General features: G+C 34.4%; 6 protein-coding genes and 1 long non-coding RNA gene across 8 annotated transcripts in view; 4 read left to right on the top strand and 3 right to left on the bottom strand.

Moving 5' to 3' along the window:
* LOC105788899 (receptor-like protein kinase HERK 1) overlaps positions 1–2,750 on the top strand; it is a 3,221-nt gene extending 471 nt beyond the window's left edge. The window contains exon 1 of the mRNA XM_012615968.2: positions 1–2,750. This exon is cut by the window's left edge and continues 471 nt beyond it. Within this exon, the coding sequence (XP_012471422.1) occupies positions 1–2,377 (2,377 nt within the window). The 3' untranslated portion in view covers positions 2,378–2,750.
* Positions 2,751–5,206: 2,456 nt separating this feature from the next.
* Positions 5,207–5,638, bottom strand: LOC105789883 (uncharacterized). The gene has a single exon (XM_012617198.2). The coding sequence runs from the start codon at positions 5,636–5,638 to the stop codon at positions 5,207–5,209; it is 432 nt and encodes a 143-aa protein (XP_012472652.1).
* A 17,128-nt stretch (positions 5,639–22,766) lies between these two features.
* Positions 22,767–24,670, bottom strand: LOC105789707 (uncharacterized). The gene is made up of 2 exons (XM_012617071.1): positions 24,592–24,670; positions 22,767–23,227 (listed from the first exon to the last, which is right to left on the bottom strand). The coding sequence occupies exons 1-2, from the start codon at positions 24,668–24,670 to the stop codon at positions 22,767–22,769; spliced, it is 540 nt and encodes a 179-aa protein (XP_012472525.1).
* A 22,902-nt stretch (positions 24,671–47,572) lies between these two features.
* On the top strand, positions 47,573–49,311 carry LOC128034550 (uncharacterized). The gene is made up of 4 exons (XM_052623054.1): positions 47,573–47,804; positions 47,898–48,391; positions 48,734–48,877; positions 49,159–49,311. The coding sequence occupies exons 1-4, from the start codon at positions 47,573–47,575 to the stop codon at positions 49,309–49,311; spliced, it is 1,023 nt and encodes a 340-aa protein (XP_052479014.1).
* A 7,000-nt stretch (positions 49,312–56,311) lies between these two features.
* LOC105788900 (calcium-transporting ATPase 1, endoplasmic reticulum-type) lies at positions 56,312–61,846 on the top strand. Of its 2 annotated transcripts, none has more exons than XM_012615978.2 (9): positions 56,312–56,633; positions 56,836–58,275; positions 58,520–58,586; positions 58,685–58,806; positions 58,956–59,237; positions 59,325–59,702; positions 59,964–60,073; positions 60,334–60,562; positions 60,959–61,846. In XM_012615978.2, exons 2-9 carry the CDS (start codon positions 56,863–56,865, stop codon positions 61,541–61,543), a joined length of 3,186 nt encoding a protein of 1,061 aa, XP_012471432.1. In that variant the 5' UTR covers positions 56,312–56,633; positions 56,836–56,862; the 3' UTR covers positions 61,544–61,846. The 2 variants fall into 2 exon arrangements, with proteins under 2 accessions (XP_012471432.1, XP_052483513.1); XM_052627553.1 differs by having other exon boundaries at positions 56,312–56,621.
* A 374-nt stretch (positions 61,847–62,220) lies between these two features.
* On the bottom strand, positions 62,221–62,790 carry LOC105788902 (histone H4). Its single transcript, XM_012615979.2, has one exon. The coding sequence runs from the start codon at positions 62,721–62,723 to the stop codon at positions 62,412–62,414; it is 312 nt and encodes a 103-aa protein (XP_012471433.1). The 5' UTR covers positions 62,724–62,790; the 3' UTR covers positions 62,221–62,411.
* Positions 62,791–70,197: 7,407 nt separating this feature from the next.
* On the top strand, positions 70,198–71,074 carry LOC105789884 (uncharacterized). The gene is made up of 2 exons (XR_001132360.2): positions 70,198–70,364; positions 70,787–71,074. It is a non-coding gene; the product is annotated as an uncharacterized LOC105789884 (long non-coding RNA).
* The last annotated feature ends 1,015 nt before the right edge of the window (positions 71,075–72,089 follow it).

Raw genomic sequence — 72,089 nt, forward strand, 5'->3', positions numbered from 1 at the left:
TACCACATTGGGTGATCGAGTTTTCATGGCTGATAACTTGGCCTCAAAGCTCCTTTCAGCATCAGGGAATATTGTTGGGAACACTTCTAAAGCTGTCACCTCCTCTGATGATTCTCCACTCTATCAAACGGTAAGGATCTTTACTGGTGTTTCTAAGTACACATTTCCAATTAGTCAACGAGGAAGACACTGGATTCGCCTTTATTTCTATCCATTTGTTCATGCTAGTTATAATATGAGTATGGCAAAATTCGATGTTTCCACTGAAAACCATGTTCTTCTTAGTAGCTTTAGTGTTCAATCTCTTGTTGTCAAAGAATTCTCTGTTAATGTAACCACCAATAGCCTTGCCATCACGTTCAGTCCTTCAGAGAATTCATTTGCTTTTATAAATGCCCTGGAAGTTGTTTCAGTCCCTGATCAGCTCATCCCAGACTCCGCCGGCTTGGTTGAATCTTCGACCGGATTCCAAGGTCTAACGTGGCAGGCACTCGAGACGGTTGCTAGGGTGAATATGGGGGGACCTACCGTCTCCTCCGAGAACGATACTCTTTCGCGAACATGGGTGCCTGATCAGCCTTTTCTTTTAGGAAAAAACCTTGCCACAAGTGTGTCAAAAATTAAAGCTGTCAAGTATGTTGATGGTGGTTCAACCCGAGAGATTGCTCCGAATACCATCTATGGTACCTGCACCAGGATGAACTCCATGAATGATTCCAATAGCAACTTCAATGTGACATGGGAATTCAATGTGGATCCTGGATTTCAGTACCTTGTTCGGTTTCACTTTTGCGATATTGTCAGCGAAGCTCTTAACCTGTTGTATTTCAATGTTTTTATCGACTCCTCAATAATCGAGCGTGATTTTGATCTGAGTACGTACTTGGTTAACGTTTTGGCTGCTGCATACTATAAGGATTATGTCACAGGGCCAGCTACTAGCAATAAGATTCGTGTAAGCATCGGCCCTTCTAATATACATGGCACTTACCCAGATGCCATACTTAATGGGCTGGAAATCATGAAAATGAACAACTCTGATGGCAGCCTTTCTGGCTTGGGAACAGTCAACACTTCTAGTTCGAGTTCAAAGAAGAGAGTCGGTGCTATTGTTGGTGTGACCGCTGGGGTGGCTTGTGGAGTTTTGTTGGCTGGAGTTCTCTTTATGTATTGTAGGAAACAAAGACAATTATCACGTCAGAGGCTATCAAGGACATGGATACCTTTCTCCATTAATGGAGGAACTTCCCACACTATGGGGAGCAAATACTCCAAAGGAACGACTATCAGTCTCATTTCTAATACGAACTATCATGTTCCATTTCTGGCTGTTCAAGAAGCCACTAACAACTTTGATGAAAGTTGGGTTATTGGGATTGGAGGATTCGGTAAGGTGTACAAGGGAGAACTGAATGATGGTACAAAAGTTGCTGTTAAAAGGGGGAATCCACAATCTCAACAAGGACTTGCTGAGTTCCAGACTGAAATCGAGATGCTATCCCAGTTCCGTCACCGACATCTTGTTTCCTTGATAGGTTATTGTGATGAGAAGAACGAGATGATCTTGATTTACGAATATATGGAGAATGGGACGCTCAAGAGTCATCTCTACGGTTCAGGCCATCCAAGTTTAAGTTGGAAACAAAGGCTTGAAATATGCATTGGAGCAGCCAGAGGACTCCATTACCTTCACACGGGCTATGCAAAAGCAGTTATTCATCGTGATGTGAAGTCGGCAAATATCTTACTTGACGAGAATCTCATGGCCAAAGTTGCTGATTTTGGACTGTCAAAGACAGGTCCTGAACTTGATCAGACCCATGTCAGCACGGCAGTTAAAGGAAGTTTTGGGTACCTTGACCCTGAGTATTTCAGAAGACAACAACTGACAGAGAAATCTGATGTGTATTCATTTGGCGTGGTCTTGTTTGAAGTTCTTTGTGCAAGACCAGTGATCGATCCCACTCTTCCAAGGGAAATGGTAAATCTAGCTGAATGGGCAATGAAATGGCAGAAGAAAGGACAGCTGGAGCAAATAATTGATTCTAGTCTCAAAGGAAACATCAGGTCTAATTCTCTAAGGAAGTTTGGAGAAACTGCCGAGAAATGTTTAGCTGATTTTGGTGTTGACAGGCCCTCCATGGGAGATGTTTTATGGAACCTGGAGTATGCTCTTCAACTTCAGGAGGCCGTTGTTCAAGGCGATGCCGAAGAAAACAGTACAAACATGATTGGTGAGCTTTCTCCACAAATCAACAATTTCAGTCAGCTTGATCCCACTGGTTCAGCAAAATTTGAGGTGTCAAGTGTGGATGACCTCTCCGGTGTTTCAATGAGTAAAGTGTTCTCACAGCTGGTGAAGTCTGAAGGAAGGTGATTTCGATGAGGCTGAAAATCCAATGAATTAAGTTTCTCTTTTGACAATGCATACACTGTTTTATCTGATCCATTACAGCTTGCCACATTTGAGTAGATAATGTTTTCTTCTCTTTTCTTTATTTTGGTTAAAAAGGTGGGATTGTTTAAATTCCTTTGGTTTTTTCATTAGTAATGGCAGTATGTCATCTTGTCATCTTATACCATAATGTGATTTGTCTGGTTAGTCATCACTCATCAGACTAACAACTGCTCAAAATCATCTGTGTTCTAAAATGTTGTAAGGTCTTTCATGTACAGCAAGCTTCTGGGGTTCCTACTGAGCTTTAGGGAAGATAAATGTGTGATATTTAATGACTTTTGCATGCAGAAAAGGTTTAACTTTTTCATTTATTAAACATTTTTTTTTGTCTCATTAAAAGGCAATATGGTCCAATCAATTATATTTTTATCATGCATGATTAACAACTAACTAAATTATGACAGAAAAAGGTTTGAATATCAAATATAAGTTTTAGGTAGGATTGAGAAGCAAGCAATGGAAACTTTATTTACATCTTCCATTTTTAGCTTTGTTGACAGTAGTTTCCTGGTTTTGGTACATGGGCAAAGCCAAAAACTAGAGTGTTGTCAAATCATAGCCTTGCTTTTCAAACTTGGTGAAAATTTCATACTTTTGTTGCAAGGAACTCAAGTACTCCGAGACCTACTCATGCAAAGGTGATAAGATTTCTCATATTGAAAGAATGAAAATCATAATCATATAAGAACACATAAGCAACATTGTTAGAACAGATTGCACCAACAGGCACAAATGATGATGGAGCATGAATGCACATGCACCAAATTTGCCACTAAAATTTTCTTGGATCTAGCCCAGCCTTGGAACTGTTGTAGGCTGGAAAGGGGCAAAAGTCATTATGAAAGCCAGCCTGAAACAAGGTTACATGATTCAGCAGGCAGGGTTTCCCTAGTCTCATGTTTATCTTTATTCTCCATTTATATAGAAGACAAAGAAAATACCAGTGTAAGAATCCTTTTCAGTATCTGTCTGATCTGCGATATGTGTTGAACATAGGTGCCTGTACTCGGAAAAAAAAAAAGAGTCGGAGGAACATAGGTTATCTCTACTTTATTTAGAAACATTGACAGATTGTTTATATTTCATTACCTCATATGCCACCTTCTCTGCTGTTTTTTTTTGGTCCCACATCCCCATCAATACTATCCATTCATTATCATTCTTGATTTTAATATATATTAGATATATGCACATGTAGTTTTATTTATGGTGTTTTTCTTATTTTTAAATGCTAAATTGGTCTTGGATAGTTGGATTTGAGAACAAACGTAGCTGTCAGTTCTGTATAACAGCTTTACAATGAAATGGAAGAATGCAACTTAGCCTAGAGCTACATCCGGCAGACATGATTATATGATACGAAAAAGAGAGAAGTAAAACACGATACGAACATGATACAAATATACGAATTTCTAGATTTTTCCAAGCTAACTAAAATCCACCTTTTCTTCCATCCTTGTCTTAGGAAATATTGTACTAATAACAGTTTACCTGCTCTCACATCATCACCATAATAAATTGCAATTATGTCACTGTCATCATGCTACTTGCTATATTTCTTTTGTGTCGCATGTCCCACAATATTGTGGGGGCGAAAAAGAAAAAGTAAAGCCATAGGCAATCCCTGGAGATTTTGTAATAACTAATCTGTTCTTTATGCAAATAATTAGAAATATTATATACTTTAGTTTACCTACTTTAGTCTGCATCTCCTCACGCTAATTTTTAATTTGCATATAACTCAAGCAACTTCATAGGTTAATAAGAAATCCCCCAAAATGGTCAATTAATTATATAATAACAATCCAATGATGTTTTAGCATCATAAATCATTATAGATTAACCCAAGAAAACTTGCTTTGTAAGTACCAATACTCTCTTTTGGTCACTTTTGCACGAAAATTAGCTTTCATGATTGTTTATTTGCATGATTGATCCTCAAACCTCTTTTACTTATTTGTCTTTTGGATTACTTCTTAACTCATAATACTCCCCAACTAGTGGTGTCACCTTTCTTTTCTTCTCACCCCTTTTAGGAGATGAAATAGTAAAGAAACATAGAAAGTTATGAGCTTAAAACTCCATGCCCTACAAGGCTGATATCTACATATATGCTAATCCACATTCTTTAGTTATGAATTTAAAATCATATACACGGTAAGCGAATGAGGTTTTGGCTTAATGGTAAGTTCAAGTTCTAAGAATTTTGAGATCCGCCTGTGTAAATCATGTGTAGATAAGTTAGTTTGAGTTGAGTTACAAAACTCTATGCCCTATAAGCCAATGAAATCTTGGCTCAATGGTAACGTTGAAACTCTGAGAACTTTGAGATCTCAAATTTGAGTCCCACTGATATAAATCATGTGTAAATAAGTTAATTTGAGTTGAGTTAATTATTCAATTCGATACTTGTGATGGATTTTCTTAGTAATTGTTTATATAGTTGTAAATTGTAACTTTAATATATCATATCATAGTCCAACAGATGTGATGAAAGCTTATCTAGAATGGGAGAACCAAGGTATAGAGAGTATCATTTTTGTTTTTGTTTTCTGGCTTAGTGAAACTCATTACATAACTAAAAAATTGGGGGGGGGGGGGATAACAGAAAGTGCCGAGACAAACAAGAAATTGAACTTGCTGTTGTAGCCTTAAGTCATTAACAAGGAAAAATATCATAAATTGAGGGGGAAAAAGAGGGTGTGGGAGGAGCCTTGGGGGCTGAAACTGATAATAATAAAAAGTTGATCAACCTCCATGATCAGCCACATCAACCTTGGTGGTACAGAACAAAAGCCGGCGAAACAGAGCCAACAAGGCAGCACAAGAGACCACTTTGGCCCTCTTGAGTGCCACACACTTCTTCTTGGCAACATTTTGGGGTTTCTTTTGGCTACTAGGACTCTTCACTTTTTCCATCTTAACCATGCCAAAACATTTTATTTGTTCAGGCTCAGTTTGATGATCATCACTCCTATGAAACTTGTAGCTCCTGAGGTACATTTGCCTGCATGAAATGCTATCAACGACCGTAGGATGTGCATGGCCGCCACGGCTGCCACCGTTAGAGCTCAGTGACCTTACAAACTCAGCATCTGATTCCGGCCACTTGTAGGCATTGGTTGGCCTGATTGGGACCTTAATATCATCTATGCAGGTTGAAATACAGGTTGAGGCCATTGAGTGTAGGATTCAAGGGTTTCAACTTTCAAGTGATAAATATGTATAAACTTTATAGAAAGGCTTTAAGACTGGTTCAAATGGAAGATAACGAAGAGAGATACAAGGGAGAAGCTTTCGTATAGGGGAGTTATAAATTGATTTTTTTTCTTTCTTTAATGTGAAAAATGTAATGATTTGGCATTATGTGGTGAGTGGATGCATGGAAGAAAACGATTTGTCATTTTTGGGTCCTTCTATTGATTAATGTTTCTGAATATATTCAACCAAGGACTATGCTGATAAACAAAGTAATTTTGTTATAGTACTAACTGTGAATGACCTGGTGTCATTTAATTGTTCTATGTTCCAACATTGTAGTTTTTTGTACGGATAAAGACTTCAAAATTTCATAAACTCTATTTCTTATTTACTAAAAAAATCTTATTAGATAATTACGCTTGAAATTCAATTGAATATATTCATCAAATTTTTGCTCAATACATGTAATAAATACTTACAATCTTCCACATTTGATGTTTGTTATCTGGATTTTTTTTGGTAGTTTATATTGTGTTTGTTTTTATTTTGTTCACTCTTTTTTTATTTGATCATTTAATTTTTAAATACATCAACTGATTGAGTTTTAATTCGATTGGCATGAGCATTGTTGTCAATGCAGAAATATGTGAGAGTTTGAGGGTGCTAAAGCATGTTATCCTCCTATTTATGAGTTGGAGAAGGGTTATGGGTAGTTTTAGTTCTTATCTTAAAAAAAATAGTTATGATCAAAACCTACAACGAAAATATTTAAAAAAAAAAATTTAACCCATCTTTTCCACAATTGAATTTTTTTCCTTAATTTTTTCTTTCTTTTTCCCTTAATTTTTTTTTATTTCCTATCATTTTCTTCATTTTCTCTCTTACAACCTAGAAATCTTAGCCACCGTCTTCCTTAAAAATGTTGTTGTTACTTCCATTGAACCTTTGTCGGTGAGCTCAAAAGTAAAAAGATATCCCACAATCAGGCCATATTAATAGCGGGATTAAGAGATCAGAGCACGAAAACTCGAAAGTTTTGGAAGTGACCTCACAATTTTTTAGGTTATTTTTTGAAAAATCTAATCCTTTAGATAAGAAGAGGAGATTTTGACTTCACTTGGATAGTTTTGGATTGACAATCTGACAACAAAAAAGATGTTGGATGATCACAGCAGCACTAGTGAAAAGGACAATTGTGGGTAAGGAGAAGGAAAACAAGGAAAATAGGGAGAAAGAAGAAGTGTCTCTCGCCCTCGTTCATTGACAATAGTTTAATAAAGAAATCAGCAATTAAGATTTCAAAGTTAGAAGGGAGAAGATGAAAAAAGAAATAAAGAAAACATAAATTTAAAAAAGAATAATATCCCGTTAAATTGATTAATTTTTTAACTGTGATAATTAAATTAACATTTTTTATGGCCAAAATAAAAATTTTGAAATGATTAACATGACATTTTTTTTTTCAAATTTGATGAGATGGAAGGCATATTAAATGAGAATGTAGGAGACATTCTCATATGAGATTTGCGTTTTTATTGAGTAATTATAAAAGGCAAATAATAGTGACCGTTAAGGCTTGAAACAAGAACAGTATCCAGTGGAACTTTGGGCCTAAAGAACCTTAGGAATCAATTAATATAGTGCAAAGGAATTTGAGTTTGATATTTTTAAGATTTATATGAAAAATAGGTGTTTAAATTATTTAACTTTTTTTAGGTATTTAAAGTTATAAATACTTGAAGGTAATAATATTAATATTTTAATATTTAATTTAGATTTTAAGATTAGTAGGATGAAAATCTATGTTTAACTAATAATATTAGTTATTAAATTTCAATAAAACAACTTTTAACCCCTAAAATATAGTTATAAGAATGTATTTAACAATTTAAACACAAAACAAACAAATTCACAATTAATATTAGATTTAATCTATTAACAAAATCATGGAAATTCAAATTTAATACTATTAGTAACTAATTTTTTCAAATCAACCTCAAAACTCAATTAAACACTAAAAAATTAACAATGTTACCTATGGGCACAGAAAAATATAACTTTTATCTTTTATAAGTATCACATGGGACCAAGAAAAGACAAAAGTATCGCACTAGAATAAAATGTCAAATTAAGGTACCAAATGATGTATTAAGCAAAAAAAAAAAAAAATCAACTTGGATGCCCAATGCAAGATTGTGGGAATCGAATCAATTGATTGGAATGGTTGGACTGGGAATTAGCCGATACATTGGTTTAGTGAAAGAGATTTAACTGGTTGATTCACAAACCAGTTGAATTGATAGGTGAATTGAGTTTTTCTATTTTTTTTATTTTTTAATAACCTATTTAATCAAATTGGACCAACTAATCAAATTAAAAACTAATGACTTGATTGATTTAACTACTAGAAACTAGTCCGGTTATAAAAATATTGGGTCAACAAAGCATTGATTGTGTTAACCAAGTTTGTGGATGAGTCTCATCTTGTTAATTTGAATTGAGTTAGTGTAGTATTTTTAATGTTTGATTTTGGCTATATAATTATTATTTTAAATTAAAATAATTATTGAATCTTGGAGAATTAATTGGTTTGAGTTATTTTAATTGCTTTTTAGGAGAAAATTTAGACACTTTAAAATGTTGAAATTTAGCCTTATTTACTCTATTTTAGAACTAAAATAAATCTAAATCTAGTTGTTAAATTTAAATATTAAAGTGAGAAAAAATAGATAAATACCAAAATAAACATTTAATGACTACAAAGTATATTAACTGACATAAAAGATTTATTCAAACCTTGCGGGACTCGCCTCTTTTTCAAATTTATAATGAATAAAAAATGCTAATCCTTAATGTTGTAAACGGATTGAATTTGAATGAACCAACATACGTCTATATTCAAGTGTTTATTTTAAATGTTCGTGTTCATTAATTTTAAATTTATGCTCGTGTTCATTTATTTAAAATTATATATTTTGTGTTTGTTTGTTTTTAAGCTAAACGAGCATGTTTGTGAATATTAAGCAAGCATATTTACTGAATAATGTTCATGAATAGTAAATATATTATATATATAAAATAATCAAATATAAACATTAATAATTACATTATAAATAAATAAAATAAACACACAACAATAATAATTTTGGGGCGGGATCCACTTACACAAGTGCAAAACTAAAGAAGTTTTAACCATTTCATATCAATTTGTACTATTAATATTTTAATGATCCAACTATCATCTTTCATATTCTATTCATATAAATTATGGATGTCAAATTTAATGTAAATTAAAATTTCTAACTATTTGTTTTAGACTTAGTATCTTGGCAATGTATTTTTTTATTCCACAAGCAACTTTAAAACTTGCCATGTTTCTCTTTTTTTTAATATTTATTTTAAATATTCTATCATATCTATATAGGACACTTGTCAACCTCTTAACCCTACTTATGGAATCTAAAAATTTCACTAGCGATTGTACCAAATATTTTCTCTTTGTTTTATGTAAAATAATTTCAATTGTTCAATAAATATTAATATATATATAATTTTAAATAAAAAGATAGAGATATCATATTTATTTGAAAAGTTACATGCACGACAAGTACTATTATATTAATAAATTTAATGATTGGATCGTTAAAATATTAATCCTACAAAAAGATACGAAAGGGTATAGCGGTATAAGTGGATCCTTCCTATAATTTTCTATTACAATAATCGAGTTTTAAGCGAACGTAAACAAATTTATTTATGAAAATTAATAAATTGAACAAATTTTGTTCTAGTTCATCTCATTTAATAAACAAATCTTTTAGCTTTGTTCATATTCATTTATTTAACTTGAACAAAAATTAAATTATTTATGAAATGTTGTTTCAACGAGTTACTCATTTATAACCCTATTAACTCTATCTAAAAGTTAGTTGCAATTTTTTCTTTTACATATTACAAACGGATTACAATCACAAAATTTAAATCCTAATTGTTAAGATCTCAATAAGGGGCTTAATTTTACCATGAACGGATCAGTCTACAATGTATGTTGACAAGTTTTCCTGAAGTCAAACACCATTAAAATTTTTGTTATAATAAATATCGATAGCTGCGGTAGAATGATCGCAAATCAATAATAATAAAAAAAGAACACAAATTTTATGTAAAAATCTTTTTGGGAAAAAACCACGAGTAAAGAAGAAGAAATTCACTAATGTTGAAAAACCAACGATACAAGAGAAGTTTTGACTACATCTATTTAAAGGTTGAAAAGTCCTATTCTAATCAAAATCAAATAGTAAAAGTATGGATCTATACGGACTTAACTTGTGCGATATGGTCACATAATCTCTAATAATTTCCAACTCATTTAATAACCTTTTCAAATTGGTCCCATATTTCCCCTCCACATCTCATTCATACAAATTTTCTTTTCCATGTCAACTAAGGAAATCAATCACTTTCTTAAATTTCCTGGCCACTAAGTTGGAATTCTTGATGTCTTGACGAGAAACAGGTTACGCAGCTACTCTTTTTCCAGGCAAGTTCCTAGCTTCAAATGTTAATTTGGACTGGAATATAGTTATTCAATCCAATCCATTTAAATTTATATATAATTTTATTAAATTTAATCATAATAAATTAATAATTTCAACTCATCAATCTAAATCTATTTTAACCTAAATTTAAATTAATTTATTTTGAATTGATCAAAACTTAAAATAATTAAAACTCTGAAAAGTCTAAATCTCAAATCTAAAAGACTTAAACTCAAAATGACTTATCTAAATTTGATGTTTACTTAATTGACTAAAATTAACCCCAATCAAAATGAATAGGAGTTTCTCAATTAATGGCTACGAAATCGAAATGCCAATCTTGGATTATAGGGCTGTCCCATCTTTGCTTTTGTTTTAATGTATATCCCTAAAGAAATGATAAAGGAATGGACTTTTCTCTTCCCCGGTTCCATCACAACTTAGTCAACAATCACGTGGAAGAAGATTACAAATGTGTGCCACTAGAGGATGCACATAATTATAACGGTTAAATTGCACTTAATGTCATTAAATTATTAGTGAATCTATATTTTGATTACTTAATTTAAAAAAGTTATAAAGTAGTTATTGAACTATTTGGAAGTTTTCATTCAAGTTACTGGACTGTTAAAATTGTCGTTATATGGTCTTCTCTATTTGCACCGCTTGCATCAATCGAAAGCTTCCATTCCCCTTCTTTTCTACAGTTATTTTTTTTATGAAACAATTTTAGACATCATGAATCTGTAAACCAAAATCAAAACAAATTTTTCATCTGATCTTCGACATTGACAGTCAGATCGACTTAGATCTCAAGTATATCCTTTTTTTAGAAACACTTAACAACCTATTGACTTAAATAAAAACTTTTGAATAGTTTAGTGACTTATATAAAAAATTTTCCAATAGTCCAATGACCATTTTGTAACTTTTTGAAATTAAGTGACCAAAATATAAACTTACTAATAGTTTAGTTTACTCATTTAGGCCAAATTCAAAAAAATTATGTCTAAGGAATGGAGATGAAATTATAAATTTCAAAAGCTAAGATGTTACCGGGTAAAAGAAGCCTAATTTTTGTCACTAATTTTAATACTTTTTAACATGATTATTACTAATCTTAAAAGGGTTAGCATTTAATATATTAGTAGTGTATTTTTTTATCCCACAAGCAACCTTAAAAAATAGTTATGTATCTCTTTTTTTTAAAAATATTTTATTATATCCCTCAGTTTTTTACTCTACTTGGAAAGTCAACAAATCTCATTGAGTGTCAAATATTTTCCATTGGAAATATTGAACACAAGTTGGGTGGCATACAGGAAGAAGTTTGGACGAGGCTTTTTGGATAAAGTTTACTACCATAAAATTTGCAACTACATTTCGTATTAGGGTTTTTCCTCAGAGGATGTTTTATTATATTACTTGAATTAATTAATTTAGGGTTAGTATTATTATCTTTATTTTAATTTAGGATTTTTATCATTTTAATCGCTATATTGGCATTACCACTATAGAGTGGAAGTTAGAATACAACTCCTTTCCTATAAGAGGTAACTTTCGGCAACAGTTAGATAGACAAAATATGAATTATTTTAGTTAAATTTTGCTATTCATTTTATATGGATTTAATTTTTTACTTTAATTTAATTATTTTTATGTTTTTATTTTTTACTTTTAAAATTTCAGTCCTTACTAAACGATAATTATTAAATTCATCAAGTTATGTTATTTCCAACGTCGATGCGACAAACATATTATCATATGTGTAACGCAGTGTCACTTGTTATTTTCACATATTATTCATTAAAAATCCAATTAATTGATTAATCACGCTATTTGCATCAAAATTGAAATTTCAAAATTCAAAAGTATAAGGACTTAGAATGATCCAATTACGAATATAGACTAAATCTACAATCGTATGCATAGGACTAGTAACTGAATTTAACTGCTGCTATTTGGGTTAAGATTAAAATTTCAAAATTTGAAAATATAGAGACTAAAATTGATTAAATTAAAATATAAGAATTAAATCCATAATTTTGCAAAGTACAGGGACTAATAAAAGATTTAACCAATTATTTTTTTTCCTTTGTTTAATATAATTTTCGGCATTCTCTTAATTATGAGCAACTAATTTTACTTTTCAACCGATGGTCAGTTTTATTGGAATTGTAAGATTCAAAGTGTTCCTCATTTTTGGGTATTCATTGATATTTTGCTTATTCTCCGTTTCATGACTTTTATTACTGTTCCACATTGAGAGCCTTGTTTGGTATTTGGGATAATAAATAGTTAGAGTAATTAAATTTGCAGTTGTATTTTATTCTAATAATTAGAGCATGTTAGTAAAATTTGATTGAAAAATAATTTAATTTAAATGAATTGTTGAATTGAGTTTATTAATTAGAATTGGGTCATTCTAATTTGTAAGGTCATTGGTGAATTAAATCTTAAGAGCATCCCTTATTGAATTATTCTTGCAATTAATTTATAAACTAAGGAAATTTTGGTGGTTTGAAGTTATTCTTTGATTATTTTAATCCGTGATCAATTCGACATCAAAGTTAATATTAATAATATTTTTAAATATTGTTATTTACATTATGTTCTCTCTTTATTTATCTTTATTTTATTATTTTGCAATATTTCATCCCATTTTGTTTTTTCTTAAATTTGCCTAAGTCATCGCTAGCTCTTACCTAATCTTTAGGAATTTGAATTTACTTCTCTATCTACAAATTTATTTTATTTGTACATATAAAATTATAAAATTGGTGGATTTAATATCCATCGTAAAGCTATAAATTTTGTGTAGGAAGACCTAAACTGAATTATTGATTTTTGAGGCTAAAATTCAATTTCAGCATGTGGACCAAGAAAAACAATTAATTAATCATTTGATATTTATGTGATAATTATGAAAAAAAAACAATTTACTTACCTTGAGATTGTTCTAAAATGAGTGGTGGATCCTGAATATATATATATATATATAAACAATTAAAGAAAAACTAAATTGAAATAAGCATGGACGAAGAAATTATACCTAATATATTTTAAAAAATCCTACGAGAAAATAATAAACTTTATTAGAATAATTTAAATATAATCATCTTGAAATTGTTTGAATTATTGGCATGTATGATTAAAAGTCTTGCCTTTATCGTGCTTTGTGAGTGCAACGTTTTTATGTCGTAGTGCAGTGATGCGTCTTGTTCTATAAAGCTTTGTCGATTTGTTTTAGCCTTGTAGTTGGAAATGGAAATGAAAATGAAAATGAAAATAAAAATGGAAATGGAAACTTGCAATCCTATATAATGTTACTTAAAAAATGATAGAAGAATGAGTTTACGTTTTTGGACTGTTTTGAAGCCCGAAAATGAAAATAAATCATTCAGTCATAGTGAACATGTTGAGTTGTGACATATTAAATAAAATTTCTCGAAAATTTACTAGGGGTAAAATCGTCAAAATTTTATCATGAGTAAAATCGTTAAAATTTTACTAGAGTAAAATTGGGATGATAAAATTATTTAATGTAAATATTAAAGTTTATTTTGGAAAATAGAAAAACTAAATTGAGTTGGATCACATTATAGAGTATTGGGTCAAAAAGGCCCAAGAAGTACTCATAATTGGACCCGATATGAGAGAGGCCCAAAACCCCTCATATAACATGAAAAGGGTAGCAACCCTAATAGAAATACAAGGGTGAATCATTCACACCTCTCCTACTCTATGTAGGATGTTGTTCTTCTATTTAAATTAAATCTCTACAACTCTACAAGGGTTCTACCTTCTCTTCCTATAAATAGATAGAACCGGTAGAGCTGTTAACATAACCTTTGAAAGATTGCTATTCTACCGAAAATAGAGAGAATTCATTCTCAACTATTACATATACTTTTCGAAATAACAATTGTATCGGTTTCTATTAAGAAGAGAGAATTTTCATTTTCATCCAAAATGAGAGAAAACTTTTTCTATTTTTGTGTTTCGATTCAATTGGTTCGAGCTCACACTCGAAGCAATTCATGGTACGAGAATAGCGGAGAAGATCATTTGGTTGAAAGCCAAAAACACAGGTACGTATTTGGTTAAGGTTTATTGCTATAAATATCACAAATCGGGTTAGTTTTCAATATTTTAATTTTCCGCTGTACAAGAAAATCGTTTTCAAACTGGGTTTTCCTTCAACAGGGACAACTCTAAGACTCCACTCAACTAAACCATTCATTATCAAACATACCATAATATTCATACCTAAAATTCAATCATATAATATTCTCAATATGCCACAATTGGCACCACAATATAACAATTCTCAATCAAACCATTCATTATCAAACATACCATAATATTCATACCTAAACTTCCATCACATAATCATCACATCTAAATGTCAAAACTCATCAAGCAAGTTATACCATACTAACCAAAGCATATATGCAACTCATGATACAAACCAACTAAAACATCATTACCTTGATACATTTCACTTATATTCACATCTAATTGAACCAAAGCAAGAGTTTCAATCTCATTCACTTACATATATACATAACCATTAACACCTATAAGCATGCGACTTATAATCGGGCCAAAATGTTCAAAAGTCTACTGAAGAGATTTATGGATAGTGTGAGCTCTGAAAATGACCCAATCGATAGAACAATTTCCAACAATCTACAAGGAAGAAAAACGAAACAAAGGTAAGCTTACTCAAAGTTTAGTAAGTCCATATGAAAATAAACACGACATATCTTGTAACACCACGAATTTTAGGGTTAGAAGTTTTAAGCTCTGGGGTTAAGGTCAGTGAGTAGGTTGTGCTATTGTGTTTAGTTGCGCGTTTAGGTGACAGAATGGGCCTGCTGATCTGGTGGTTGGTAGTGTGTTAGTGTGCCTTTGGGTTCTGGGTTCGAGTCCTCAAGAGTGTTTTGAAGGACCATTTTTGTTTTGTTTTAAAGGTTTAGATAAGTATTTCCTTTATTTAGTGTTATTTTATTATTTATTTTTCTTAATGTTTATTTATTTTATTTATTTTTATTTTTTATTTTTATTTTGGTTTTTATTTTTTCTTTTTACACGTTCTGTATCGTTTTTTTTCTTTTTTTTTTCTTCTTTGTTTCTATCTTTTTCCTTTTGGCTTTCTTGCATCTTTTGAAAAGAAAGAGAAGAAAACAGTTTTGTTTTTGGTTTTGAAAAGCTTTAAGTTCGTATCGAGGTTATCAATGTCTGTCGATTGGTTTCTAGCGTCTTGATTGCGAATCAGGTGTGGGTTCGAAAACATTTCCTTTTTGTTATTGACGAAATTCTGATTTGGTTCTGTGAATTTCGACATGGTTTGTGAGTTTTTGTAATTTATCAACTGAAGTGTCGTTGCGGAATCGTTTGAAATTTTGTGTGTTTTTGACTTATTCTTAAGTTAACAAGGGTTGGGGATTGTTTCGACATCAAAGGCACGTTTTGCAGCCTATTTCGGTGTGGTTTCGTGACCGCACGGGTGGCCACACAGGCGTGTGCCCCACATGGGTGGCTCACACGGCTATGTGAAATTGGAAATTAGGGTTTTTTGGTGAATTTTGGTGCCACACGGGCATGTGTCCCCACACAGGTGTGTGAGCTCTCCACACAACCGTGTCTCATTTGCTATTTATTTTTAGCACTTTTGGACAGTGAGTTACACAGGCAACTCACACGGGCGTGTGTCCCCTCCACACGGGCGTGTGTGGCCTCCACATAGGCGTGTAGACCCCCACACGACCTGGCTAGGTTTTGTACTGTGTTGATTTATGACCTATTTGTGGTTCTTTGTGTTTCGACCATTGGCTAGGTTTTATGCAATCGTTGCATTAGTTAAGTGACTCGTTAATGTGATATTGCCTAATATTTGAGTATTGTGATGTATGATCCTGGATTTGGTCGATTGAACATGCGTACTATTGATTTTGTTTAACTGGTGTGTGACTGTCTGGAAACTATGTACATCGATTCTGTAATTGATTGATTGATTACGAGCTTCTGTGTCTGTGTGATTGACAGTGTTTGGTGTGTATTTTTGCATATTGCATTATGATTTTGGGTCTAGGATATGAAGAGAAGGAAGTCTGATTTGATTTGGCAGTTTCAACTGCAATACGTTTGTATAGTGGTTTACCGCACAGTATGATACTTCTAGCAGCTCTGCTGCACACTGCTATTTACGTGGCTTTATTCCACATGCGTGGTGTGTATGGTTGGATGGGCCTTTCGAGGTCCTATGTGGTGTGCAGGGCTGGTTGAGCTTCTTATAGCTCATTTGTGGTGTGAATGGGGAACGAAGAGATGTTTGGCTGGATGGGTGGGTTTCATGTTGATGCATTTGTTTCGCATTTAGTCTGTCTGGTTGCAAGATTAACGATATACATATCGATGTATTCAGTACTGATGTGTCTGTTTTGGTTGTGATGATTATTTGGATATCGGATTGCCATTGTAATTTTTTTTTATTATGGTACTTAATTTTCAATTTTTTCTGTCGTTTCGATCTCACACTAAGCTCGTGTAGCTCACCCCCTCAGTTTCTCTTTTTCAGGTATTTTCGTATGTTGTTGCTGGACTAGGCACGTCGGAGGTCTCAGACAGCCATGTTTAGAATCAAATTTAAAAGTATTTTAATAAATTTCGCATTTATAAATAAACAGTTTGAATTGTAAGTTTGATTTTGAATATTGTGGTATGAATTTTGAGTTTTACGCACGTAAGCGTCATTTAGACTAAAATTTTTGTAATATCGGGATTTTACAATGGAGAGTTTTACGTAACTTAAATACCGTATGTTTTCTAGTTGGTTAAACTCAAATTTTACCTACGATCACTTCAGTGATCAATGTAACCTTCGAGATTCGGTCTAAGCTCCTAAGCCAGGTTGTGGGGTGTTACATACCTGACATTTTATATCTTAGCAATTGAAAATAGCATATAAACATAATATTCCTTGCCACCTTACACAATTCATGCCATAACCAACTTGGTAAGTACATTATCACATAATGATCATCACATACTTATAAAGTAACATAGTAGCCAAAATAGCCATATTCAATTCATAATAAACATCTTAAACACTCTTTCATCTCAACTCGATTTCGTATCTTAGTTTTGCCCGGAGAACTATAGTAAATTAACCTCGGATACTCAAGATAGTTTTGCTCATACGAGCTATAAATAGGGACATTAACCTTTATTCGATACTACTCACATGAGCTGTGGATTCTACACAATAAATGATGGATCTGAGCCATCGGTAAGGTATCCAAGACCGATACATAATACCTGATAAGGTATAAACACTGACACATAATGCCTGATACAAAATAAACACTAGTACAAAGTACCTGATAATATAGTAACCGGTACATAACACCTTATATAATATAATCATTGGTACATAGTATCTGATACTTTAAACCCTAATGACATGTCATTTTTATCCTAGTCATTCACTAAGTTCACACGGGCCTTTAATCAATTCTCATATACTTTCCATCAATATAACGTTCCACATCATCTATCTATTATTCCAAGACACATATAATGTACTTTGCAACTCAATCCTTTCAATGTCAAACTTCATAATTCATAACACTCAACCACCAGTAATATATATATATAATACAACACAAACTATTTTAATCAAAATGAATATTATACGAACTTACCTAACCAGAATAGCAACGAATACGACACCACTGACTATTCAACAATTTTTCATTTTTCACGTTTATCGACTGGTTGATCCTTGATCTATATAATAATTTAACTCAATTAACAACTCAAAATACCATATAATGTCTAAATTTATGCATATGAACATTTAGTATCATTTTACAATATTTCCCTAAACCTTTACCTTTTATTCAAATAATTAGTCCCTAAAACCGAAACTTACATATCTTTTATTTTTAAGCTTTGTTTTCATTCCATTTTCAATATCATCCTTCAATAACTCTCTTCAATAAAAAAATTACAAAATTTCTATGCTAAATTCAGCATCATTACATTTTAGTCCCTAAACTTAAAAATATTAGAAACCACATTACAAATTAGTCCTATATCATAATAAAGCTTCAAACTTTATCATTTAACATCCAAAAAGCTTAAAGAACAACAATGACATCTTTTAAAATCTTTAACAATTTTGCAATTTAGTACTTGGTAAGCTAGATTAAGCTACAACAATCTCAAAAATATAAAATTTACGAAAATCGCACTTAAAATCAACTTACATGCAAGGGTTGAATGGTTTGAGCATTCAACAATGGTGGTTTGGATATTTTGCCTTTGAATTTTCGGTGGAAGAGAAATCAAAAGAAGATGATGACTAATTCATGCTTATTTTAATGTTTTATTATTTTTACTTTAATAAAATAACTTAATTCATTAAAATCTATTACTAATCGTCCACCAACATGGAAAAATATTTATTTGCCACTCCAACATTTAAAAAATTACTAATTAAGTCTTTTAATTAATAAAAATAAATAGTGATTGATTTTTACAATTTTTATGATTTAGTCCATGTGTTCTAATTAATCATTTAATCACCAAAATTATTAAACCAAAATTATCAGACCAAAATCTAATATACTATCATAATAGATTATTAAATATTAATAAATAATATTTACCGACTCGATCATCGAAATATAGGATTCTAAAACCACCATTTTTGGTACCATTGAAAACGGGTTGTTATAGTCCAAGTGTCTCGCATTTATTCTTTGCATATGACAGTTTTCTTTTTTTTTCGTACGCAGGAATGAAAAGCTTCAGTGACGAGAATTGTTTTATCTGAGTATGAGGCTACATCGAGGCAAGCTATAAATTACCAAAAATCAGGTATCATGTTCAGCGCTAACACTAAACTGGAAGATAAGCATGCAGTGTACTCAATTCTTAGGGTACATTCTAATTTGACTCTTAGAAGATATCTTGGAGTGTCGCCTTTGGTAGGACGGAACAAGAAGCAAATTTTTTATTTTGTTCAGGAAAAGCTAGGTAAGTGCTTGTTTAGTTGGAAGAATAAAATATTTTCTAAACCAAGTAAGGAAGTGGTATTGAGAATGATTGTGCAAACCATTCTTATCTATTGCATAAGTGTTTTTGCTTCCTTTCGATACTTGTGAGGCGGCATAAGCAGAGAAAATAATAAAATAAATCCATTTAATGGAAAAATGGTAAATAAAGTGAAATTAAAATTACAAATTGAAATTCTAAAAGTTTCTAGAAAATTTCTTTTCCAAATTTCAGCCAAACCAGTCATAGGTGAGCTCCTTAAGCTGGTTTTACCTATTTTTGCTTCATATCAAGATCCTGTAGATACTCGTGAAAAAGGAAAAATAACAGAATATTCCCTGGACTTCTGTAATTACTACAATTCAATCCAGGTAAATTCGTACGATTAAAATTAATATTTGTATTAGTTTGATGAATGATATTATGCAGTTATTTTATTGTTGAAAATGAATTATTGTTGGAATTATAATACTGAATTGAATATTCGGGTTGAATGGAACACGGGATTTGAGTAAATTTATTATTTGGCGTGTGATGCTATTGAAGGAAGATGTTGGCAAATTACCCAAGTAAATCGGGTGTAACACCCCTAACCCTTATTCGTCGCCAAAATAGGGTTACGGAGCATTACTGGACTTTTTAGATCAAATATGAACATTTCATATCATTTAACATACATATCAAAAACTAATTATAAATCACTCATATTGTCCCTTGTATGAGTCTTCAAGGCCCAAAATACACGTTAGAAATGAATAGGGACTAAACCGGAAATTTAGATAATTTTTGCAAAATTTCAAATTTTTCTTAAGTGGAGGGGACATAAGCCGTGTGGCTAGGCCGTGTGGCTCACACGGCCAATAGACACACCTGTGTCTTAGGCCGTGTGGGCATTTGAAGTGGGGCACATGGCCGTGTCCCAGCCCGTGTCCAATTTAGGGTGCTTACTGACTTGGGTCACACGGACAAGCCACACGCCCGTGTGCTTGGCCGTGTGAGCATACTAACTTGTAAAATTAAAGTGCAGGGGTCACACAGCCAAGCCACACAAGGTCGTGTGAAAATACCTAGGCATTTTGTTTCTCAATTTTACACACGCCCTTGTCTCTGCCCGTGTGGACGAAAATAGGTCATATTTCTCACCCATATTTGATTTCAACCTAGACACTTCAAATTGCACTTTCATAGGCCATAACAAAGCCTTCAATACAACAAACCCTAGTGCTAAACATGTCATATAATCACATATATCCTAACATTCTATTTACCACATTAATCAATTCACATATTTGATTACTTATATCAAAAATACTATACCAAATCATTCACCAACATGCCTACAATTATCTACCAATTAACCACACCCAAACATACATCAAGCATGATAAGACTACACATACATATATAAGTTGATTGGAAATATAAACAAAATAAAATTCATAATATTTACACAAACTAACTTTATTCAAAACCATTCCAACACTATACATGCCATATAAACTATAGTGTACGTTTCAAAAACTACCGGGATGAGTTAGATAGTGTGGCTTGATGTGCAGATCTGATTTCCCGACCTCACGATAATCAACAAGGACATTAAACAACACAAGTAAGCTTAATGAAGCTTAGTAAGTTCAATGGGTTAAAAATAAATCTTACCGAACGTACTACAACAAATCAATTAAGTAAATCATTCAATGTAAACTTCCTACAAATCACAACTTCAATTGATGAATACACTTCTTCCAGATCAATACCAACAGTAAATAACAATCTTCCAATTTCAATTATATAAGTCACTTATCAAATTTTACCAAATCGGAGAACGACTTACGGATAAGAGTACATCATTTTTAGAAGCCCAAAGGCTTAATAGAAGCTCATGAGAGCTAAAAAGAAACCCATAAGGGCTGAACAAAAGCTCGTAAGAGCTGAACGACAACACATAAGGGTTAAACAGAAGTTCAAAAAAGCTGAACATAAACTCATATAAGTTGAACAGAAGCTCATGAGAGCTAAACGGAAAGTAAATATGAAAGTTCGCAACAAATGTTGAACCTCGGTTTACTTGGGTAATTTGCCACATTTTTCCTTCATTTTCATCAATTTTTAGAATACTGAATGTACTCAAATCTCGCGTTTCATTCATTTCGAACATTCAATTTAAATTCACAATTTTAACAATATTTCACTTTCAACAATAAATTTGAATAAATACATAATACCATTTATCAATTCAATATATTTAGATATATGTGTGTGTGCATATATATTAAATTTTAACCGTATGAACTTACCTGAGTTAAATTGTAAGATTTGTAGAAGTTCGAGGACCTGCTTACGCTAATTTTTCTTTTTCACTAGTATCTACGGGATCTTGATCTAGAATATAAAACTATCCATTCATTAGCATATATTTCAATTCCAATTCACTTCATAATTAATACCCTTACTTTTCAAAATTACACAATTACCTAACATTTCAATTTTGCAATTTAATCCCTTAAATTAATTAGTCCATTAAATGAACTAATTTTTGTCAATTGATAATTTATCTAAATATTCTAGGCTATCATACAGCCCTTGATAAATATAAATTTAATACCAAACCATAATTATTAACCTTTTCACAATTTGGTCCTAAAATCAATATATAATAAAATCATTTATAAAATCATCATACAACAAAATTAAAGCTCTAAATCATGTTATTTCATCATAAACATCTATTATTCATCAATGGTAGTTTTAAAATTTCCAATAAAATCAAAAACTAAAGAAATAGTTAGTTGGACCTAATTGTAAAAGTCTTAAAAACACAAAAATTACAAGAAAAAGGCAAGAATTAAACTCACATGAAGCTAAAATATGAAAGCCAGCTTTAAGAGCTCTTCAATAGTGTTTTTGGGCAAAACAATTGGAGAATAAATGGTCTAGAAACTATTAAAATCTCATTTTGGCTATTTAATTTTATTTTATTTCCAATTTTACCCTTAAATCACATGATTTTGTTTTCTTTTCTGCTTATGCCGCCTCATGTCCTTATTTTGGGCTTGTTTTCTTCTTAAGTCCTCAATTATTTATTTATCAAGCTATTTAATCACTTATTTCCTATAATTCAAATGTTTTGCACCTTTTCAATTTAGTCCTTTTAATTAATTAACTATCAAAACGTTAAAATTTTCTAACAAAACTTTAATACTACCTTAATGACACTCCGTAAATATTTATAAAAATATTTATAGATTGGTTTATAAAAACAAGGTCACGATACCTCATTTTTTAAAACAACTTAACCTAAGTTTTTACCAGTCAAACCTAATAGTTTATTATAAAACATAAATTACTGATTCAAAAATCTTTCTAAAATCACAGTTGACTCGTAAATATTAAATAATAAAATTTACGAGCTTATTTGTCAATTTGGTGGTCTCAAATCATTGTTTCCGACACCACTGAAAATTGGGCTGCTACAACTCTCCCCTTTTTAGTAAATTTCGTCCTCAAAATTTGTTATCTGAGAATAGATTCGGATATTGCACTTTCATTGATTCTACAGTTTCCCATGTAGCTTCTTCAGAACCATGTCGGTGCCACAAGACTTTTACTAACGGTACTCGTTTATTTCGCAATTCTTTAACCTCTCGAGTTAAAATTCTCACCGGTTCTTCCGAATACATCATATTTGGTTGTAGCTTAATTTGACTATGAGGAATCACATGTGCAGGATCAGATCTGTACCGTCTCAGCATCAATACGTGGAACACATTATGAATTTTCTCAAGTTTAGGAGGAAAAGCTAATCGATAAGCTACAAGGTCAATTCTTTCAACAATTTCATACGATCCGATAAATCTCGGACTCAGCTTCCCTTTCCTATCGAACCGTAACACCTTCTTCCACTGAAAGACTTTTAAGAATACCCGATCACCAACAGTAAATTCTATATCTCTTCTTTTCAAACCTGCATACGATTTTTTATGATCAGAAGCAGCTTTCAAACTTTCTCGGATAATTCGAACTTTATCTTCAGTCTCTCAGATCAAGTCCACTCCTACTAGTTTAGATTCACTAAATTCAGACCAATACAATGGTGTCTTACATTTCCTTCCATAAAGAGCTTCAAATAATGTCATTTTTATATTGGATTGATAATTGTTATTATATGCAAATTCAGCCAACGGTAAATACCTTTCCTAGCTACCTCCAAACTCGAGTATACAACATCTCAACATATCTTCCAGAATTCGAATCACTCGTTCTGATTGTCCGTCAATCTAAGGATGAAATTCTGTGCTAAAATTCATTTTTGTACCCAAAGCCTCTTGCAGTTTACTCCAAAATCTCGATGTAAATCTTGGATCTCGATCTAAAATAATGGAGGTCGGAACCCCGTGTAACTTCACAATTTCAGATATATATAATTCCGCTAATTTCTCAAGTGAAAAGTTTGTTCTGACTGTAATAAAATGTGTTGATTTAGTCAATTTGTCAACAATAACCCAGATCGAATCTTTCTTTCTCAGAGTTACAGGTAAACTGGATACAAAATCCATCGTGACATGCTCACACTTCCATTCAGGAATCATGACAGGTTGTAATAAACTCGTTGGTACCTGATGTTCTGCTTTCACTTGCTGACAAATCAAACACTTAGCTACAAATTCACAAATTTCCCGTTTCGTACCCGGCCACCAATACATCCTTTTCAAATCCCAATATATGAATTATTTGGAACATGCTACTATGAGCTTCAAAAAGAATGTCATTTTTCAAATCTGAATTATTTGGAACACAAATTCTATTATGATAACGTAACATATCATTGTCATCAATGTTATACTCTGAACTCAAATTGTTTTGAACTATTTTTCGTTTCAACACCAATTTTGAATCATCATCTTGCAATTCTTGAATTCGTTGAAGAAACAGAGGTTCGTTCTCAACTCTGCTAATATAGAACCATCTTCTTTAAAAGTTAAATGAGCATTCAACGCTCGAAGTACAAACAATCACGATTTTTGACTAAGTGTATTCGCAACTACATTAGCCTTTCCCAGGTGGTAATCAATAACTAGATCATAATCTTTCAGTAATTCTAGCCACTGTCTCTGTCTCAAATTCAGCTCGTCATCAAATATTTTAAACTTTTGTGATCTGTAAACATGTAACATTTCTCGTTGTATAAATAATGTCTCCAAATCTTCAAAGCTAATACAATTACGACCAACTTAAGATCATGTGTAGGGTAATTCTTCTCATGCAGCTTTAATTGCCGAGAAGCATAAGCTACCACATTTCCTAACTGCATCAACACACAACACAAACCATTTAGAGATGCATCATTGTAAATAACATACGGCACACTAGATTCTGGCTGAGTCAAGACTGGATCTTCCGTCACCATCTTCTTCAGCTGATCAAAACTCTACTGACACTCCTCGGACCAAAAAAATTTAATATTTTTCTATAGTAATCGGGTCAACAGTAAAGCAATAATCGAAGAATTCTTGACAAATCATCGGTAGTAACCTGCTAGACCCATAAAACTTTGCACTTCTGAAACATTTTTCGAGTTTTCCAATTTACCACAACAGATACTTTATTCGGATCAACTCAAATCCCATCAGTTGATACTATACGACCCAAATTTGCTAAACTTTGCGTACAACTACTTTTCTCTCAAAGTCTGTAGCACAATCTTCAAATGTTGTGCATGCTCGAATTCTGGGTTGGAATAGATTAGTATATCATTAATAAACACAACCACAAATCTATCCAAATAAGGTTGAAAAATCCGATTCATTAAATCCATCAAAGTAGCAGGAGCATTCGTCAAGCCAATTGGCATTACCAAAAACTCATAATGACCATATTGAGTTCTGAAAGCAGTCTTTGGCACATCACACTCTTTAACTTTCAACCGATAATACTCGGATCTAATATCTATCTTCAAAAACACTGCGGCACCTTTCAGTTGATCAAACATATCGTCAATACGTGGCAAATGGTATTTATTTTTAATTGTGACCTTGTTCAATTGTCTGTAGTCTATGCACAGTATCAAAGAACCATATTTCTTTTTCATAAATAAAATAGGTACACCCCAGGGAGACATACTCGGCCTGATAAACCCTCGGTCTAATAAGTGTTGCAACTGCACCTTTAATTCTTTTAGTTCAGCTGGTTTCATACGGTATGGTGTTACTGATATCGGTTCCAGGAATCACATCAATTACAAACTCAACTTCACGATCTAGTGGTAAACCCGAGAATTTTTTCAGGAAAAATATCAGCAAACTCACTAACAACCGGTAACTGATCTAGCTTCAATTCTGAATCCTGAGTATTAAGAATGTAAGCTAGAAATGCCTCATTACCTTTTCGCATCAATCTCTGAGTGGAAAAAGCTGAAATGATTCTAACAATATCTTTCGGGGTCTCAGACTCAACTGAAATCATCTCTCTTGTCTGACATTTCAAATCAATCCATTTCTTTTTGCAATTTACCACAGCATCATGCAAAGATAACCAATCCATTCCCAGAATAACATTAAATTCCTGAAAGGGTAGCAATATCAAATCAATAGGGAATTCACGACCTTTCACTTTCAGTGGACAATTACGACACACTAAATTAACTATTACACTTTGACCTAATGGATTAGTAACTTGAATATCATAATCAGTAGATTCATCAGGTAACTTCTTTTCCGCTACTAATGCAATACAAATGTAAGAATAAGTGGACCCAGGATCAATCAATACATACACAATAACATCAAAGAGATAGAATGTACCAGCAATCACATCTGGAGCCGTAGCTTCCTCCTTTGCTCAAATGGCATAGATATGTGCAGATACTTTAGCCTTTGACCGAGTAGTAGTATCTTTCATTCCTAAACAAGCAGTTCTAGTGGCAGTATTTTGATCCAAACGCCTACTTCTCTTAGAAGTAGCCAATTGCTTTTCTTTCTACTCTTCATCCTCTTTTTGTAATTGAGGACAATTTCAAATAAAATGATCAGTTGCTCCACATTTACAACAAGCCCCCACTTTACTTCAACACTCGCCAGGATGATATTTCCCACAATATCTACATTTAGGCTTAAGAGCATTCTATACACTACCCACATTAACAGGAGGTCTAGTAGATACCCCAAAATCTTATAGAATCGTCTTATTTTTATTTGAACGTTCAGGCATCGAGGTGGCTCGACTGAAATCATCTTTAGACTTTTTCACCGGTAATGTTGAAAATGATTTAGAAGAACCTCTTGTATAAGATTCTCGATTCCATCTATCTCATTGCATTTTTCTATTGTACACTTCTTCTATCTTCTATACACAATCTGATAAAACAACAAATTCTCATATTTCAGTGCCTCCAATCATCATTCGGATTTCATCATTCAACCCTTTTTCAAACCGGATGCACATCTCTTCTTCGGTTGGTACAATTTTTTGAGTATATTTACTGAGGTATACAAATTCTCTCTCATACTCAGCTACTAATCTGTTTCCTTGACGCAACTCAAGGAAGTCCTTCTTTTTCTTGTCTAGATACCTTTTGTCGACATATTTCTTCCTAAATTCTATCTGGAAAAATTTCTAAGAAATTTTTTATTTTGGTACCATAGCTATTATTGTTGACCACCAGTTATATGCTTCCTTTTTCAGTAATGAAAAAACACATCTCAGATAATCATCAGGAGAGGAAGCCATTTCTTCAAAAACTCTTATTGTGTTCTGAAACCAATACTCAAGCTTAACTAGATCATCCTCTGACCTACCCCGAAATTCTTCAGCCCCACACTTTTTGAGTTTCTCAACCGGACTACGCTTACTAGATTCAGTCACTAGAAGAGGTGGAGGTGCAACTAGAGGCACTACAGGTGGTACAGTAGGGGGTAGAGGCTGCTGAGCTAGATTTCTTTCCTGCATGACCTCACTAAACCACTAGTTCATATATCCAAATATCATGTTTTTAAGTTCTTGTTCTTGAGCCTGAGGAATCGGGACATTACTACTCGTCCCTTGTTTAGAAGTATGTGCTCTCCTACTAACTTCATCATTGACAGCACGTTCAAATCCGTCTAACATCTTTACAATCTATAAGAAAACAAAGGTTAAATCGGATCATACACATCTCACTATTACAGATTTATATGGCATATATTTCTAGACATTTCACATGTTACGTTCAGTCAGAGAATCGGCTAAATCGTAGCTCTGATACCACCAAATAAAACACTCCTAACTCTTATTTGTCATCAGAATAGGGTTACGGAGCATTTCTGGGCTTTTCAGATCAAATACGAATATTTCATATCATTTAACATACATATAAGAAACTAATCATAAATCACTCATATTGTCCCTTGTATGAGCCTTTGAGGTCCAAAATACACGTTAGAAATGAATCAGGACTAAACCGAAAACTCGAAGAATTTTTTGCAAAATTTCAAAATTTTTCTTAGTTACAGGGGACACACGCCCATGCCTTATGCCGTGTGGGCATTTGAAGTGAGGCACATGGCCCTGTCCCAGCCCGTATCCAATTTAGGGTGCTTACTGACTTGGGTCACACAGCCAAGCCACACGCCAGCGTGAAAATACTTGGGCATTCTGTTTCTCAATTTTAAGGGTGCAGGGGACACACGGCCAGACCACACGCCCATGTGAAAATAGGTCATTTTAAGGCAACATTTCTAACTCATATTTGATTTCAACCTAGACACTTTAAATTGTACTCTTATAGGCCATAACAAAGCCTTCAATACAACAAACCCTAGTGATAAACATGTCATATAATCATAAATATCCTAACATTTTATTTACCACATTAATCAATTCACATATTTGATTACTTATATTAAACATACTATACCAACTCATTCACCAACATGCTTACAAATTATCTATCAATTAACCACACCCAAACATACATCAAGCATGATAAGACTACACTACATATATAAGTTGATTGGAAATGTAAACAAAATATAATTTATAATATTTACACAAACTAACTTTATTCAAAACCATTCCAACATTATACATGCCATATAAACCATAGTGTACGTTTCAAATACTACCGAGATGAGCTGGATAGTGTGACTTGATGTGCTGATCCGATCTCCCAACCTCACGATAATCTATAAGGACATTGAACAACACAAGTAAGCTTAATGAAGCTTAGTAGGTTCGATGGGTTAAACATAAATCTTACCGAACCTATTATAACAAATCAATTAAGTAAATCATTTAATGTAAACTTCCTGCCAATCACAACTTCAATTGATGAATACATTTATTCCAGATCAATACCAACAGTAAATAACAATCTTCCAATTTCAATTATATAAGTCACTTACCAAATTTTACCAAATCGGAGAACGGTTTACGAATAAGAGTACATCATTTTTAGAAGCCTGAAGGCTTAACAGAAGCTCATGAGAGCTAAACAGAAACCCATAAAGGTTGAACAGAAGCTCGTAAGAGCTGAACGACAACACATAAGGGTTAAACAGAAGCTCAAAAGAGCTAAACATAAACTCATATGAGTTGAACAGAAGCTTATGAAAGCTAAACAGAAAGTAAATACGAAAGTTCGCAACAAATGCTGAACCTCGATTTACTTGGGTAATTTGTCACATTTTTCCTCCATTTTCGTCAATTCGCTGAATGCTGGATGTACTCAAATCCCGCGTTCCATTCATTTCGAACATTCAATTTAAATTCATAATTTTAACAATATTTCACTTTCAACAATAGATATGAATAAATACATAATACCATTTATCAGTTCAATATATTTATATATATCTTTGTATATATATTAAAGTTTAACTGTACAAATTTACCTGAGTTAAATTGTAAGATTTGTAGAAGTTCAGGGACTATTCCGCTAATTTTTCTTTTCACAAGTATTTACGGATTTTGATCTAGAATATAAAATTATTCATTCATTAGCATATATTTCAATTCCAATTTAATTCACAATTAATACCCTTAAATTTTTGAGATTACACAATTACCCCAACGTTTACAACGTTTGCAATTTAATCACTTAGCTAATTTGTTCATTAAATGAACTAATTTTTATCAATTGATAATTTATATAAATATTCTAGGCTATCATACAGCCCTTGATAAACAAAAATTTAATACCAAACCCTAATATTTAACCTTTTCATAATTTGGTCTTAAAATCAATATCTAATAAAATCACTTTACAAAATCATCATACAACAAAATTAAATCTCTAAATCCATGTTATTTCATCAAAAACAACCAGTATTCATTAATGGTAACTTTTAAAATTTCCAATAAAATCAAAAACTAATGAAATAGCTAGTTGGACCTAATTGTAAAAGTCTTAAAAACACAAAAATTACAAGAGAAAGGCAAGAAATAAACTCACATGAAGCTAAAATATGAAAAATAGCTTTAAGAGCTCTTCAATGGTGTTTTGGACAGAAAAATTGGAGAAGAAATGGTCTAGAAACTATTAAAATCTCATTTTGACTATTTAATTTAATTTTATTTCCAATTTTACCCTTAAATCACATGATTTTATTTTCTTTTCTGCTTATGCCGCCTCATGCCCTTATTTTGGGCTTATTTTCTTCTTAAGTCCTCTCTTATTTATTTATCAAGCCATTTAATCACTTATTTCCTATAATTCACATGTTTTGTACATTTTTCAATTTAGTCCTTTTAATTAATTAACTATCAAAAGTTAAAATTTTCTAACAAAGCTTTAATACTCCCTTAATGACACTCTGTAAATATTTATAAAAATATTTATGAATCGGTTTATAAAAATAGGGTCCCGATACCTCATTTTCTAAAACCACTTAATCTAAGTTTTTACCACTCAAACCTAATAGTTTATTATAAAACATAAATTACTAATTTAAAAGTATTTATAAAACCACGTTTGAATCGTAAATAATAAATAATAAAATTTACGAGCTTACTCGTCGAATTGGGTGGTCTAAAACCACTGTTTTCGACACCATTAAAAATTGGGCTATTACACCGGAGTTTAGCATTTGTTGCAAATTCTCGTGTTTTACTTTCTGTTCAACTCTTATGAGTTTATGTTCAGCTCTTACGAGCTTTTGTTTAACTCTTATGAGTTTCTGTTCAACTCTTATAAGTTTCTGTTCAGCTCTTACGAGCTTCTATTCAGGTTTTGAGCTTCTGTTAACAATGTACTCTTATCCGTGAGTCATTCTTCGATTTGAGAATGTCTTGGTAAGGTGATTTATTTATCGAATTTAGAAAGATATGTTATTTATTTTTGTATCAATTTGTAGATAGATGTATTTATCAATTGAAGATGTGATTGACAGGAAATTATCGAGAATGATTTTATTATTTGATTTATTATAGTTAGTTCGGTAAGATTTTTATTTACCCCGTCAAACTTACTAAGTTTCATTAAGCTTATTTGAGTTGTTTAATGTCCTTATAGATTTTAGGAAGGTTGGACAATCAGATCAACACTCAAGTCACACTATCCAGCTTATTTTAGAAGTTTTTCAAATGTTCAATACGGTTTATATGGCATGTATAGGCTTTGTGTGGATTTGATCAAAGTTTCGCTTGTGTAAATGTCATGAATTATATTTTGTTTATATAGCCAACTTATATATATTGGTTTGAAAATGAGGCATATTTGTGATGTTGGTGTGAGTGATTTATGGTTGTATGTATTTAAACTGTGGTGAACTTTAGTAGATTTGTTAGATAGATTAAATAGGCAAATTTGGATATTTGGTTGACATGTTTGTAAGTTGTTCTTTGAGGTGTCTAAGAGCATGTTGGATGATTGTGATGATAATGAATGTTAAGACTTAATTTTAGCTTGTGTTGAATGCCTTGATATAGTTTGTAGATTTATGAATTGTTAGGGCTAGGTTGGTAACAATTTGGGTGAGAAATATGGCTTGATAAATGGCCTAATTTCGTCCACACAGGCAGAGACACGGGCGTATGTAGCCGTGTGTGACACACAGCCAAGTGACACGACCGTGTGTCCTCTGTATCTTTTAATTTGCATAAATCAGTATGCTCAAATTTTTCACATAGCCTAGCACACGACCGTGCGGTTTGGCCGTGTGACCTAGTCAGTATACTCACATGATCTAACACACGAGCGTGTGACTTGGCCATGTGACCCAAGTTAGAGAGCTCACAAATTTGGACAGGGGCTAGGACATGGTTGTGTGCCCCAATTTCGAATGCTCACACGGTCTTAGACACGAGCGTGTCTCTTGACCGTGTGAGCCACACGGCCTGACCACACGGGCGTGTGTCCCCTGCACCTTTGAAATTTTTTTATTGTAACACCCCTAACCCGTATCCTTCCCCAGAATAGGGTTATAGAGCATTACCGGAGTTTACAAATTAATTTTCAGACATTTCATTCTATCAAGCATTCATATTTATAACCAATCAAAATCAAAACATTTATGAGCTAACATTAACCAATTTAACTTATACAATAACCAGAATCAAATCATCCAAAATTTCTGATAGAACCAATGGATAATATGATATATTTCCAACAAGCTTCCAACCCAATCGAGCTTCCGATAATCATTTCAAAACATCCAATAATAATTCAATTCCAAACACACATATATATAATATTCATAACCAAATAGCATTCAATTCAATTAAAATTATACAAAATATAGTTCATACGAACTTACCAGGCTAAATTGCAGAAATACCAAAATTCAGGGACATTTTGAAAAATTTCTATTTTTCTCGAATTTTTACCCAATATTGATCTAAATTAATATTTCATTCAATTTAGTAATTTAAATAATAAAACAATTCATTTCATGCAATTTGGTCATTTTTGACATTTTTCCAAAATTACCCCTAAAGTTTTACTTTTATTCAATTTAGTCCTCGAGCCCAAATCATGCAAATTAACCATTTGAAATGCAAATCCATGCTAGCATAATATTCATAAATTTATTTTCCTCCTCCTCCTCGCCATTCCACATCCTTAATTTACATAACATGCTTATAAGTAACATTATCTATAATTTCACTATTTTCTTGTAAATTTATTCAATGCTGTCCATTTGAGTCATAGTCACTAAATCATTTATATCTTGAGCTACAGAAATAAAAATTAAGATCCGTTAATTTTACTTGAAACTAGACTCACATATCTTCTTGCCATAAAATTTTCAGAATTTTTGGTTCAGAAAAATAGTACAGTTTATTCTTTAAAGTTTCCCCTATTTTGCTGTCTGATAGTTCCGACCACTCTTCACTAAAAATGAATTATCTAATTGTACATAATTTTGATGATGTTTAAATTTATTTCATTTGAAAATATATTCATTAAGGATTTTAATCATATAAATTATAACTCATAATTATTTTTCTTCAATTTTTTATGATTTTCCAAAGTCAGAACAGGGGAGCCTGAAATCATTCTGACATTGTCTCACAAAATTTATTATATCTCATGATTTACAATTCTATTTCTTACATCATTTCTTCTATGAGAAACTAGACTCAATAATCTTTAATTTCATATTTTATTAATCTTCTAATTCAATTTCCACAATTTTTGGTGATTTTTCAAAGTTAACCTACTGCTGCTGTCCAAACTGTTTTAGTGTAAAATATTGATTACTAAGTTTATAACACTCTTATTTTCTTTCTCTACATTATTTCTCATCACTTTCTTTTATTTTCTCTTCACTAACATACCAAGAACATAAAACCTTATATAATAAAACTCTACATTAACATCAATTTCATACCTTTTCAATAATATCAAACTCAAAAATATATTGAAATCTTGATGTTCTTACCTTGCTCAATTGATTTCAATCTTTAACTTGATTTTCTCTCTCCTCCAGCTTCTATTTCTTGAATCTAACTTGATATTCTAGCTCCCTATAGTCTTCTTGTTATCTTTCTCTCTTGATGGATATGGAATTTTTTTTATTTCTAAGTGAAAATGGTGAATTTTTTATAAAGGACCAAATTGTAAAGAAAAGAAAGTTTATTTCTTTCTTTCCTGTTCATACGTTGGTTGCATGGGGAAGAAGAAGATAATTCCTCATCTTTCCTTTCATATATATATTAAATAGAATAATAATAAATTAATAAAATATCATTTAAAAATCATATTAAAATATTAATAAACTAATATTTATTTAATTAATTAATCTAAAATATCACCAACATCATCATTGCCTTCTAGATTTCTCTCTCTTCTAATTGACCATTTTGCCCTTCATAATCTTTTAAAATTCCATCATTGAGTCACACTTAATTTGGTAAAATTATGATTTAGTCCCTCACAATTCTTATCTTATTCAATTTGGTCCTAATTCATCCATTTTCCTTAGTTTCTAGATCATTCCACCCTTAAAATATTTACACCTTTGGTCCTTCAACTTTTTCATATTTACACTTTAACCCCTCAAATTTTGAGTATTTACTCTTGGGCAACAATACTTTTCTCACTTTTGCGATTTAATCCTTCCTTGCATTAATATGTCATAATATACTTCTCAATGTTGACATGACTCAAAATTTCCCTTTTTGTTACTTTATTTCCTTATTTTACTATACCAAGGATAATATCTTACTGTAGAAATTTTCAAAATATTACATTTGTGGTCCCAAAACCACTGTTTCGACTAGGCCCAAATTCGGGCTATTACATTTATGCTTTTCAAAAATTCACTGAGTACCCGATCAAGTCCCGACTTGTTTCTAATGTGTATTTTGAGCCTCGATGGCTCCTATAAGGGACAATATGATTGATTTTTGATTAGTTTCTGACATTAATATTAAATGATGTGAAATGTCTGTTTATTTGATATGTAAACTCTGGTAATGCTCTGTAACCCTGTTCCGATGACGGATACGAGTTAGGGGTGTTACAGATGTATTTTGTGATCTATAGATCTATGATGACGAGAACTTTTTCATTGAGTCCGCACCATTTTCTGGTCTTGAGGACATAAAAGTCAATTATTTACTATCGATTAATGGATGCTCATGGAACAAGGGGTTGGTCGAAAGGTTGGTTTCACTAGTGGATGTTTCACTGATTTTAAATTTACCAATCCCTTATGTTTGCTCATCGAACAAGTTAATTTAGCATTTTAGTACTAGTGGAGGTTATACGATCAAATCAGGTTACCGACTAGCTACTTTGTTGTGTGATGGCAGTAGTAATATTAGTAATGAGAGGTACTAAGCGTTTTTATAGAAGAAAACTGCCTTCTAAGATCAAGATTTTTGTATGGAGGGTACTGCAAAATTTTTTTGCCTTGTAATAGTCGCCTTATAGAGAAAAAGGTAAGTATTGATCCATGTTGTGTCCAATGTTGGGCTCCCAATGATATAGATAATGTTTTCCTTCACTATCCAAGACCAGAAAAAGCATGGGCGACAGCACGAGTAGCTGTCGGCCATGGTTCAATCTATTATTTTATCCTTGACTGGTTGTAGGTTGCTAAAGATGCTAAGTCTGTCTAATGCTTGCTATCTTTGTGATCCTTTTGATTTGATAGAAATAGGTGTTGCTAGCATTTAGTTGATTTCCTTGCTTCACACATTCACTATTTTACTGGTGCATTTGTTCAAGATTGGTTTTTGGCACAGCGGTGTTACAATAAGGCGGTGCCTAGCTCGATAGCTAAGAGGTGGGCTAGTGCTGGGTGGAAGAGGCCAGAGGCGGAGGGTACTAAAATGCAACGTGGATGCTGCCACATTTATTGATGAAACTACTATGAATTAGAGTGTTATTATAAGATATGAGCATGGTGAGTTTCGAGGTTGTTGTGTTAGCCATGGTGCATGTGTGTATGCTCCTCACATCGTGAAGGCTATAGCCATTCGAGAGGCGTTGTCATGGCTGAAATCCAGGTAGGTGGTTGAAACATGTTGAATCGAATAGCTCTCGTGTGGTAAAAGCCCTTAAAGGGCATGAGGATGATAGTACCAATCTTATATTTGATGTGAGCGACTATGCAGAATTGGTAGCTTCTCTTAATAGTTAATAGCTTCTCATTTCAATGGGTTAGTAAGAAAGCTAATAAGTTCGCTCATAAATTGGCTAAGGTGGCCTTATTATATGCTAACTACTTGAGGTGAGATAGCCCACCCAACTGTCTTTTGGCTATTTTACGGTTTGATATGGATTTGTCAAGTCCTTCTGAGATTAGAGAATTATAGGATTGGGTGTATTGGTTAGGCCTACCGGCTAGGGTTAATCTTATTCTCCTCTTAGTAACTATATTTCTTACTATTAATGAATTTCACTTTCAAAGAGAAAAACTAAATTGAAATATCTACGAATAAAAATAATATGATACCTGGCGTAAATAAAAGATAATTTTACAAAATCAAAAAAAAAGAGAAATAGTTTGAAAATTTTTGTTGAACTTTTTCTTTTGACAATTTGTGCAAATGGTGTATTTATTATAGGCCGAGAAATCAGAAAAAAGACAATACATTTAATAATGCGCTTCCTAGCTAGTATAGTTATGCTTTTTCTAGCCTTTTTCTACAATTTAATTGAAATCAAGTATATATCATATATCATATATATATATATATATATATATATATATATATATATATATATATATCATTATAAAATATATAAAATGTTAATGTAAAATAAGTTTTAAATAATGATGGATCGATTTCAAATTAAATTTAAATGTACTGTATAAATTTTTGTTAAATATAATATATATAAATAATTCAAGACTCTATTACTTACCTTTAAATTTCAGCAAAATGTGATCCATTTTTATACAAAAGAAATTTATATAGTAATTTTTAAAAATTATTTTAGTGATTTTATTTAAAATACAAATTTATAATTGAAATGATACAATTAAAATGACAAAAAACCTCACAATATATTTGTTATTTTGCAGGATAATTGAGTATTCAATAATTTCCTAAATTAGGATCCGGTTAAAAGATGACCATCTCAATTAACTTTTTTTGCTGTTTGGGTGTTTTTTTTGTGCTTTTTATATTGTTTTGCTACTTTTTTAATGTTGTTTTGTTGTTATTTTTAATATTATTTAAATATTGTAAAACTTATGTTTTATTGTTAAATTTTTCTACTATTGAAGTTGCAACTATCTTAATATAAAGAATTTTTAATATATTTTCAATTTGTTTGTGGTTTTAATATTTTTTTAATGTTTTTAAGTGTATTTGATATATTATATGTACGGGCCCAATTTTACTCGGGCCTTAGATACCAAACACCAAACACAAAACACAAAACATAAACAAATTTAAAACAAAATCCCTAAGCCCAATTACAGATCCAACCCTGGCCCAAACTTAAAATGATTTCAGCAAAAAAATCAAACCCTAGTCCCAGCCTCCACGCCGCTCCTCCTCGGGCGCAACGCCCACGCCTCGTCCCAAGGCCTACCTAGCCACCTTGCACCAAAACGGCAAAAAGCCGAAACCTTCACCTCCGTTGACTTCACCAGTACCTGCAAACAAAGCAAAAAAGGAGAACAACAGCAGCAACAGTAGCAATATTGGACAGAAATGATAAAAATAAAATAGGAAATAGAATAGATTTTTTTGGATTATCTGTTTATTTGGCTATAAAAGCCACCAAAATCTGTATTCAAAAAAGAGGAGGAACCGAATGAAAACCAGATCAAAAAAGAAAAATTGAAAAGGTTGATTCCAGTTCATTTTCTGTTCTTGTGTCCATTCTTTAGTTGTTCTTTATTTTTATTGTTTATATTTTATTTTATTTTCGTTATCTGTTATACTGTTCTTTTTAAACAAAAAAAACGACAAAAAGGGGTACCTGTTCGCTTCGAAGGCCGGCGTCGGTGTCCATCTTCCCCGTTGTCAGAGTCGTACACGCGGGGAGAGACTTCTTTTCCTTTCTTTTCCCTCTTGAGTGCGTGGTAGAGAAGGCCAAGCCTTCAGGGAAGCCGAAAGGAGAGGGCTGAAAAGCCCACTTCGCGCATCTCCGATCTCCAGCCGTGGAGGCGGCACGGCGAAGGCTTAGAACCCCAAAAGGTCGGGCGCTTGAAAGGAAGAGGGAGGACCTTTTTCAATTTTTTTTCTTTCAGTGGCTGAAATGAATTTTTGAAAAAAAATTGGGTTAAAATAACCCCATAAAACGAAGCCGTTTGGGCTTAGGGTTCAGAGACCAAAAACGGCGTCATTTTGGTCTCTGACCCGCGCAGTGACCCGACCCGAGGGGAGGATCCGCGTGTTTTTGCCTCTTGGATTATTTGCGCAATTGGTCCCCCTGATTTTGTGGTGTTTTCAATGCAGTTTTTCGCATACTTTCAATTTTGGCCTTAAATTTTTCTGTTGTTTCGATTTGGTCCTTAGACCGTGCGCTTGGATTCTGCTGGAACGACACCGTTTGAGTGACGTGGAATTTTGCACGTTTGGTCCTCATCCTTTTGTAGCTTGTTTTAATTACCTTTTTTCATTTTATGATTTGGGCCTTTAAATTTATCCCTGATTTCGATTTAATCCCCTCCGTTTTTTTATTTTATTTTTCTTTATTTATTAATTTCTGTTTTGTTTATATTTTCATTTACCTTATATATGTGTGTATACATTACTTTAATATGTGCTTTTTTTATTATATATTATTGTTAAAACTATTGTACATATTTATTATTATTATTTTACAATCTCAAGTATATATATGTGTGAACAAGTTTTTATGATATATGTATGTACATATTTTTAAATTTCTATAAGTATGCACATTGTTATATCTTAGTTTTTTTATATTTATGTACATACACGTGTTTCTATAATGTACATACTTATATTTTTACATTTTAGCATTTTATAATCTATATACATATACATGTAGATACTTATATTTTATAACATATATATTTTTCATATTTTTATAATTTTATGTATATACATACATATATAGTCCCTTTTATGTACATACTTTTCGTTTTATAATTTTCACCTATTTTCCTTTTATGTTTGTTTATGTATTTATTTATATGCCCATTTTTATGCTATAGTTTATTTATTTATTTATTTGCTATGGTATATGCATGATTGATTTATCTTATTATTCGTTTTTGTTCATTTTTTTATTCATATTATCATATTTATTATTCCATCATGCATATAAATATCATATTTCAAAAAAGGGGAAATATTTCTAATTGATGCAATATTTAGCGTTTGGAAATTCGAGAAACATGCCCTAAGGTGCTGGGTGTCGATCTTTCTCGTTCAACCAAATGGCTTAATATCTTTTTCAAAAATTTCAAAATAAGGTAATGTTCTGCGTTTGGAAATTCGAGGAACGTGCCCTAAGGTGTTGGGTTGCGATTTCTCGTTCAACCAAATGGCTTAATATCCTTTTCAAAAATCTCAATATATGGCAATGTTTTGCGTTTGGAAATTCAAGAAAACATGCCCTAAGGTGCTGGGTGTCGATCTTTCTCGTTCAACCAAACGGCTTAATATCTTTTTCAAAAATTTCAAAATAATGTAATGTTTTGCGTTTGGAAATTGAGGAACGTGCCCTAAGGTGCTGGGTTGCGATTTCTCGTTCAACCAAATGGCTTAATATCCTTTTCAAAAATCTCAAAATATGGCAATGTTTTGCGTTTGGAGATTCGAGATAACATGCCCTAAGGTGCTGGATGTCGATTTTTCTCGTTCAACTAAATAGCTAAATATCCTTTCAAAAATTATAAAATGAGGCAATGTTTTGCGTTTGGAATTTCGAGGAACGTGCCCTAAGGTGTTGGGTTTCGATTTCTCGTTTAACCAAATTGTTAAATATCCTCTTGAATTTTAATCTATGCTATTTGAGTTTTTTTTAAGGATCGTATTTTAAATTTCTTTAAAGTTTTCAGTTTTTCGACACTAAGACATTAAGTAATCAACTAGGTACCAATTTTGGGCGTATCGAGGGTGCTAATCCTTCCTCGTGCGTAACCAACTCCCGAACCCGTTTTTATGAATTTCGTGGACCAAAATCGTTATTTTAGTAAAATTAAATCGTTTATTAAAAACAACCATTTTTCAAGGTGATCCGATCACACCTTATCAAAAAAGGATTGGTGGCGACTCCCGTTTTTGTTTCATTTTTCAAAACCCAAGTCGACCCCGTTTTCATCAAAAAATGGTGTCAACAGCTTGGCGACTCCACTGGGGAAATTTTTTTCAAAATAAGTGAGTCGAGCCATGAGTTGATTATTTTTTGTCTTTTTGTCGAAAATTGAAAACTTGGTTTAAATGTACGATCCTTTCATTGCATTTCATCGGCCTCTAATACAATTTTCATTATTGTGGTTTATGATAGCTGTGTTGGCATAAATTTTTGGCATCTTTCTGCATGTTGCATTGCATGACCGTTGGTCGCACCTTTTAAGTGGGAGTGAGAAACTACTCCTTCGTGAGGTTTTCACCTCCGTGCAGGATAGTGGATCGCTTTCGGAATACATCCGTACCTATGTTTTCGTGAGATTTTCATCTCCGTTCAGCCATAGGGAAATGTATTCCCCTGGACCGAACTCGATCCATATGAGCCTATAATGGGTGAAGATCAAGGAATCCGCTGGTTTGGGTACCCTTACTTTAGAACCAAACCACATGTAGTGAACCCTAGGAACCCAGCCTAGATAGAACTACTTCAAACCCATAGTAGATATCCAAATAGGTGCTTTATTATTTCTTGCTTGTATCGGATTTTAATTTTGATACTAACTTATTTTGTTCTGATTGCATGGCATTTTGTCTGCATGGCATTTCATTGTAAAAGGCGTTGATTCACATTCATTACTAGATAGAAAAGCCAATCATGGAAAGTGAATTTCTTAGCAAGGTGGAAGATAATGCGGTTATCCGAATATGGTCAGAAAAGTCACAACTCGAGAAAGGTAATAGTCTGACAATGGGGTATGCATCAGAGTTATGGGATTACACCAGCATCAATGTGACTCAGAACAATCTTCAGGAGTTGAAAGAAATTTGGGCTCAATGGGATGATGAAGTCAAACAATTGTTTTACTATAATTATGGTGATTTACCCTACTTGCTTGACATCAATGTAGATGAACATTTATTTCGAGCTCTGGCCCAATTTTGGAATTCTGCTTTTAGCTGCTTCACATTTGGGGAGGTAGACATGGTGCCTACTGTGGAGGAGTATACAACTTTACTTCGTTGTCCAAGAATCCAAGTGGATAAAGTTTATTCTAGAACTGCTAATGTTTCGACTTTTACAAAGAAGTTAACGAGAATTACCGGAATGAGTGAGCAATGGGTCACCGCACGAATCAAACAAAAGGGAAAAAATATATGTATCCCTTAGAGAAGTTTGCGAGATCAGATTTTGGCACACCCGGATACGAAGAAAAAGGTTGATGTTTTTGCTTTGAGTATGTATGGGCTAGTTATTTTTCCTAAAGCGTTGGGGTATATAGACGAAGCTGTTACAGAATTGTTTGATCAACTTGATAGCAGGGTCACACCCGTTCCAATAATTTTGGCCGAAACGTTTAGGTCTTTGAGTGCATGTCGAAGAACGGGGGAGGGAAGATTCGTTGGTTGTGCACAACTCCTGTTGGTTTGGTTTCACAGCCACTTCTGGAAGGTGGATAAGATTTCTTATCAAGTTTTCTCAGAAAATTACTCGCCTTTGAAGGAATTAGCAGCGACACCAAGACGTAATGACATCACGGAGGAAAAGTGGATGACGATCCTTCATAATCTACGAGATGAAGATGTTGAATGGAGAGCTTCTTGGATGGTGCCCGACGAGATTTTGTACCGATGTGGGGACTTTGACTGGGTCCTTTTGCTTGGAATTTGGGGAGCTGTCGGATATGCCCCTTTGCTCGTGTTAAGACAATATAGGTCAAGGCAGTTCGTACCGGCAACACAAGGGCTAGCCGAGTGTGAGTTTTCTTATAAGGGTAATAACTACAGGGGAAAGATTCGAGAGATGTCTAACGCTTGGAAACGAATTCACCGGATGAAAAGAATTACCGTAGGAGCAACGACAACTCCCGAATATCATGGGTGGCGGAGTAAGAGGATCGATGATAACGTCCCAAAGCCAAGAGAAGAATGTGGTCGTCCTATAGAAGAGCATTTACGAGTAGTCCCTTCAGAACTAGAGATCATCAAGCAAGACTTCGAAAAAAGAAGTTCAGAGTTTGGAAAGAGGATAGAACAGCTAGAAGAGGAAAAGATGCGTTTGGGACTAGATGTTGATATCCACAAGTTGGAAGCTGAAAAGTTAAGAAAATGGAAGAATAAGGCTGAAGCAGATTTAGATAGTTTAAAAACGGATTATAAGAGGCTGCGATTGTCAATGCGAACTTCGGGTTTGGGGAAAACATAGGAACAATGGAAACAGGAGATCGAGGAAGAAAAGACCAAAGTTGATCAGTGGGAGAAGAAATTTTAAGGTGCCCGAGCTCGAGAGAGCGCCTTGGAGAAAAGTTTATTAGAATGCCAAAATGAAGAAGCAAGATTGAAAGATCGGGTAGCGGAGTTAGAAAGGTCGCTTCACTTGTACCGTAGTCGCAACTCTGTGATCGAGCTAAAAGCAAGTTTGAATAAGATTGAAGAATTGAAGAAAAAAATAGGAGAACTTGAAGACGTACTGCAAAGCTCTGAATCCCGAGAGGAACTTCTTGAAAGGCGTAACGAACAATGCCAAGAGCAGCTCCTCCATTCTCAAAATCAGATTAGAGATAGGGATTACGTGATGGGTGAAGCTATATCTCAAATTCGGGAAGTAGCTGATCATTTGCAAGCTTTAGCAGTTCAGGCCGATGTATTGAGTTTGAAATATGAATCGGAATCAAGTCGGGGTCGAGAGTTAGCTTGGCTCCTTAGGAGAGTTAAGGCTTTGAGCATAAAGGCAAAGTCGTATATGTAATCCACTATATGTAAAAGAAATTTATTTTCTAGTTGAGTTTTTTCTAATGAAATTGAATTAGAATCAATGCCTGTTTCTGCATCCATTCATCCTCATTACATTTTATTATGCATTGAAGTCTCAAAAAAAGGGCCCTAATTAATTAAAATTATGACAGTTATCCTAGAAACCAACAAAAACTTGCCAACTGAACATTGTTACAATACCCGTGCTAAGTCAAAAATTATGGATCAAAGGTTGGAAAAGCTAAAACGACTTCAAAAGGAAATGCAAGACCAGTTGCAGACGCAAATGAAAGAACAAATGGAAAAGATTCAGCATGACATGGCACAAAAGATGCAGGAGTCTCAAAATGATCTGATAACTAAGATGACGCAATTATTAAAGGGAGTAGATAAGGGGAAAGGTCCCGTGATTATTAATGAAGAAGAAAACAATGGTGAACCACTTTATCCTCCAGGTTTCACACCTCCACATGCGCAAGTTCAGACTGAGTCGCATCCGCGAAGACCCTCTGTGTCGGTTAGGCCTCAGCAGTTCCAAGGCGATACCTCAATACCAATGAATTTTCAATCCGGAGCGGGCTCTAATCCCGGTGACAGCCCGAATAATATTACTGTCCCAGATCTTGATGAGATGGCTGAAAAGGACAATGCAAAAGAGGAACTTCCAAAACAATTTGAGGAGTAATAGAAATGGATAGAAGAGAAGTTTAGGGCAATAGAAAGCATCGAAAGCTATCATGGAATAGATGCAAAAGATCTGAGCTTGGTTCCGAACTTGGTGCTACTTTACAAATTTAGAATGCCGGAATTCGAGAAATATAACGGGACCAGTTGCCCAGAAGCCCACATTACTATGTTTTGTAGAAGAATGACGGGGTATATTAATAATGATCAGTTATTAATACATTGCTTTCAAGAAAGTCTTACAGGAGCGGCGTCAAAGTGGTACAATCAGTTGAGCCGAACCAAAATTGCTACTTGGAGGGATTTAGCACAGGCTTTCATGAGACAGTACAATCATGTCTCGGAAATGATGCCTGACAGGATAATTCTGTAGAATTTAGAGAAGAAATCGAATGAAAGCTTCAGACAGTATGCGCAGAGGTGGAGAGAGGTGGCAGTTCAGGTGCAACCACCGCTTTTGGAAAAAGAGATGACGACATTTTTTATTAATACATTGAAAGCCCCGTTCATCACTCACATGTTAGGAAGTGCTTCAAATAATTTCTCGGATATAATCATGAATGGTAGATGATCAAGCATGCCATCAAAAGTGGAAAAATAGATAGAGGAGAGAATAATAGGAGGGCAGCCCTGAGGAAAAGAGAAAATGAAGTGAATAATGTGAATGCCTACGGTAGGTCAATTACCGTGAATCAACCAAAGAAAGTGGTTGCTAATCAACCGGGATCATCAAGACAAGAGTCGGGAGCTAGGCAAACTACTGAAAAGCCCCAATTCACGCCAATCCCAATATCGTACAAGGAGTTGTATAAGACTTTATTCAATGCACATGTTGTTGCCCCTCGTTATTTGAGTCATCTACAGCCCCCGTATCCAAAATGGTATGACACGAATGCGTAATGTGATTATCATGCAGGAATTTCTGGGCACTCAATAGAAAATTGTACTGCTTTCAAGAAGGTAGTGAAAGGACTTATCAAGTTGGGTGTTGTCAAACTTGACGACTCACCTAACGCAGAAAATTCGTTACCTAATCACGCTGATAAGGGGGTGAATATGGTGAGCAAAGCTACGAGATAAGAAGTCAAGACTGACATTGCCGAAGTAAAAACTCCATTGAGGCAGGTCTGGAAAGAAATGGCAACAAGAGGGCTAGTTATCTCATATTCTGAGGAAGGGCATTAGAGGGGAAAATATTGTGAATTCCACCATAAGACAGGGTACGAGATCCAAGAATGTGAAGGATTCAGGGCTTTGGTTCAAAGCATGATGGATAACAAGGAGATGAGGTTCTATGAAGATGTGGAAGAAATGAGGAACATATGCGCGACAGAGTCGGGAACAGATACTCCAAAAATAAATCATCCTGTGGTTATTATCTCACGCCCTAAGAGTAATGAGGCTAGGGCTCAGGTAACACCAAAAGTTGTAATTCAAAAACCATCAAATTTCTCATATAAGGATAGCAAAATGGTGCCGTGGAATTATGGATGCAATGTGACCATCTCGGGAAAAGAAGCGGAAAGAAATCAAGAAATAGGCTCTTACACGCGCAATGGGAAACAATATGACACTCAAGCAGAGTCGTCCAGGGAAGAGAATTGGAAGAAAGAACAGAGAAAAGGGAAGGCATCAGAAGTTGAGCCATTGGTTAATGAACCAATAAAAGAAGAGGAGGCGAAGGAGTTTTTGAAGTTTCTGAAACATAGTGAGTACAGTGTTGTGGAGCAACTGCACAAACAGCCAGCCCGTATTTCTGTCTTAACTTTACTCCTAAGCTCAGAATGTGGCTGACGATATTTCGGTAAACAAGTTGGATCGGTTGGCCAATAATATAGGCGCTGACAATTTTATCTTCTTCAATGATGACGAAATACCATCCGAAGGAAGGGGTTCTACTAAAGCCTTGCACGTTACTGTCCGATGCAAAGGGTACACACTCCCGGGGGCCCTGGTTGATAATGGATCTGCACTGAATGTATTGCCTCTATCCACTCTTAGTCGATTATCGGTGGACAGTTCGCACATGAAAGCATGCCAGAGTATAGTAAGGGCATTTGATGGGACGGAAAAGAAGGTTATGGGGAGAATTGAGGTACCGTTAAGGATTGGCCCAATCACTTATGAGGTGGACTTCTTGGTAATGGATATTAAGCCGATCTACAACTGTCTATTGGGAAGACCGTGGATACACTCAGTTGACGCAGTACCTTCATCATTACGTCAGAAGGTGAAGTTGGTATCGGAGGGTCGGTTGGTAATAAGAGATTCAGAGGAGGATATTATTGCAATGATGACTAGTGAGGCACCTTATGTGGACATCAACAATGAGGCACTGAAATGTTCTTTTCGGTCGTTAGAATTTGTGAACGCAATGTTTATTGCGGAGGGAAGCAAATTCTAATACCGAAAATATTCAAGACCACCAAAATGGGGTTGCGATTGATGGTAGGAAGAGGAGCCTCACCAGGGAAAGGACTGGGAAAATATCTTCAGGGAAGGATTGAAGCTCCAATGCTGAAGGAAAAGTTTGATAGTTTTGGCTTAGGATACAAGCCAGACATGAAACAGAAGAAGAAAGAAATAGAGAAAAGACAAGAGAAAAGAAGGGCGCGTTTGAGCGGATATGAAGCTAAGTGGGAGCCTTTAACCTTTCCCCACATATCTACATCTTTTGTGTCGGGAGGATTTATTCATTCTGAGTGTGGGGTGTCCAGTAACAAAGGCATTGAAGGAATGTTGGAAAATATTCACATCAACGCTATAGAAACAACGGAAAAAAGGGCCTTGTTGGAGATCTGCCCATACGAGCCTGGAAGCGAGCTAAACAATTGGACTGCCGAAGAAATCCCTGTAGTCTTTAGGGCTTATTCAGAGTAATGCTCAGAACATTCCTGTTGTTTTTGGCCTAGAAATGATATGAAATCTTTTGTGAAATAGGCTTGGGCCTAAATATTATTTTAATGAAATACATATCTACATTCATATCGATTAATCACTTTTTTTTCCTTTCTATGCAAATACATATTTTCCATTTGGTTGATTGTCTTACAAACAATTCTTTCATTTGTAACTCTTTTGCACAAATATTTATTCATAAATTTATATATTCTTGGTATATTCTTTGATATGCCCTCATAGGTCCTCAGATATCAATGACATGAATGACGCTGCTTCAAACACGAGGCCTATTTTTAAGTAAGAAATGTGTTTGGAGGGATCTCACGACTTTGAAAATGACGAAGATTATGGTGCATCTCTTGACTTGTTAAGAATGGTGGAACAAGAGGATAAGCAGATCCTACCTCATAAGGAGTCATTAGAAATCGTGAGCCTAGAAGATGGAAAAGAGTTGAAAATTGGAACCGAAATCACCGCAGAGACAAAATAGGACCTCATTGAATTGCTCTGAGAGTTCAAATATGTTTTCGCTTGGTCATACCAAGATATGCCCGAGCTAAATACTAGTATTGTGGAACATCGTCTGCCCATAAAAGAAGATTGTAAACCAGTTCAGCAGAAGCTCAGAAGGATGAGACCTGATATTGTGTTGAAAATAAAAGAAGAAGTCAAAAAGCAATTTGACGCTGGATTCTTACAAGAAATCAAATATTCAGAGTGGGTAGCAAACATCATCCCTGTTCCCAAGAAGGATGGAAAAGTGCGAATGTGCGTGGATTATAGAGACCTGAACAAGGCTAGTCCAAAGGACAATTTTCCATTGCCTCACATTGATACTTTGGTAGATAATACGGCAGGCTACTCACTATTCTCTTTCATGGATGGCTTTTCTGGTTACAATCAAATAAAGATGCACCCTGAAGATATGGGAAAAACAACATTCATTACTCTATGGGGAACATTTTGTTACAAAGTAATGCCCTTCGGATTGAAGAATGCGGGAGCAACATATCAAAGAGCTATGGTGACTTTGTTTCATGACATGATGCATAAGGAGATCGAATTTTATGTTGATGATATGATTGCAAAGTCTAGAACTGAAAAAGAGCATATTCAAGTCTTGAAAAAGTTATTTTTGAGATTGAGGAAATTTCAGCTTAAGCTTAACCCGGCAAAATGCACGTTTGGAGCCAGATCAGGGAAGTTATTAGGCTTCATAGTTAGTAAAAAAGGGATTGAGGTGGACCCAGACAAAGTAAAGGCAATACGATATTTACCTCCCCCGCACACTCAGAAGGAAGTTCGAGGTTTCCTAGGGAGATTGAATTACATTGCTCGATTCATTTTACAATTGACAGAGAAATGTGATCCAGTGTTCCGTCTCTTAAAGAAACATAATCCGGGTGAATGGGATGAGGAATGTCAGAGGGCTTTCGATAAGATAAAGTAATACTTGGCTAACACTCCAGTACTATCGCCGCCAAGTCCAGATAGGCCATTGATACTGTATCTAACAGTGTTTGAGAATTCTATGGGATGCGTATTGGACCAACATGATGAGACAGGAAAGAAAGAAAGGGCAATATACTATCTCAGTAAGAAATTTACTGATTGCAAAATGAGATACTCATCAATTGAGAAGTTGTGTTGTGCTTTAATCTGGGCAACCCGGAGACTAAGGCAGTATATGTTGTATCATACGACTTGGCTGATTTCAAAGTTGGATCCTTTGAAGTATATGATGGAATCAACTGCTTTAAACGGGAGAATGGCTAGATGGCAGATTCTGCTATCTGATTTTGACATAGTTTATGTAAGTCAGAAGGCCGTAAAGGGAAGTGCGATAGCTGACTTCTTGGCCAGTAGAGCTGTGGAAGACTATGAGTCTTTGGACTTCGATTTTCCAAATGAGGACCTGATGTATGTGGCGAGTACCGAAGAAAATCCTCAAAAGGATAACGTATGGAGGTTAAATTTCGATGGAGCTTCGAATGCTACGGGTAATGGAATTGGGGCAGTCTTGGTATCCCCAAAGAGAGATCATTATCCTGTTGCTAGCAAGTTGGACTTCGATTGCACAAATAATATGGCAGAATATGAAGCATGTATTATGGGCATTCGTGCAGCCATTGAACGAAACATAAAAGTGCTAAGAGTATATGGGGATTCTGCATTGGTGATATACCAACTTAAAGGGGAATGGGAGACTAGGGACCCTAAGTTAATTGATTATAGAAAACTGGTCCTCGAATTGGCTGATGAATTTGACGATATCACCTTCTATTATCTCCCACGAGAGGAAAACCAGATGGCTGATGCATTAGCTACTCTAGCTTCGATGATTCAGGTGAATAGACTCGAGGCAATGAGGCCTATTCAAATGAGTATCTATAAGACCCCAGCTCATTGCTGCAACATTGAAGAGGAGGGGAAAGATAATTGTCCTTGGTATCAGAATATCCTACAGTACGTGAAGAATCGGGAGTACCCTAATCAAGCGACAGAGAATGACAAAAGAACTCTGAGAAGAGCAGCCGTCGAATATGTCCTAGATGGGGAAGTGTTATACAAAAGAAGGAAAGATCAGGTACTACTAAGATGTGTAGATGCCGTGAAGGCCAAGAAAATTTTGGAGGAAGTACATGAGGGTATTTGTGGGACGCCCGCCAATGGTTTTACGATGGCCAGACAGATCATGAGATTTGGGTACTATTGGCCCACCATGGAAGGAGATTGCATTGATTATGCCAAGAAATGCCACAAATGCCAAATTTACGGAGACAAAATACATGCGCCTCCTTCACCTCTTCACGTCATGACCTCTCCTTGGCCGTTTTCCATGTGGGGTATGGATGTTATTGGGCCAATATCACCAAAGGCTTCTAATGGGCATCGCTTCATCTTCGTGGTCATTGATTACTTTACCAAGTGGGTGGAAGCTGCTTTATATACAAATGTCACGAAGTCGGCAGTTAGCAAATTCTTGAAGAAAGAGATTATTTGTCGATATGGAGTGCCTGAGAAAATCATATCCGACAACGCGTTAAATTTGAATAATAGCATAATAGCTGAGGTTTGCAGCCAATTTAAAATCAAACATTATAACTCGTCGCCGTATCGTCCAAAATGAATGGTGCAGTGGAGGCGGCCAATAAGAATATTAAAAGGATTGTGGGGAAAATGACTGAAACTTACAAGGATTGGCATGAGAAGTTATCATTTGCTCTCCTTGCCTATCGAACATCTGTTAGAACTTCTACCGGGGCAACACCTTTTTCTCTGGTATATGGAATGGAGGTGGTATTACCCATTGAAGTTGAAATCCCTTCTCTACGGGTGCTATCTGAACTATAGTTAGACGAAGCCGATTGGGTCCAATCTCGGTACGATCAGTTGAACCTAATAGAAGAAAAGAGGCTAAGAGCTATTCGCCACGGGCAAATGTACCAGAAACGAATGATGCGAGCCTATAATAAAAAGGTCTGCCCCAGAGAGTTTTGTGAATGAGACTTGGTGCTAAAAAAGATTCTCCCCATGCAAAAAGATTCAAGAGGAAAATGGATGCCAAATTGGGAAGATCCTTATGTTGTAAAGAAGGCCTTTTTCCGGTGGGGCTTTGATCCTATGTGAGATGGATGGCAAAAGTTTGCCAAATCCTGTAAACGCAGACTCTGTCAAGAAATACTTCACTTGAAAGAAAAAGGGAACCAAAGTGAAAACCCGTAAAGGGCGCTTTGCTTCCAAAAAAAAACTTTGGAGAGGCCAAGGTGAAAACCCGCAAAGGGCACCTTAAGACCAAAGGGGGCTTAAGTTGAAAACCCAGAAAGGGTGGCTCAAGTATTGATCGAATTGGGGCATAAGGTGATTTGAGCAGATCAAATTTTGATCAGGGGCATGTGAAGATCTTGCTTTACCCGAACTAACAAGAAAGGATATACGACGTCTTGGAGCATTGACAGAGTATTGTAGATCTCCTAAACACATGTCAAACTCCGAATGGTCTTCAGAAAGTTTGTACAGAGAAATTCAAGCTGCGATAACTGGGGCACCTAGTTCTTATTCTATTTATATGTATATTCTTGAAAATACATTTTTTTTCTTTTTGCTAAGATACACATTCTCAATCCACTTCTTTGTTATCTTTCTTTCACTATCTTCGATGTTTTATTTCTTTTGAGTTATGATCAGAACCAGATTTATTCTTATTCATTGTTATAACCTTTTTGCAAATATGTTGTATGACCTAATAAAACTTTCACAAAGGAAGTTTTGCATATTACTCTGAAAGGTTTCTAAATAATAAAGGAGCCTGAAACAGGACTATTGTTTAGAACACACCAAATTTAAAGGTTGGAAATTTGGGAAGGAATAGTCTAAATTTAGACTTTCTCTTTGGATTTTTGTTGTCAAATGCGTTGATTGACAAAACGCCATGTTGGTGACAAAGCCTACACAAACAAGTAAGCAATAACCATCAGGCAATAGGAAGAGGTTACCTTGGAGAAGAGAGTCTTCATTTGCACATGAGTACGACACCTTGAGAATGGTGTAAGAAACCAGAACGATTTAGGTCCTGTATACTTGATTTGTGATAAGATAGGATTGAGATAAAAGCCACATATTTTTACCATTGGATTGCAGTGGGAGAATGATGGCACAAATTGTGCGCCCTAATGAATTAAACTTTGAGGTTTACAGTGGGGGCAACTTGGCTAAATGTTTCTTCAGAAAAGCCAGTCAAGCAAAAAGGGTGCTGTAACACGTCAGTCACAAAGCCTTAATAAACTTTGAGTAATGACAACCTAAGTAGGATCATTCTCGAAAAAATAAAATTATGTATTCATGCAAACACCATTCACATGTGTCTAGCTAGGAGCATTTGATTCATTTTGATCATGTCATCCTAACCATTAGGCATAATTAGGTTCATTATACAGGTCATATTCCCCAGAGAACAGGTCAGTGAATATTAGAGATCTTATCTCCCTGAGATTACAGCGGAGCAGATCGAAGACACTATCCTATCTCCCTGAAGTTACAGTGGAGCGGATTAAAATAAAGGATCTTATCTCTCCGAAGTTACAGAGAGTAGATCGCATCGTGTCTTATCTCCCGAGGTTACAAGTGAGTAGATCAAGAATTTCAGATCTTATCTCCCGAGATTACAATGAGCGATCGAAGACACTATCCTATCTCCCCGAAGTTACAAAGGAGCGGATTAAAATAAAGGATCTTATCTCTCGGGTTACAGAGAGTAGATCGCATCAGGTCTTATCTCCCTAAGGTTACAGTGGAGTCGACCGAAGAATTTCAGATCTTATCTCCCCGAGATTACAGCGGAGCAGATCGAAGACACTATCCTATCTCCCTGAAGTTACAGTGGAGCGGATTAAAATAAAGGATCTTATCTCTCTGAAGTTACAGTAGAGTAGATCGCATCAGGTCTTATCTCCCTGAGGTTACAGTGGAGTAGACCGATGAATTTCAGATCTTATCTCCCTGAGGTTACAGTGGAACAGATTGAAGCCAGAGATCTTATCTCCCTGAGATTACAGTGGAGCAGATCACATCAAGTCTTATCTCCTAAGCAGTAACGGATCAGACAAAAGAAACCAATCCTATCTCCCTGAGCAGCAGTGGAGTAGGTTGAAGATTGTAGATCTTATCTCTCTAAGCAATAGTAGAGCAGATCACATCCAATCTTATCTCCCTGAAGTTACAGTGGAGCAGACTAAGACCACAAACATTGCCCCCTTGAAGTTGCTGCGAAGAAGATTGAAGCTACAAGTCAATCTTTCTGAAGTGCAGTGGAGTGGATCAAAGCAACAAGACACAGTGGACTGGAACGAAGTTATTTGAAGAAGAGAAGCACCAAAAAGTCAAGACTCTGTGAGACCGAGCAAAATTGGCCCTTTTGAAGTCTTTGCTCTGTTCTCGTTACACGATAACGAGAAAAGAGGGGCAGCTGTACGGGCCCAATTTTACCCGGGCCTTAGATACCAAACACCAAACACAAAACACAAAACATAAACAAATTTAAAACAAAATCCCTAAGCCCAATTACAGATCCAACCCTGGCCCAAACTTAAAACGATTTTAGCAAAAAATCAAACCCTAGTCCCACCTCCACGCTCCTCCTCCCAAGCAACGCCCACGCCTCGTCCCAAGGCCTACCTGGCCACCTTGCACCAAAACGGCAAAAAGCTGAAACCTTCGCCTCCGTTGACTTCACCAGTACCTGCAAACAAAGCAAAAAAGGAGAACAACAAAGAAGAATAAAGAGCAATATTGGATAGAAATGATAAAAATAAAATAGGGAATAGAATAGATTTTTTTGGATTATCTGTTTATTTGGCTATAAAAGCCACCAAAATCTGTATTCAAAAAAGAGGAGGAACCGAATGAAAACCAGATCAAAAAAGAAAAATTCAAAAGGTTGATTCCAGTTCATTTTCTGTTCTTGTGTCCATTCTTTAGTTGTTCTTTATTTTTATTGTTTATATTTTATTTTATTTTCGTTATCTGTTATACTGTTCTTTTTAAACAAAAAAAACGACAAAAAGGGGTACTTGTTTGCTTCGAAAGCCGGCGTCGGTATCCATCTTCACCGTCGTCGGAGTCGTACACGCGGGGAGAGACTTCTTTTCCTTTCTTTCCCCTCTTGAGTGCGTGGTGGAGAAGGCCAAGCCTTCAGGGAAGCCGAAAGGAGAGGGCTGAAAAGCCCACTTCGCGCATCTCCGATCACCGGCCGTGGAGGCGGCGCGGCGAAGGCCTAGAACCCCAAAAGGTCGGGCGCTTGAGAGGAAGAGGAATGACCTTTTTCAATTTTTTTTCTTTCGGTGGCTGAAATGAATTTTTGAAAAAAAAAATTGGGTTTAAATAACCCCATAAAACGACGCCGTTTGGGCTTAGGGTTCAGAGACCAAAATGGCGCTGTTTTGTCTCTCGACCATGGTGACCCGACCCGAGGGGAGGATCCGCGTGTTTTTGCCTCTTGGATTATTTGCGCAATTGGTCCCCCTGATTTTGTGGTGTTTTCAATGCAGTTTTTCGCATATTTTCAATTTTGGCCTTAAATTTTTCTGTTGTTTCGATCTGGTCCTTAGACCGTGCGCTTGGATTCCGCTGGAACGGCGCCGTTTGAGTGACGTGGAATATTGCACGTTTGGTCCTCATCCTTTTGTAGCGTGTTTTAATTACCTTTTTTCATTTTATGATTTGGGCCTTTAAATTTATCCCTGATTTCGATTTAATCCCCTCCGTTTTTTTATTTTATTTTTCTTTATTTATTAATTTCTGTTTTGTTTATATTTTCATTTACCTTATATATGTGTATACATTACTTTAATATGTGCTTTTTTATTATATATTATTGTTAAAACTATTGTACATATTTATTATTATTATTTTACAATCTCAAGTATATATATGTGTGAAGAAGTTTTATGATATATGTATGTACATATTTTTAAATTTGTACAAGTATGTACATACACGTGTTTTATAATGTACATACTTATATTTTTACATTTTAGCATTTTATAATCTATATACATATACATGTAGATACTTATATTTTATAACATATATATTTTTCATATTTTTATAATTTTATGTATATACATACATATATAGTCCCTTTTTATGTACATACTTTTCGTTTTATAATTTTCACCTATTTTCCTTTTATGTTTGTTTATGTATTTATTTATATGCCCATTTTTATGCTTTAGTTTATTTATTTATTTATTTGCTATGGTATATGCATGATTGATTTATCTTATTATTCGTTTTTGTTCATTTTTTTTATTCATATTATCATGTTTATTATTCCATCATGCATATAAATATCATATTTCAAAAAAGGGGAAAATATTTCTAATTGATGCAATATTTAGCGTTTGGAAATTCGAGAAACATGCCCTAAGGTGCTGGGTGTCGATCTTTCTCGTTCAAGCAAACGGCTTAATATCTTTTTCAAAAATTTCAAAATAAGGTAATGTTCTGCGTTTGGAAATTTGAGGAACGTGCCCTAAGGTGCTGGGTTACGATTTCTCGTTCAACCAAAAGGCTTAATATCCTTTTAAAAATCTCAATATATGGCAATGTTTTGCGTTTGGAAATTCAAGAAAACATGCCCTAAGGTGCTAGGTGTCGATCTTTCTCGTTCAACCAAACGGCTTAATATCTTTTTCAAAAATTTCAAAATAAGGTAATGTTCTGCGTTTGGAAATTCGAGGAACGTGCCCTAAGGTGCTGGGTTGCGATTTCTCGTTAAACCAAATGGCTTAATATCCTTTTCAAAAATCTCAAAATATGGCAATGTTTTGCGTTTGGAGATTCGAGATAACATGCCCTAAGGTGCTGGGTGTCGATTTTTTTCGTTCAACCAAATAGCTAAATATCCTTTCAAAAATTATAAAATGAGGCAATGTTTTGCGTTTGGAAATTCGAGGAACGTGCCCTTAGGTGTTGGGTTCCGATTTCTCGTTTAACCAAATTGTTAAATATCCTCTTGAATTTTAATCTATGCTATTTGAGTTTTTTTTAAGGATCGTATTTTAAATTTCTTTAAAGTTTTCAGTTTTTCGACACTAAGACATTAAGTAATCAACTAGGTACCAATTTTGGGCGTATCGAGGGTGCTAATCCTTCCTCGTGCGTAACCGACTCCCGAACCCGTTTTTCTGAATTTCGTGGATCAAAATCGTTGTTTTAGTAAAATTAAATTGTTTATTAAAAACAACCACTTTTCAAGGTGATCCGATCACACCTTATCAAAAAAGGATTGGTGGCGACTCCCGTTTTTGTTTCATTTTTCAAAACCCAAGTTGACCCCGTTTTCATCAAAAAATGGTGTCAACATTATATTTTTTAAAATTTGTTGTATATAGTAAAATAATCTTAAAAAAATTAATATGGGTTGGGGCGGGCTTGGATTTGGCTTCTATAATTCGGGTCGAGCTTAAACAAAATTTTAGACTAATTTTTTGGGTCAGACCAAAACTCAAAAAATAGGCCTAAAATTTTATTGAGACTTGATCCAAACCCGGCTCAACCCACTATCAGCTTTACTTCCATATCAATAGAAACAGAAAATTTGTGATTTGACTTGTCATTTTAAAAAGTGCAAGTCATTTTTTTAAAAAATAATTGTTTCATGAGTATTTTTATTTTTATATAAAAATTAATTTTAATCAAGTTTAATGTTATTATATTGTAATAAATTCTTAATTTTAATTTCTAAAAATATTTTTTAAAAGATAACTTTTTTTCCAATGTTCATATATTTTCACATGTTATTTCCTTTTAATTTCCACGTGTTATTTCCTTTACTTTCCGATTTCAATATAATTTCTTTTTATCACAGGACGCTTCTTTGTTGATTGGCAGTCCAATCAACCTCGTTAATGTGCTTTAGGATGAGTTTGGATGGGCGATTGGATGCGGTGCGTTTAGCTTACATTTTGTTTCACGCTACAATATCGCTATAGTATCTAATCTCACCGCATCCAAACCCACCCTTAGCTGGAATATTGCGCCACCTCTCTTACCACCGCTTGCTTCTTCACCTATGAAAGGACCACTAAAAGAACAAAAGAGCCACTGCGTCAAGAACAGCAGCGACAAAGCCGGCTTTTGCTTTCGCTAGCTTTCTCTCTTCAACGCTTGACTTTCTGAACCCCAAATCCCTTCATCGGCGCCATAGGTTTCGTTGACTTGAGCTAGGAGCATACTGTTTATCTGAATCTGAAATAAGCAACACGAGAGAAGCTAACGATACCTCTTTAGGATCCAACGGCGAGCTAGAACATTACGATACCTCTCTAATTGGAGGGGAGGATCTGAAGGCAGCGATGGTGGACATTAATACTTGTAATTTTTAATTTATCAAAAAAATATAAAAGGAAATATACAAGTAATTATATCAAAATTGGAAATGCTTATTTTTAAAAATGTATATGATTTGACGTAAAATAATTTTTCCGTATTATTCGTAGTTGCAATTTATGACTGTAAGTGGAGCTTCCAAAACGAAACTTACAGCTAAAAGCTTGTTACATCTACAAATCATTATTTAACTTTCTATAAATTAAAATTTATTCTGGAATATATTCTATTTTTAATTATGAGTTTGATAAATATTATAATAATTAATTTTAATTATGATTATCCGAATATATTATAAGGAAATTTAAATATATTAATTGAAAATTTGATTATGTTAACACATGATTATATTATAATATAGTGTGAATTAAGAAAAAGGGTAAAATTATGTTTTTATTTAAAAATCATTTAATAAATATATTTTTGCAGGAGCAAACATCAAAAACAAAAGCTTGGAATAACAGAAAATGGGCCAAATTTAGTATATCTTTAAAAGCAAGGAATAGGAATAGGAAATTTAAGTAAATATTTGTATTGTACTACTAAAAAAAGTAAACTTTATTTTTGTAGTACTAGTTGAGAAGATTTGTTTTCCCTAACTGAAAGTGGAGATTCAGTGTGGGAGTGGGAGGCCACCATCGTAGTTTGTTTACGTGGAGATTTTGTATTAGTTAAAATCAATGTGGAATCAGTTTTTTCAGCGGCTGAATCGCTCTTCATAATCATCTCTATTTATTTGAGTTTGACTGTTTCCTTAGAAAGGAGGAATGATTTAGTAATAGCTGAGGATTCTGGGCTTTGATTAATTTATTTATTTCTACTCTGTTGATAAGAAGTTGTTTATCCATTAATGGGGTTCTGATTTCTTATGTGTAAAATGTAAAAAAGTGAAAACTTTTGGCTCAGTTTAACAACTATTTGGCATTGTAAGAAAAAGGGTATTCTTTGTTTTCTTTTCCTTTTTATTGCTTTCTTATTATCTCAGTGGGCGAAAAGATTGGTTGTGTTTAATTTGTTAGTGAGTTTTTTGTTTAATATACTTTGTACTGATCATGATGTTTCAAGTAAATTTCATTGCTTTTTAGTTCCAGTATGGAAGAAACATTAACAAAGTTTCAGCTTCTCTGATATTTATTGCAGAAATATTGTCAGTGACGTTGAATTTCAATGGGGAGAGGAGGGGAAAACTATGGTAAGAGAGAAAATGCAGGTGCTGCCTCTTCCAAGCAAGAAACTTTTCCAGCTTGGGCAAGAGATGTGAAACAATGTGAAGAGAAGTACCAAGTGAATCGAGAATTGGGATTACCAAGTGCTGAAGTTGAAAAAAGGAGGCAGATTTATGGATTGAACGAGTTACTGAAACACGAGCCGACATCGATTTTTCAACTGCTTTTGGAGCAATTTAATGACACATTAGTTAGGATACTGTTGGCTGCTGCAATCATATCTTTTGTTTTAGCTTGGTATGATGGTGAAGGAAGAGGGGAGAAGGAGATAACAGCTTTTGTGGAGCCACTTGTTATTTTCTTGATCTTGATAGTGAACGCCATTGTGGGAATATGGCAAGAAAGTAGCGCGGAAAAAGCATTGGAGGCTTTGAAGGAAATTCAATCGGAGCATGCCGATGTAATTCGAGATGGTAAGAAGGTCTCAAGTTTGCCTGCCAAGGAACTTGTCCCCGGAGATATTGTGGAATTGAGGGTTGGTGATAAGGTACCAGCGGATATGCGGGTTTTGAGTTTGATAAGCTCAACTGTAAGAGTTGAACAGGGGTCATTGACCGGGGAGAGCGAAGCTGTAAGCAAGACTGCGAAGGTTGTTCCTGAGAATTCGGATATTCAAGGGAAGAAATGTATGGTCTTTGCAGGAACAACTATGGTCAATGGCAACTGTATCTGCTTGGTCACTGAGATAGGCATGAATACAGAGATTGGAAAGGTGCATTCACAGATTCATGAAGCATCACAGAGCGATACAGATACCCCATTAAAGAAGAAATTGAATGAGTTTGGCGAGGTTTTAACATTGATAATCGGAATGATTTGTATATTGGTTTGGCTTATTAATGTGAAATACTTTCTTTCTTGGGAATACGTTGATGGTTGGCCAACAAACTTTAAGTTCTCATTTGAGAAGTGCACATATTACTTCGAAATTGCGGTGGCATTGGCTGTTGCTGCAATTCCAGAAGGTTTACCAGCAGTTATTACGACATGTTTAGCACTGGGAACCCGAAAGATGGCTCAAAAGAACGCACTTGTCCGGAAGCTGCCTAGTGTAGAGACTCTTGGTTGCACAACTGTTATCTGTTCTGATAAGACAGGAACCTTGACTACCAATCAGATGGCTGTTTCGAAGCTTGTTGCTATAGGTTCAAGGTCGGGCACTCTGCGATCTTTTGATGTGGAAGGGACTACATATGATCCTTTTGATGGGAAAATACTGGGATGGCCTGTTGATGGAATGGATGCCAATCTTGAAATGATTGCCAAGATTTCTGCTGTTTGCAATGATGCTGGTGTTGAGCAATCTGGGAGGCATTATGTTGCCATTGGAATGCCTACAGAAGCAGCACTAAAGGTAAAAGCTCTTTCATAAGTGAAACCCTTTTAGTTTGTGTAGTGCCGCATCTGTTTGAATAAACCCACTCTAACACGAAGCAGGAGCCGAAACAAATACTTCACTATGAACCTCTTTTAGTAGCACATTTTGAATTTTAATTATGTTCTTTTAGGTAATAGAACAGGAACACCTAAATCTCAGCATCAACGACTCCATTGTTATGTTTACTGAGGCAGTCCTATTGTGTTCATTTTCATTTCAGGTTTTGGTTGAGAAAATGGAACTTCCTGAAAAGTACGCTTCCTCTTCAGCTCCTGGGGATCCTCGACGTACGTTAGCTGGTCTATTTCCCATAATTTTATTGTATTTAGGTGACGATTTATATTTTGTACTGAGCTTTCTCTGTTGCTTTACTATGCTACACAAGGCTGTTGTCAAGTGTGGAACAAAATGGTGCAAAGGATTGCTACACTCGAGTTTGACCGTGATCGGAAGTCCATGGGAGTTATTATCAATTCCAGCTCAGGAAACAAGTCATTGCTAGTAAAGGTTTTTGATCTCTCTTTGCCCCGTAACATGGACAACCACTTATATTGCTCATGTTTCCTCTTCCAATATCTTTTCTCTTTAGTTCTGGTTAAGGTTTTATTTCAACATCCTTTCCATGTCACTATAACTGTGAATGCTTAATGTTGCAGGGTGCTGTAGAGAATCTATTGGAGAGAAGCTCTTTTATCCAGTTACTTGATGGCTCTACCGTAGAACTAGATAAATATTCGAAGGATCTTATTTTACAGGTTCTTCGTGAAATGTCCACCGATGCATTACGTTGCCTTGGTTTCGCATATAAGGAGGAGCTTCCGGAATTTGCAACATACAACAGTGATGAAGATCATCCAGCTCATCAGCTTTTGCTAAACCCCTCCAATTATTCTTCTATTGAGAGTAACCTTATTTTTGTTGGTTTAGTTGGGTTAAGGGTAGGTGTTGCTTCTGTTTTCATTTGTATTTTTTGTTTTCTTGCTTCAGTCTAACCTTTATCTGAACCATTCAAACAAAACTTCAAGGATCCTCCTCGGAAAGAGGTTCGTCAAGCAATTGAAGACTGCAAAGCAGCTGGGATTCGTGTTATGGTCATTACAGGAGACAATAAGAACACAGCGGAAGCTATTTGTCGCGAAATTGGTGTATTCGGATATCGTGAAGATATCACTTCCAGGAGCTTAACGGGGAAGGAGTTTATGGATCATCCTGATCAGAGAAATCACCTGAGACAGAATGGAGGTCTATTATTTTCTCGAGCTGAGCCAAGGCACAAGCAGGAAATAGTGAGGTTGCTGAAGCAGGATGGTGAAGTGGTTGCAATGACTGGGGATGGAGTTAATGATGCTCCTGCCTTAAAGTTGGCTGATATTGGAGTAGCAATGGGCATCACCGGGACAGAGGTATCCACCATCCATTTCTGTGTATTTATTATGGTGTCCATAAGGTTACTTGCATCTCTTTGTACATTGTCAGCTCTCCTCGTGAAGTATCACTTTGCTTGATGATTCTGAACAATACTTTTTATTGAATGCATATGCGGTATGCGTAGTGCTGCAGTTTATTCAGAATGCATATGATGGCATAGCTATACCACTTTATCCCGGTATTATGTTGACATAGAGTGAAAATTTATTCTAAACTTTCTGATGGATTGTTTCCAGGTTGCTAAGGAGGCCTCTGACATGGTGCTAGCAGATGATAACTTCAGCACTATAGTTGCTGCAGTTGGTGAAGGCAGATCCATTTACGACAATATGAAGGCTTTTATAAGGTCATTACTATTATGGTTTCTCTAAGATGTACAACTTGAAAATGAACTTCCAATGTTGTTGCATATCTTCAAGTTTTGTGCTCTTAATTTCAGTAAAGCATAAAAAAAATTTCCATCAACTCTTAATTACAAAGCTGCAGTTACTCAAGCCAGAAGCTAACTCAATGAAGCACATTCGTTTGATCATATCTTTCATTCCTTTTTCTTTTCTTCCAAAAATATTCGATCTCAAAATTTTTCTGCTTAAAATATAATTGCAGGTACATGATCTCCTCCAACATTGGTGAGGTTGCTTCCATATTCTTAACAGCTGCTTTGGGTATTCCAGAAGGCATGATCCCAGTTCAACTTCTCTGGGTTAATCTTGTTACTGATGGACCTCCAGCAACTGCTCTTGGATTCAATCCCCAAGACACAGATATAATGAAGAAGCCTCCCAGAAGAAGCAATGACTCATTAATCACTGCTTGGATCTTATTCCGCTACCTGGTAATTGGTTCTCTTCTCAATGTCGTCAATGCATGCGCCTAGGCATGCTTGTATCTAGTGCCTCAGCAATTGACAACAAAAGTACCTCAGACCCTTTCGGGTGAGGTGTATCTGAGCAGGCGCATGCCTAGTGCACTTAGGTCTGCTTTTTTGTCAATATCCGAGTATTTGACTACAGTCATGGACCATAAAGAAATCATGCATGCCGAGCCTAGCACTTTTTTTTGCGCTTTACACTCGAGGCAATATAAAGGTTTTGGTGCCAAAATGTACCTTGTGCCCTTGACAAATTGCATCTTCTCCTTTATTTCTCGAACCTTAATCAGTAGAACAGTCATTTATTCTTCTTGTTGACTGCTTAAGGTTCTACTTAACTTGCTTCCTCCATTGATGCAGGTGATTGGGTCCTATGTCGGGTTGGCCACGGTTGGGGTATTCATCATATGGTACACACACAATACCTTCATGGGCATTGATCTTAGTGGAGATGGCCATAGTCTGGTTACTTACTCTCAACTTTCCAACTGGGATAAATGCCCTTCCTGGGTAAATTTCACAGCATCTCCGTTCACAGCCGGTCCCCAAGTATTCAAATTCAATACAAACCCCTGCGACTACTTTAGATCCGGGAAAATCAAAGCCTCAACACTTTCCCTCTCCGTCTTGGTCTCTATTGAGATGCTCAATTCCCTTAACGCCCTCTCTGAAGATGGAAGCTTATTGACAATGCCTCCTTGGGTCAATCCATGGCTCCTTTTGGCCATGTCAATTTCATTCGGACTCCATTTCTTGATTCTCTACGTGCCATTCCTTGCTCAAGTGTTTGGGATTGTTCCCCTCAGCCTCAACGAATGGTTGCTGGTATTGGCAGTTGCTTTTCCAGTCGTTCTGATCGACGAGGTTCTCAAATGCATTGGAAGATGCACAACCGGGCCGTGGTATTCTCCTGCAACTATATCTATAAAGCATAAAGCTGAATGATTATACAGTAATTGTATTAACATTTAGAGGATCAAGATTAGAACTTCCGTGGATGCTCAATGTGCAGCATGCTTCCCATCATTGACCTATAGTGACCTATATGCTATAGGCTATGGGGTCAAATTAAACTATAGGCAAACTATCAGCTTGTCATGGTTCCGTAGTGCTATCTGTTGGGTGTCAAAGTGTTCTTTGTGAACTCAACAATATTAGACAACATCCTACTAGTGTGGTGTAACCTCAGTCTGTTAACTCGTAAGCTCTTGATAAAGCCAAAGCAGATCAACAATTTTAATTCTCCGATATCTTCTTCAAAACCCCATAAACCATAAAATAAGTAAATTCAAAACCAGAAACACATTAAAGTTAACAAGATGAAGTTCAAATATCATTCAAACCTGCAACTCGAAGCTTGAGTTTAAAAACACAAAAGCAATTAACAGATACCAACTTATAACTTCGTATAGCCCAAAATAAAAACCCCTAAGTTCGAACATTCTTGACAGTAAAAATTAAACAATTGAATGAGCAAATTAGAGCATCAAGATGACTTTCATATACGCTTTCAGTTTCTTTAGCTCCTAAATTTTGCAGACTTCATTTTCCTTTTGCAATCTCTTCATCAAAACACCGTAAACCAGAACTGAATTAAATTCAAAAGAAATAAGACATACAAATTAACAAAATGAAGTTAAAATTTCATTGAAATCTGCAATTCGAAGCACGAATTACACAACCCACAAAACAAACAAACGGGTAAACACCCCCTAATTACAACCCCTAACCCAAAGCTCAAACATTCTTGACAGCAAGACTTCAAATCCCCCCTAAGACACCACCATTCTAAAACCTAAACCCTAAATCACATTTAACCACCGAATCCATACAAAGTCCTGCCCTGCCTCTTGAGCGCATAAACCACATCCATAGCAGTCACAGTCTTTCTCCTGGCGTGCTCGGTGTAGGTGACAGCGTCACGAATCACGTTCTCCAAGAAGATCTTGAGAACACCACGGGTTTCTTCGTAGATCAAGCCGCTGATGCGCTTGACGCCTCCCCTACGAGCCAAACGCCGAATAGCCGGCTTCGTAATTCCCTGGATATTATCACGGAGGACCTTACGGTGACGCTTTGCTCCTCCCTTGCCCAACCCCTTGCCTCCCTTTCCTCTTCCTGACATTATGAATGCTAAACTGAAATCGATGGAACTTCTTTGAAGATATAATGAAAACTGGTGGTATAGTCTAAAATAGTCGAGGTATTTATAGGAGAACTGCGGAGTGTTATATTGGGAGACCGATCCGCGTGATATTAGTGATAATGAATTTCGGCCGTCGATTAGTTAAAATCAAGGGCGAAGATAAGAATAATCGACGCGGATCGATGACGTGCAATATTAGCAGTTCTTTTTGAAGCGCCTTTTGTTTTGCGAGTTGAAATTCGAAAATGAATTTTGGGGTAGAGCCTCTAATTTGGCAAATGGCAAATACATGTCTACTGGCGGCCAATATTTGAAAGCGATTGCTTGATATAAATAAAATATGGTATAATTGTGGTTTTAGTCTTTTTTTCATTATTTACATATTAAAGATATAATTTGGTTTATTATTTTTTATAATGATATTAATATCTATTCTATAATCTATTATCTATTTATAATATATATATATAATTACGAGTTTGAAAAAATTAAATTGATGAGATTTTTTTCATCCTATTATTAAATTCAATTATAATTTACTTTGTAATTATAGTTAAAAAATTGTGCTAATTTTAAAATAGAGTTATTATTTAAATGAAACTTTAAGTATAAAATATAAGGAAAAAGTTTTGACTTATGAACTAAATAATAAACTAAACAAAGAACAAAGAACTTTGAATTTTATTGATCAATTAGAATGTTTACAAAACTTCAAAAAGTCTATTTATAGGCGTATGAAATATAGCTTCTAATGATTCTTAGAGTCCTAAAGTACATCAAATATATATTGATAGACATTTACTTTACCAAAAAAAAACCCTAGTGAGACAAAACCTTGATTAAGGGAAAAAAAAATATAGTGCGTATTTACTCCTCCTCGTAACCACATCACTTAATATCTCATATTTTACATATTCAATTTTAAATACTAACTTTTCAAGCAAGCACTTTAACCAATTTTGTAAATCACGTTACATATTGCAATAAGGTGGAATTCTTGAATTTGTGTTGGATTATCCTTCTTCAGGATAAGTAGGATCAAATTATCGTTAACGAGATCTGGAAAGGCTCCTTGCTCTATCCACTTACAAGGGGTGTCAAAAAGTCAGTTCGATTAATACTCGAACCGAATTACCCAAAATGTAAAAAAATCTTAAACAGTTAATCGAACCAAAATTTATATGTTTTTGCCTTTTGATTAAAATAAATATAAAACATATAAAAATACATTGCTAATGTTCATTTCTTTTATTTAATAGTTCAAAAAACTTTAAATAGATTGAAAACAACAAATAAGACATTAGAAGCACTACATAAGTCTCAAGAGTTAACAACCAAACAATATATAAGTCTTGAAAACAACAAATATTTCGGTTAATTGGTTAATTCGTTAATTATTTGGTTTCGAACCGAATTAATCGATAACTAAATTTTTTTAAAAATCATTAACCAACGAAATAAATTCAATCACCGACTAATTAACCGAATTTTATCAATTCGATTAATTAATTCAATTTTACTGAACTGTGAACACCCTACCACCGACAACAATGAGTATATATCATTCCCAACAATAGACCAACAATGTTGGAAAAAAGCGCAATTCATTCCATCCAGACCCGAAACCTTGTTAAGGTGCATGCTAAAAATAGCTTGTTGAAATTCATCAGCGGAAAGGGAGCTAACAGGAAAACATTATCAGCAACATCAACTATAGAACTTATACCTTTAAAACAAGCCGTATAACCAACAAGAAGTACAGAAAAAAGGGTTTCAAAGTAATCAAGAATAATAGAAGACATATCATCACTGTTAGAGCACTGATTACCATTCGGGTTTAGTAACATATGAATAGTGTTCATACGCCACCGCTTGGAAGCTTGTGCATAGAAATACTTTGAATTAGCTTCACTATGTCGAAGCCAAAAGATTTTTGAACGTTGCTTCCAACGTATCGTTTCTTGATTAATAAGGTGTTAATCTCAGAGCGGACCTCTTGAAGGTTCATTAAGGGTACATTTGATCAACGAATCGCATCCATTTGACTCGTAAGCTCTTTTAACCGGCCCTTAGACCCATTAGGATCATTCGACTGCCAAGAACACAAGCTAGTACCACAAGCTAATATCTTATGCATGACATCACCCAAACTCATCCATTCCAACCAACCGCAATTGTCATGAGGCTAGACCTTTCATCTCGCAATCCGTGTGGCCTTAGGCGATCCGTTCGCTCCAAACTCGCCTAAGTCAGCCTTACGCTCAAAAGTGAAAAGTGAGGATTCTTTTAGAACTCCTCCAAGGCACCAATTTGTGTAGCGGAAGTGATTGTGCCAAAAGAAGCTACAAATGAACAATCAAAAAGCCAAAGAAAGAATGCACACAAAGTGTTTGAGTAAATGCTCAAAGAATTCTATTACTATTAAAAATTCAACTTACAATGGATGAGTACAAATGAGGGGAAGACTCTTTATTTATAGTTGACCTCCCCCAAAACTGACGGTCAAGATACATTTACATCGACGGACGAGATTAATCATATCCCTTGATTTTAGGGATTTACAAGATATGCCATATCAAATCAAATCTAATCTTTACAAGATATGATTCCCTCAATCTTCTAATATTAGTTACCAAATTAGCCTAAGTTGCCATATCTTCATTATCGGGCCAACCAGGCTTCAATCTGGCAGGCTTCCCCATCTAATCGATAGGCCTCCATGGGGTGCATCTTGTGCCATGGTCATGGGCTTTGCAGTTTGACCCGTGACACAACAACCTGCATAAACCACTTGTTCTCAAAACGGCAGTGATGCCCTATCCGCTCTGGAGCCACCTGAGAAGTGAAAACTTAATTGGGGAATGGTCAGAATAAGAACTAACTAAATTATATAACCTGTGGAACTGAAATATGACCGACCAAGAATGAGTACAGAAAGCTCGATCAAGCTGTTCCCGTACAAAAGAATCTGAACCCCAACCACTTTCCCACGTGAAATGATATCTTGTTAAAGGTATATCTCAACAAGCCCACAGTTCATAATGGTATCCCGAAACCCATCAAACCACGCAATCGAATAGTTACAACCACCATACTTATCAGTCATAGAAAGCATATTATTGAAATCACCTATACAGACCCAAGGTAAACTCGAAGTAGAAGCAAGGGACTGAAGCAAATCCCAACTAGCAGCTTTCCTATAAGATTCAAGGAAACCATAGAAGCTGCTGAGCTGCCAACTTCCCTAAGCTACATCGTCAACAAGTACATCAATAAAATTCCTCAAACAACTAATAACAGAAATATTTAAAACATTTTTCCAAAAAAGAACAAGCCCTCCACTGCAACCCTGCTGATCAACTCATAAAGACGAGTCGAACCGAAGGGTGATGCGAAGCTTTTCCAATTTATTATGATTTACCAGTGTCTTAGAAAGAAATAAAACATTGGGTTTATTTGAAAATACAAGGTCCCGAAGGGCCAAAACTGCTCGAGGATTGCCCACAGTTCCAAGCCATGCAGATTATTTAATTTATTATGAGGTGAAATAATATTATGACTACTTTTTTTACTATTTCAATTTAATATTATAGTTTTTTATTTTAATTCCATATTTGTATATTAATTTTAATATTATTATATATTATTTTAATATTATTTTTTCTAATTACTTAATATTTTACTATTGATTGTTTTCCATTTTTAATTACTTTTAAAATATCTTATTCTCTCAACTATTTATAAAAATTAATAGACTTTTATTATAAATTAGACCAAATAATCATTTAATTAGTCAATATATTTTCAAAATTGTAAATATATATTATTTAACAAATTAAAAATAAACACTTAAAATCACATGCAGTATATGTGACATTGGAACTAATAGATTTAAATTGACAAGATCATTAGTCATTGTTGTGAAAGTGATAATGTGATTTAAAAAAAAACTTAAACATTCTACCAACATATAAATTTATTATTGGCTGAACACACGATTAACTAGATTTCTACATAACTATAATTGTGTGATCAAATAACAGTAAAAAGAACAAGTGTCATCACTTTCAGAGGCATTTGGTTCAAGTAATTTAACCTTCCAATAGCTAATGTAAGATTCTAGAATAACACTCTTTCGGATGGATTTCAAGGGTTACCTTGAGCTTATAACCTTATATTCTCAATTGTTAGAAAAACTCGATTTAGAAATTGACTTCGTTGCATAGTAGAAAATTATTTTTTTTCCTAAAATTAAGCGAATATATTATTTATAGTAATAAACATTTTTTTTTCAAATTCGTACATGTATTTGGAATAGGCGGTCTAAGTTGTTTATCGGCTTGCTTAGAGTGTAGGCTCCAACTCACGAATCGATGAACACAATAAAAACTTTATTGTTGTTCTAGTGGTGAATTTCAACAACTCTCTATAGGCTAAAAACCAAAGGAAACTCTGTCAAATTTAAATTTTACTTGGAAAATAAATCCCACTAAATTTTAGCAAAGTATTGACGCTTAGTATCATGTATGTTTTTTTACCTAGCCTATGATCTCTATTTATAGAGAAAAACACAAGAATCTTAGTTAAATAAGAAGAAGCAAAATAATAATATTTTAATAGAAAATACACATGGTTCCCTACTAGGAATATGTATAAGCAATTACACCCTTTCTCTAGGAGCTAGGGTTGCCGCCCATCCTGTGTGAGATAGGCTATTAGGTTTGTCTTATCCGAACTTTTAATCAACTCATATAATTTACCCAACTCAATAACCAATTTTCTATTTTCTAAAATATTATTTAATTAATTAAAATAAATTTAATTAATTTTTCTAATTAAATTTCTCAACTCAATTATAATTGTGTTAAATTCATCACGACTTTATCGTACTAGAATCTATAAGCAAGTAAATTTAATTATCTTGTTCAACAAAACTGCGATGACTAATTAATTTAATTTCAACTTTGAACTTCAATTATTTAATTACAATCAATTAAATAATACTTTGAAAAATTAATTTAATCTATAAGTCATCTCTAGCTTATTGCGAGAAAATGCATTCACTACAAATAATGATAAACACGATCTATTTCTCTAATTCATCAATTTCATTTTATTCATCTCATTCATTCAAACGCAAACCGTCAAGGTTGTACTGAACTAGTAGAGGGACCAATTGAACATATATATAATCAGTACTCAAATAATTTTTAATTAAGTTTTGACTATTTGTCTATCAATTACAATGTTTATTTAATCATGAAGTCATTTCACTAAAGTACAATGACTGAGATTTTCCTTAAATCATTATGAAAACTATTCATCAAGTGCTTGTCCAATAACCTTGCGATATGTATGTTACTCTCATAGGACATTCTTGATCTCTTTGGGTTATTCACCCAGAATAATCCTATTTTTTCTCATGGTAACATTACATCTTCCTTCAAGAAAAAGTAAATCACTAACACAAAATAATTAAATCATTCTTCCTAGACAAATGACCAGTGGTCACATTACTTTTCTATCTATCATGTAATTCCAATGAGAGGATACAATTTACCCTTTTGTCAAACTATGAGTTCCACAATTGCAAGTAAAGCTATGTTATGCAGAAGTCATGTACCCAATGTATCAACTTTCGAGTCTATTACAAATTGAGCTCAAGCTTTCAATACATCAAATTATAAAAGTTACGTACACATAGTTTGTCACTTACTCAAGATTGAAGTCAGTCACGCTATAAACGTTGTCGAAACCATTTTTTTGAGATTTGAAAAATGGGTATCGATTTTGAAAATGGAAATGGGAGCCGCCACCGATCTTTTATTAAGGTGTGACCGGATCACCTTGAAAATAATTTTAGGTCTGCGAATTTTTGAGAAAACAGGTTCGGGAGTCGGTTACGCACGAGGAAGGGTTAGCACCCTCGTGACGCCCAAAATTGGTACCGAATTGATTGTCTAATGTCTTAATGTCGAGATTTTGAAAAGGTTTTAAAATACAATCCTTTTATTTTGGAGTTAAATTTGACTTAAAAAAAACTATGCATTTTGAGAAGGATATCTGATTGTTTGGGCCAAAAGAGAAGATCAAAACCCAGTAAGTTAGGGTTCGATTTCACTAAATTCCTAAATATCAAATATTGCCTTTATTATTAAAATCCTCGTCTCGAGAAAATAACATGTCATATCCAATGCGCTAGGATACAAGGTGTCGAATTCCCGAAAATGAGTTTTTATTTGAAATTTGTATATTTGAAAATTTTCGATTATTTAGATTCGACGAGGAAATTGGAACCCAATACGTTAGGGCTCAATTCTCTCGAGGATTCTAAACTTCGAGTATTTGAAGATTTTTGAGTAAATTGGTTTTGATATTTAAATGAAATGCAATTCTTTCGATGAATAAAGCGCCATGAAAAGTGTATGAATTTAAAATGATTTAAGATGTACGTATAAAAGAAATTATAATTCAAATAAATTGAAAATAAATATTATATATAAGAATTTGAGATAAATCACAATTATAGTTAAAAAGAGTTGTCAAATGGAATAATAATACCGAATAAATAAATAAAATATCATAATTTAAAAAACATATATTTGTTAATTTAAAAAATATTTATAAAAAGGGTAATGACATATAATATATAAAAATAAAAAGTGAGATACACCAAGGAGTTTTTTTAATACATTATGTATGTTTTAAGTATAGGTGGGAAATACAATAATAAAATTAATAATACACATTCATATGCAAAATAAACACATTTGATATATATTATATATACATATGTGTATAAAATAGTATTATAAGGACATTACTAATTTTTAATCGCAAAAGTATATGGATAAACATTTAAAAATGTTAATGAAATGTATAAATAACAATTTACACCAAATATATGCTAATATATTAGAATAGAAAAATAAAATAATGTATGTGCGTATATATGTGAAAATAAGCAACTATATATGCTGAGATAATGTAAATAATAATAACAATAGTAAGAATAACAAATTAAATGATTTTCAGCAAATATAATAAACAGAGGACGAAATTGATAATAAAACAATAAAGTAGGGTAAAATTTAAAACTAATAAAAGAAATGGGCCCAAATCGCAAAGCGCTAATGACATGGGGGACCGAAAGGGGAATATTCCCTACCCTCCAAAACGCCGCGTTGCGCGCTGGACCAGAATGAAACAAAAAAACAAAATATCAGACCAAATCGGAAAGAAAGAAAATGCTTGATTTGAAAACACTGAAAAAGGGAAGGGGCTGGCCCCGCAAATATCCCTCCCTACGCCAGAATGCGCGGGTCAAGCTGCACCTGGGTCGGGTCATCGGGTCGAGAGCGGGCCACCTGGCAATACGATGCCGTTTTGGGAACCACTGTTCAGGCCCCAAACGGCACCGTTTAAACCCCTTAAAATAGAGAAATAAAGAAACCCTATAGGGTTATTCAGCTACCGTAAAAAATAACGAAAAAGAAAGGAAAAAAAAAGGCTTCTCCTCTCTCAGCGCCGCTTCAACCCCAGCCGCGCAAAAGACCTCCGATTCCCCCACCCTTTTTCCGATCACGACGAAGAGGATGAGGGTACGGCTTCGCAACACAGGTAAAACCTCAAACTCTTCTTTCTCTTTTCGAACAACAGATAAAAGAAAAAAGGAAATCGGAGAATGATGAAAACAAGAAAAAAGCTTGAAAATCACCTTCCAAATCCCTTTTTTTTCTCGATTCCTCTGAATATTTCTGATTTTGTATTCAAATGTGTGTGTGTGTGTTCGTAACAAAGAAAACAAAAAGAGAGAAAAATAGTGAAAAATCGAAAAAAGAAAACCTCTTCTTCTATTGATTTTCATTTCTGATACAGTATATCTCCCTTTGTTCTATTACAATCGTGCTATATATTGAAAAAACAAAAAAAAAATCCCATTTTTCGCTATTTTCTTTTCTTTTTGTTTTTTTCGTGCTGCGTTGTTTGTCTGCCTTTGTTTTATTGTTGCTTTGTGCGTCGTTTGTTTGTGTCTGCTGCAGGTACAGCCGTACGGAGGAGCGTGGCGTGGAGGCGCGCGTGTGGAGGCTCGTGACGTGGCTCGGTGCGTACGAAGGCAGAAGCTGGGTCCTGGTTGCTACGGCGCTAGGATCTCCTAGGGTTTTCTGTTTGTGATTTTTTTATTTTGGGCTTCAATGTAACTAGGCTAGGTTTCTGTAAACGAGCTAGGGATTTGGGTCTGATGTACTTGGGTTTATCTAGGCTTGTTTTTATTTTGGGTATTTAGTTGTAAAAAACTGAACATTTTATTTATTTATATATTTTTTTAATATTTGGGCTTGGGCTGGGCAAAATTTGGGTACTACAAACGTCACAAGTAAATAAATCCATAAATGGATCTAGGATTTATTTTACTTAGGTCATGTCCAATGTATTTCTAGTCTAAACAATTACATTTATGTCTTTATTTTCTGGGAGTCATTTGCTCCGATACCGAAGACAAGATATCTCCCTAATTAGACTTGATAGTGTTGAGATCTAGTGCTTTTAGTGTAGTATTTCTGTTTATACAAGTACTCGTATTTTTTGAATAAATTGTTTTAATAAAATATCTATTAGTTACATTAATATCCTTTATACATTTTCCTCAACGGGTTTTGCACGCAAATCAAAATGAAAGTAAATATTGTCTCTATGATTATCTAATGTTTAACTAATACTAAGTGGTATTACGTGGTCGGATCGTAACATTGAAAGACAACTTATATTAGTAAATAATCTAGACATGTCCTTAGTCTAATAAAAAATGAGCAAACCGATTCAAAGACTAATATGTTATCTATCAAGTCCAACTAGGAAGATACATTGTCTTGGGTATCGAAGTGGTTAATTTCTAGAAGATAAAGATATAGATGTGGCTGACTGGATTGATAGTACATCAAACATGAGCCAAGTAATATATATCCTATATCCATTTATGGATTTATTCATTTGTAACACTCATAGTGTAGAATACCTTAATCTTGAGTTGATGATGGACTATGTATGCATGCATCGTATATTTTTTTGTAAATGAAAGCCTGAGTTCAAATAAAAAAGGAATCGAAAGTCAGTACTTTGGGTATACGACTTCTGTAGTATGTAGCACCATTCCACAATAGTAGAATTCATAACCCAACTAAAGGATAAATAATATCCTCTCCTCGGCATTACATGATAGATGAAAAGTCAAACTTGAGCATCAGTCATTTGTCTTTGTGATAAATGATTTAATTACTACTTGATGATAATTAACTTTTCATGAAGGAAGGTATAATGATTACGATGAGATAAAATAAGATTACA

The sequence above is a fragment of the Gossypium raimondii genome, chromosome 2 (genome assembly GCF_025698545.1).
Source record: "Gossypium raimondii isolate GPD5lz chromosome 2, ASM2569854v1, whole genome shotgun sequence".
NCBI lineage: Eukaryota > Viridiplantae > Streptophyta > Magnoliopsida > Malvales > Malvaceae > Gossypium > Gossypium raimondii.

Excerpts from the sequence above, each read along its gene's own strand:
- LOC105789883 (XM_012617198.2), bottom strand. The coding sequence starts at position 5,638 with ATGGCCTCAACCTGTATTTCAACCTGCATAGATGATATTAAGGTCCCA.
- LOC105789707 (XM_012617071.1), bottom strand. The coding sequence starts at position 24,670 with ATGGTGACGGAAGATCCAGTCTTGACTCAGCCAGAATCTAGTGTGCCG. Across the intron at positions 23,228-24,591 it reads CAATGATGCATCTCTAAATG|GTTTGAAAAGAAGAGATATA; the intron begins GTTTGTGTTGTG and ends AATCGTATGCAG.
- LOC128034550 (XM_052623054.1), top strand. The coding sequence starts at position 47,573 with ATGGCTAGATGGCAGATTCTGCTATCTGATTTTGACATAGTTTATGTA. Across the intron at positions 47,805-47,897 it reads TGGAGCTTCGAATGCTACGG|AATATGAAGCATGTATTATG; the intron begins GTAATGGAATTG and ends ATAATATGGCAG. Across the intron at positions 48,392-48,733 it reads ACAAAAGAAGGAAAGATCAG|TGGGTGGAAGCTGCTTTATA; the intron begins GTACTACTAAGA and ends TACTTTACCAAG.
- LOC105788900 (XM_012615978.2), top strand. The coding sequence starts at position 56,863 with ATGGGGAGAGGAGGGGAAAACTATGGTAAGAGAGAAAATGCAGGTGCT. Across the intron at positions 59,238-59,324 it reads TTGGTTTAGTTGGGTTAAGG|GATCCTCCTCGGAAAGAGGT; the intron begins GTAGGTGTTGCT and ends CAAAACTTCAAG. Across the intron at positions 60,563-60,958 it reads GGATCTTATTCCGCTACCTG|GTGATTGGGTCCTATGTCGG; the intron begins GTAATTGGTTCT and ends CCATTGATGCAG.
- LOC105788902 (XM_012615979.2), bottom strand. The coding sequence starts at position 62,723 with ATGTCAGGAAGAGGAAAGGGAGGCAAGGGGTTGGGCAAGGGAGGAGCA.